This window comes from Lissotriton vulgaris, chromosome 2_1, assembly GCF_964263255.1.
Source record: "Lissotriton vulgaris chromosome 2_1, aLisVul1.2, whole genome shotgun sequence".
NCBI classification, from domain to species: domain Eukaryota; kingdom Metazoa; phylum Chordata; class Amphibia; order Caudata; family Salamandridae; genus Lissotriton; species Lissotriton vulgaris.
The window spans coordinates 659,827,421-659,899,509 of NC_141687.1; the positions used below are offsets into that span (position 1 = coordinate 659,827,421).

The 72,089-nt window shown below is 45.5% G+C and overlaps 1 protein-coding gene across 9 annotated transcripts; it reads right to left on the reverse strand.

Annotated features, from left to right (window-relative positions):
- Positions 1-3,308: 3,308 nt before the first annotated feature.
- Positions 3,309-52,623, reverse strand: PAX6 (paired box 6). Of its 9 annotated transcripts, none has more exons than XM_086955831.1 (13): positions 42,504-42,631; positions 42,245-42,361; positions 38,850-38,904; positions 30,951-31,081; positions 30,288-30,329; positions 29,980-30,195; positions 28,149-28,314; positions 17,680-17,838; positions 16,045-16,127; positions 15,358-15,508; positions 14,990-15,102; positions 5,744-5,894; positions 3,424-4,439 (listed from the first exon to the last, which is right to left on the reverse strand). In XM_086955831.1, exons 1-13 carry the CDS (start codon positions 42,531-42,533, stop codon positions 4,354-4,356), a joined length of 1,500 nt encoding a protein of 499 aa, XP_086811957.1. In that variant the 5' UTR covers positions 42,534-42,631; the 3' UTR covers positions 3,424-4,353. The 9 variants fall into 9 exon arrangements, with proteins under 9 accessions (XP_086811960.1, XP_086811961.1, XP_086811966.1 ...); XM_086955836.1 differs by lacking the exon at positions 42,504-42,631 and adding an exon at positions 39,728-39,834 and having other exon boundaries at positions 42,245-42,364; XM_086955834.1 differs by lacking the exon at positions 5,744-5,894 and having other exon boundaries at positions 3,309-4,439.
- Between the last annotated feature and the right edge of the window lie 19,466 nt (positions 52,624-72,089).

Below are 72,089 nucleotides of genomic sequence, written 5' to 3' on the forward strand. Positions count from 1 at the left end.
ACAGCTGGTTAGTTGTCGGACAGAAAATTGCATCATTCGCTGGATGGTCCTCTTATGTATGCAGTGTTCAAGGCGTGTCAGTTGAATCATCAATGTAATACCCGTTCTATATTAAATTTCTTAGACATATAACCCTTTACCTAATATAGTTTATTATATAATTAAACTGTGGGTGAATACTTTACTGCATGAAAATGACTTTTTGTGATCCGCTTTTCTTTTTAGTAGAACACGATTTCTTAGCTAGTGGAAATGATGCTTCTTCCAAACAGATCTAAAAACATCAACAACAACAAAAAATCTTTTAGATGGTGTCGGTTAAAGTGTGGATTTCTATATTGCAGACTGCACGGCCCCTGCATGTCATGTGAGGGATGTCTTGTTTGTTGCCTTATTCAGGTTAGCTAGTTTTTCAAAATGTACAACAGAACAAAAAGTTGTTAAAAACTTAACAAGAGCACCTCTACTTGTTGACGTCATTAAGCATTTATAGTTTAATTGGGCCTGTTTTTAATTCCAGCTAAAGATGTGGGGATCTTCTCCAGTTCCCCTTTCACCTCTGGCCCTGTATATGCTATTTTCGTTTCAAATGCCATTGGCTTCCATTTATGCTTATTGCCCATTGATAGAACTACTTCATAAAAACAATGTGTGCATCCCTATCCCTGAAGGAAGTTCCACTTGGTCAGGAACCTGCTGAATCCAGTGACCGAGTATAGTTTTTTGAACATTCGAATACTTTTGTTTTTATGCAAATAGAAAAAAAAGGTTGGCTCCATAGAAATGCCAAACGACATCGATAGACACTATTAGATACCAAAGCCCGTTTCTAGAAGCAGCTGCCCTCAGCAGATATCATAGTGCAACCACTGCGCCCGCTCTAAACTGGGCAACTGGAATTTGAAGAAGGGTAGTTTACAACAGCGTGTATTTCTTTTAAGGTAACAATCTTCAGTTGAATATATAAGTATATGATTTTTCATATGTTTGTGATTGATTCAAGAGTTAACAAAGATGATTAGTATAACTGTCTACGAAATTACTTCTTTAAAGCTAAAACGTATATTAGAACGCACTATAAAAAGGATTCCTTGTGATAGCCTACACACTCCTCACAGCCTTTTTTTGAGGGATTCCATCCCAAAATTAAGGCATAAGTAGAAGCTGTAAGAAAGTCAATTCTAAATAGGAAACGCCTACTTTGCTACTGTACGCCTCCATTTAAGAGTGTTAGAAGGTAGTGCCCTTAAAGATTGTACGCATGTGCCAAGGTTAAAAAGAATAATTAGGACGTTGGTTACAACAAGCTCAAAAGTCCTCTGCTGACGATTTATGTGGTGTCTCGAACAATTGTCTATGATTGTTCTGCAATATTTATTTTAAAAGTTATTTGTGTGTCCCTCTTTCCCATACTTTTGGCATACTAGTATAGCTCTACAGAGAAAAAGATATACTGAAAATCATAGGCTGCAAAAAGTACTAACATTATATACAGAGTATGCAAAATCTCCCTACAAAAATGTTAGCATGAACCTAAACTAATATCAAGATCATATCACAAAACTGGCTAGAAAGGGTTAAAACAGCAAATTAACCACAGTAGGCCCCAAGTGACCCTGGACACATTTAGGAATTTGAAACAGATCAGACTTTTGTAGCAGTATTTATGAAAGAGCCACATTTTTGGGGATTTATATTTTTTGAGTTGATGATTTGCATATTTTTTTGTTTTTTTGAGTGTCTGTTTTCACATGAATCGAAGGTATATATATAAAGTATATATATATATATATACACACACACACACACACACACATATATATAAATATATATGTATATACTTTTTAAAAGTATATTACAATAATTAAAGTACATATAGATTCTGGGAACTGTACAGACACACTTTTTAGCTTTTGAATATAAATCCTTCATGTCACTTAATAACTTAATAAATCATCTGGGATGTTGGCTATATGGTCTACCCACAGCATCATACATCACAAGTTAGGTCATTCCCCCCACTTAGTGTGTATGTTTTTTGACCATTTTGTTTTGTTGAACAAGGAGTTTCCCTTTTTTATTGACAGTTTTCTTGTTTGGGTCCAGCAGTGTGTCAATGCTTTGAGTCCAAACAGTTTGTCCATGCGTCATTGTTTCATGATTTACTACAACGCCCTCCATATACCATCGCAACACAAATAATAACAAGCTGTAAGTTTATCACATGCTCACGTATATCTAGGTATGCCTACAAATATAAAAAATATTTATACCCTCAAAACGAGTTGGCCATAACCGCATGTGATTTTTGTTGCAAAATTCTTAAATCCGAACTGTGCCGTAACAGGAGTTACTGCACACATGGGCACATACCGCACATAATGGCACATAATGGCCCAGTCATTGTGAGGGGCTTTGTGTACATGGTTAACGAAGAGGTACTGTTATATTGCTCAGTTAATAAATAAAGGATAACTCATAATTCATAGACAGTTACGTTTCGAACTATCAGTTACCTGAAAAAGTATGAGACTGTGCACCTGTGAAGAAGTCTAATAGTGTAAAGGCATATTTGAAGTTTGGACCACTCTGTAAATGTCCTCTTAGTTATTGTTTCTGTGAATGTTGTGCTAATATTGCATGCTTATCACATATTGTGCATGCAATGAGTTAGGAAAATTGTCTAATTTTGTGCATATTTAAGTTCATTTTCATGTCCCCATATATGCATAACACCATTTCCTATATACATGAAGCAAGCACAGGTCTGGCTGGTCATAAGGACTGAAAGAAATATGTGTACCACTAAGGACTGAAAAAATTGGACGTAAGTTAAATGCTCCGATAATGGTGGGAAACACATTTCTAGGTGGTGCTGGGTACCCAAATGTTTCTACTTTAAATGGCTAATTTAATTTCCGGTGCATTCTTTTTGCTCTTTCCATGGATAGACTCACTTTTCCTAATCAAATTTGCACACGCAAGTTCCACTTACATTGTCGCAATACAAAGCTCTTCCATATTGCAAAACATGCTTAATGTAGTAAGGCGTAGATTGCAACTGCTTCTAGGCATGACTCTACTTTGTGCCTTAAAAAAATCGATATCAGTTGGCCTCAAAATGTCTTGGTATCCTTTCTACTTCAATCAAACTAACATTAGCTGCCTGAAAGCTTGGTGGAAGATATTAAAATCCATTTGTCTGTTGAAGAATCTATTTAGAGAGCACCATATCAAAACCTATTTAGAGAATAGAGCAATGTCTAATGGCCATCTAATGTAGTAACAAAAGGTTCACAACCACGCTATGAGGTTAAAAAGAAAATAGTATAATAAAGGAAATACAAAGGCTTTGGCATGGTTTTTACAATCAACAATGGTTACGTTTGATATGTCGCTGTGAACAACTTCAAAACACTTAAATTGAAAACTCTTGCAAGCACTTTTAATTGATTAGGAATGAGTTCTAGATGCACAAAGATGATCTGACTTGTGAACATGTAGTACAGCTACAGGTAGGAACAATAAACTCTTCGCTGAACTCCCCCCCTCCCCAAAAAAAGAAACGCAAGATGCATGGAAAATGTGTATAAAACATCTATAGAATATTCTTGTCAAATATAAATGAAATTAACTTTATTATAGAAATCATTCTGGGAGATTTCTAGGGAAGACAAATACTTACATTTCGACATAAAACAAATCGGATTATATCGAAGACACAATCTACCTTATTTTTTTTATTTTATCTACCAAACTTGTTTCTTCTTTCTTGAAGTCATCTCTTTACCCGGTCTGTGGACATAAGCATCAGCTGGATTGCTTTTTGCCTTTGGAATTTCCATCGGCTTCATTGTCTTTGCCTATGCGGTTCCAGTTTCAGTTTATATGCAGTGGAATGATAGAAAAAAACCTGGAACCCCAGTCTGATTATGCACAACGCGGTAGACCTGTCCGGTGTTTGTCGACGAAAACTCTGGAAATCGTGGCAAAGGCTGGTCCATCATGGCTTCCATTTTTTTTGTTAAAAAAAAACAACTTAATGATCAGCTTAGGCCAAATACCGTCCATCCAGTAAGTTTGGGTTGTTCTTGTCTTATTACATACAAATGCCCATTTACAAGTAGCACACAAAATGAGTAAAGGTTGTATACCAAAATGAAGATTTGTTCCAACTGATATAACGCCTTCAAATTGTGCAAAGGTCCCTTGAAAAAGTCTTTCCGAAGCCTCCCAACTCAGGGAAGAGTTGCAGTGGAGGAGTACTTTTTGCCAGCCCTGTCCCTCCTCTATAGAATACTGCTGAACATCCAACTGTTCTCCACAAAGTCATTGGCTATGTTAGCCCGGTTTTTACTGTAATCTTGGCCAGTATTGAGACATGTCAGGTTCACTGCCGGGAACTTGTACTGGGACTGACACTCCAGGGGAAATGAGACCTGTAATGGGAAAAAAGAATAGGTTGTAAGTTCAAGGAGTTTGATAAATTGTGGTGTACAACGACATAACATTTATTTTTCCAGGAATTAGATTGGGTCATTTAACAAGTGCTTTGAAACATCATCAGTAAACCTGCAACAACCCCTCCCCCAATTAGAATTGTAGTCTGGGCCTCCAATTTTGTCTCCACCCATTCTCTGTTTAGTCTAAAGTTGGGCCATTTCAGGTAAAACCCTAGTCACTGATCCATTGAGGCATTATTTTTTCGTGGTGGCAAGTGATCTGTGATTTCATTTGATATTAAAGAGGCTGCACCTTTTATTCTGGTCAGAACTTTGGAATAAAGACAAAGACTGTGCTGAAGTTGTTGAGCTGGAACAGTTTTAGAGCGATTATGCAGACTAGTAACTTCACATCATTAAAAGCATACCGGATGTTTGGCAGTCTGTCTTTGAAAACAGCTCTGGCCGCCTCAAGACAACATTTCAATTGCCCCTTTATTGATCATTCAGCATCTAAATTCTTTCAAGTTTTATGAGGGTGCTGCAGTACCTCCTGTAGCCCTAGTTACACTACCTCTGTGGTGGAGGTGTTGTGGCAGGCCCTTCTTGTGTGAGCATTTTGGGCGGCTAACCTCCGTTTATGTCTGTGGGTGTTTTTTTGGAGTGCATCTGACTTACTGTGTTTTTGGGAAGGTGGAAATGCTGCAGGCCAGATTTTTCGCATTGTACCCAAAAAAGTGTAATACCCCCTGCTTTTTCCACTGCCCCTCAAATCGCTGTATGATAAACCCACCAACTTCCCTCGCTCTGCCCTCCTGGGCTACATAATCCCCATAGACAATGATACAGGGGGCACCAATTTCATTGTGGTAGCCAAGCTTAGAAAGAAAACAAAGCAGAAGGCAGATTCATCTACCCACAATGTTTCTTCCTAAGCAGGGCGGCTACCATTGCATACAGCAGTCAACAAGCAATCATAGGTAGGCTGTGATTTGACATAGAAGCCAATAGACAATGTTTGCTGCTAGCCCCAGGTAAACTATTTGACCCTTCTTAGGCAAACATAAAATGGCTTTTCACATTTTACCAGTCCTCCTCTGCAGTCATTTGGCAGACAATCTTTTGTGAAAATCCGCAAGAATACAAAATGTGCTGAAAGAACTGAGCATGGTCAATTGGGTAGTAGAAGAATGGAATGCTTCTTGCTGGATATACTGAGGATGTATGGTATGAGATAAATGAAATCAAAGATTAACACTTCCATGAGGTTTACCAGGGTGGAAAAATGAATGGACGCCTACCTGTCGAAGTGGCGCCAGCTGTGCCCATGGACTGGCTGTTCATGTGTGCCTGCATGTGAGGAGGTGTGTATGTATCATAGCTCCGCCCATTCACTGACGGACTAGAGGGCAGCATGCAAGAGTAGGAGGAGGCCTGGCTGGGAACTGGGGGCTGTAAGAAGAAAGAAAAGTAATATTACTAACAAGTGGAATGCACAGATTTGTGATATTAAACACAAACACTGTACCTCCTAGTTTCCACTTCCTGTCTAGACAGATAGAGAAACAGAGGGAGAAGAGGAGAAGAGAGGTTGGGAAGGACAGTATGAAAGAGAGAGAGGCAGAGAGATTTACCTAGAACACCAGTAATGTATGTGTGTATACAATGTCACAACTTGTGCTTAATTGCCCCATGTAATGAAGGCTACCTCAACCAGTCCAGGCTTTTTAACCAACAGCTCTTTTCCAGATGTTATGTATGAAGAGAAAAGCAGTCCTGCACGTCCCATGATACAAAGTGCTCAGTTGGCCTAGAATCCAGGACTGGCTCAAGGTGTTCTTCATGCGATGGGGACAATTGTCAGCAATGGATGTAGGTATGTTTAGATATATGTACTGATGATAACTACATTTCCAGATAGGCTGAAAGGGTGCCCGGCTTGAAGTCCTAAAGGTCTGTCATGATATTATCTCAATGTCTTGCATCAAGACAAAACCTCACTGCAGCTTTTTGCATATTTAGTAGGTTTCCAGGCAGAGGCTGCTGTAGCAATGCTTCGACTTCAGTTAGTATCCAGATCTATATCCACAGAGGCAGGGTACTGAGACGATGGACGATACAAGAGGGCAGATGGATGAATGGATGGAAAAATGGACAGTTAGATTAGAAAACAGATGAGCAGATTGAAGGAAGGCTGAGTGGATGAATGACTGAGTGAGGAGGGCTGTTCAACAAACAGATATGATCTCATACTGCAACTTTTTACCAGGTGTATCAATCTAGAGATAACTGTCTTGTAATCCATGAACACAATCAACAAGGTAGATCCAGGCCTGGGTAGACCGGCTTGTTTCTAGCATTGGTTATTACTAATGAATATAACTTTCGATCATCGCCAGTATCGACCCTGGGATGTTGCAGACTTTTGGGGGAAAGGGCAACTGCTTTGGCCTACTTGAGACGAGGGGTTGTGCTGTGCCAGTCCCCAGCAGCCCTCAGTCACTGAGGTGAGCCCCGTTGAGAGGCCTGCTAGCCTTCCTTCCACGAAGGATCTCCAGCAGGCCTGCCTTCATGCACCAGCTGTTGGCTGCTCTTAATGTCCAACCAGAGGAGCGGTTGTCTCCAACCCACAAAAGTGGCCGGCACAGCGGGGTCAGTTCGGGCATGTACGAGGAAGGAGAGAGTCACTTCTATATGTCTCCTGCCTGTCCAAGGACACCCAATGTGGGGGGTTCCCAATGCCCCTAGCCCATTCTGTCCCAGACCACAGCTACAGTAGCATGAACTAGGGCCGCCATCCAGGCATTAAGCTACGCTCTGGAAAAATCCCTCCTCCTTCTCCCAGGTAAAGGGACAGTGGCGAGGGGGCTGAGGAGAGGAGATGGGACACGGGAATAGCAGATGATGTTCCAAATCTGGGCAATAACAATGCTGTTGAAAAACTGACCATGCACTGAGGGTTACTGACTGATGGTGTAGTTCTAAGAAGGTGCAAACCAGGACATGCACTGTAGAATATTGGTGGATGTTGAAATTCAGAAGTAACAATTTCTGATCATTAGAGGGCAATAAAAACAGTTTATTAGCATTCTCATTTATTTGAAAATATGTGTGCTTTACTGACTATCCCAACCTAGTATTTTGGGGTCAATTATTACTGAATAATACGAGGTGGTATTTTAGCACAATGAATCTAATGATTTGTAGAATATTTGAAACTAATGCCTTAAGTGTAAAGTTAAGAAATATGAAATCTCTCAAACCAATATTTCATAGTCAAACTAACCCGTTTAGTCAATATGTCAAGCTGATGTTTCATGGCTGCACACATGTATTACAGAATATTTCAAGTTGCCTGTACGGGTCCATTGATGCTACAATAGCCTTTTTTACTTTTTTTCATACTAGGAAGTTTAAATATTGTTTTACTTATTTCGAGGTCAACCCACAAGATTTTGGTGTGTTAGATTCCTTTATTCTGGACAAAATCGTTCTACTTTTAATACTGGTTGGGGCGTTCGCTTAAGAATCAATTTTGTGCTGCTCTGTTTGTGATACTGTGGTTGCATTTCAGATATGCTGTGAAAAGATGCTGCTAGATTGATGTGGCTATTAATAAACGAATGGCTACGTTTTCTATGTGATATCGACACTCTCCTGAGTGCTTTTGTTAAGAAGTCTTTGTTGCAGCTACTACTCCAGCTTTAAAATGTTATATTTATGGTTTAAATCTTTTTATGAAACAAATATGTTATATTTAGAGCTTTTGACTAGGTGAAAGTGTTATTAAAATGCCACTTTCCCCTTGCTCGTCAAAGGTTCTGGGGCCTTTAGAGCTGACCTCCCAGAGCAGCTGGGTCCAAAAGCGGGAATATAATGACTTTTTTTAAAAATGACAAAAGATCTATAAGCTTGAAGACTGTGCCCCACTCTAGAAAGGGCTGGCGACAAACACCCCACCCTTCCTAAGGAACATCTGAAACTGACGTGATTGCTGAGTGATTCCAGAAATGCCGTAAAATGGAAATTATTTATTTAACCCTCTTATCAAACATTTCGCACAGTGAGATGTTTTTTAGTCCTGCTTTTGGTGGGGGGTCAGACGTTATGCTGGTTTTTTTAACCTGCTTGATGGGGGGGGGGGTCATCTGCGATAGGTAGAGGTTTGAGACACTGCAGTGCAGCAGTTCCCGTGGATCGGTTGAGTGGAACCACAAATGCATTCACATGCACCACAGGCCACTACCAAGGGAGCAGCTGAACACCCTCAGAGTTACAGATGAGCAGCAAGCAGGTACAACTGAACAGCATCACAGACACATCTCAAGACTGCCAACATGACACATAAAGAAACTGCACGAAGCGATGTCCAGCGCCATGTTGAAATACGAATGTGAAAAGTTGCAAACTATGTTAGATGAAAACTTCCCAAGGTTCGAAAGTGCAAAGCTTTCAAAGTTTAAAAAACACACAGACAGGCAGCTCCAGCAGCCCTCTGAGACAGGCAAGAGGTGAGTTGATGCTACTTGGTAGCTGTGCCCGTTTGTGGTCCCAGCCCTGGCATGTATCTTGCCAAACTAGCCCACTTGGGTTGGCCCAACAAGGTCTCTGTGGTCTAACCCACGTGGACCAAACTGGAACTCAAGCACTTGCACACCACGTGCACTGTCCTAAAGTTCCACCCTCTGCCCGTCATCGCCCTGTCCCCACCCTTGGCCGCACCTTATAGTCCACAGCAATTTTTAAGGTGCAGAAGGTCCCATTCTTTATAGGCAAAAATCTCATGCAACAGAACAACCAGCTCACAGTGTATGAATTAAAAAATCTAAGATATTTTTATACATGTGTTTAAAAGGAAGTAACATTAAGGATTTTAAGCTAAATGTGCAAAGATATTAACTACAACCAGCTACGGTATTGCTGGGAAATCCCAAATGCCCCTTAAGACACGGCAGTTAAACATTTTTTTATATGACATGACCACTAGCATAATGTATGCTGCAAATTGATATCTGGTGAAAACCTAGCTCAGTTCATGTAAATGTCTTTAATGTTAATATAAAGCATGTTTTTAATAAATACCTAAGAAATAGATTTTACTTCGTCTGGCTCACTTATTCAAATCATTATGGAAATTGTGTTACTAGAAGATATTATCAAACAGAATGAGTGCAATTCTCGGAGATTGTTCTTTTTGTGCAATAGAGATCTTAAAACTGTTGAATGGCTCGGATTTTGTCAAATCAGCCTAAACTTGTCGGAGATTTGAATGCTGGATCAAATTCAAATATATACATACAATTTTTTATTGCAAACCATCAAAACTCCTGCATTTCGACAAAGATTTTGATTTCCAGCAAATAAGCTAGAATATTGTCTGCTTATGAACAATGCAAACAGAAACTTGGACCAAGTGCCCAAAAATGATCTAGTATTCGTGATCCAACTTAAAAAGAATGTCACAGATGTACTTGCGATTTCGAATAGGGAGAGATTTCTGTCAAAATGATCATTTTCCATAACCTGGTTAATTTGCTATCATTTCAAGTCATTCCCTTTGCAAAGTAAGGGATTAACTCTCAATTGGCAAAATCTCCACTAACCTTCTTGAAATTTGCAATTTGTGCTTTCTATCACCACTAATAAGGATGCCAAATTTATAAATTTCAGATAACATTAGTTAACATTATAAAACATATAAATATCATTGTGGTCCTCAATGTAAGCCGGTAAATGAGTGATTACTAATTCCTGACCAACACCATTATTAAATTAGAGATATCATCTTGGAATGTTCCTATGTACTATTGAGCAATATTTCACTTGGGTTTTGAAACGTGACACTTATTACTAAGAAAATTATTGGTGCACAGAATTCTTAATTAGCCGCATTAAGTGTTATAACAATACTTGTACGGCATTAATGGGTAAAATGAATGCACCATCTTTCATTTTACCATTTTATATGATAGTTCAGCAATTAACATTTATGCCAAATTTGAAAAGGATTAGTTTAATTCAAACAAAGCGGCAAGTCGTGTTAATATGAATTATAAATGCAAGGACAATCAATGTTGATTTGTATATCACTATTTGTTGGCGATAGCACTCGAGGTAAAAAGACTAAAGAAATAGAAGTTAAAGCAAATACAGACAAGTGCATTTCCAACAATGGTGTAAAACTAGCAACCACAGGAATAGTTCAGAAGGCAAACCAGAATGTGCCCAGAAACAGTGAATCCTTTGTTGCCCTGTGAGTGGTGCCTACTCACCCATAGCACTTAAAGCATTTGTTTAACCCCAGGGCAAGTTAGTCAGTCTAATATAAACCCAATACTTATGGCCCACTTTACAAAGTGCATTGTTTTAGTACATAAATGAGTACTATAGTAGTATTACTCATGTGCAACAAAGTGCAATTCATAAACCAATGGCTTCAGACCTCTGCCTCTCCTATCTAGTCTGGTGGTGGAGACCTCCTTAGATGCAGGCATATGTTTTTGTAATAAATGTGGTACAGACCAGTGGGTGTGTTGGGAAAATGGGGAATACTTATTATGAAATCAGAGGGATTTGGGGAAATTTAAAATAGGGTTTGAGAGAGAAATGCGAACACAAAATACACACCCACAAAAGAGTAAGGAAATGACACTTCATAACATACACTTCTAAAATTACTACAGCTCTAAAGGTGTAAAAGCAGGCTCAAATGTACTACAGCCAACTCTTGGAATAAGTCAAGCAGTCCACATGGCCAACCACTGGCACTGCAACATGCTCCTATAAAAAGAGTGGAGGCAGGGAATAAATCGAACACCCCATAGGAGCTAATGTTACTTAAATTAAATTAGTTCAACTTTTAAAATGATACGAACAGATATGTTAGTGATAAAAAGTATATATGTATTTATTTTTAAAATGATAAAATGAAACCTTTAAACTTTTTGTTACAAAGTGTAAAATGTTTAAATTCATTAATACATTTGACTAAGTTTATTAAATATTATATGAAAATAAAATGTTACCGAGGATGAGTATTTTTTTTATATTGAATAACAATATTTATGCATATTGTGTGTTCTGTAATACAGAGTTAATGGACTGTAAACCTTTAGTTTATTATTTAATGTTAAAATATATATTTAACTAATTTAAATTGGTACTATGTATTAAAATATGTGTATTTACATATATTTTTTTAATAATACACTTAATCACATTTCCCAAAGAATGATCTCCACAAACCACAAACAAACCAATGAAATGTTACTTTATACTCGTGAATTCTATTGTTCATTTTGAACAAAGCATAACACTGTATTTTATGTAGCTTACAACATTGCAGCCTTATTGGCAATTCACAATAGTTTACTCCGAATATTGCATGGGCCAATTTTCTAATTGATTGATGAGTTTGAGACAAAGATATGTCATGAAGATATTGATTTCAAGCTAATTAAAGACTTTGAAACTGAGATCTGTTTCAATGCTTGATATTCCTTAAGAAGCCAAGATTAAAAAACACAATGTAGTGATCTCCCTGGTTGGCAAGAACATAAGTAAAGATTTTGATAAAATTACTTTGCTTGTATATATAGATTTATATTTACAGCTACGAAGTACCCTCCTTGGTGTCTGTGATAAAGACAATGTAGGGTTGGCTTATAGCAGAAGAGAGTTAGGAGATGACTTGGGACATTGTCTTATGTGCTTACAATGATTAAACAAAAATTGGTAAATTTCTACCACTTATGGTTCAATATGTGGAAGGAGTTTACCATTTTTTGTTTAAATAGAAGTAAAATTCGGTAAGAAAGTAAAACGTATAGAAATGTGAGGATATTTATATTTACATGCAATAATTGTGTAGCTGCAGCAACTAACAAATGTGTAACTATATATCTATATATATATACATATATGTATATATACATATATGTATATATATATATATATATATATATATATATATATATATATATATATATATATATATATATATATATATATATATATATATATATATACAGAGAGAGAGAGATAGAGAGATAGAGAGAGAGTGTAACACATTAATTTACTTCAGCTACACAGTTAATGCGTGGTCATTATTTACCAACCTTTGTTTTAATAAAAAATACTTGGACATTGACCTCCCTATTGTCTCTCTGGCCCCCATCTGCCATATACACCTAGTGATGCTACAAGCCAATGTTAGCCACAAGTATGAGCGTGGTAAATGCCCTCACAACTCCAGCCTACCATACTCCCTTCCCCACCCAGATAAGTACAACACTATCTGCTTGAAACCACAGTTGTAACGCTCATGTAAATTATGACGTGCTTTGTGGTAGCTGTATCAGATTTTGCAATGAAATAATCTAGACAAAACGGAGATGGGTGGCTAAGAAACTGTGTCATATTAGCGTTTTTGAGTCTGCCTTTTAGGCTTTTCCTAGACCTCTGGATTGATGGGAATGTTCTAACAGTGACAACACCCGTATTAATTCTATCTCCCTTGGGATGATTGCTACATGGCCTGGTCTTGAAACACAATAAGTGCTTCCTCCCAGTTATATTCTTGTTGCTGAGCCCAGATTTGATCGTTTCTAACACTAACAATTGGGGAATGCTGAATATGCTATTTATTGGCCATGTATGTGTGTCAATCTTCATGCGCACGGTGATAACTAAATCCCTTGATGCCCATCTCCTGGTGAAAGGGTTTCAAATGTGACAGCTCACATCCGGTGGAAGTAGGTCACACAGGAGTGTCTTTATTTACTTGTGATTGGGTGAGTGAATAAACAAGGGAGTAAACAAAAGGTGAATGAGGAAGGGAGTGACTGCAATGCTAGCATAGTAGGATCTGTCCAGGTGACTGCATCATGTCGCCCGTTCCGAATCACTTAACAATGAGAAACATATTACCAGGCGAGGAAACAGACCATTTTGAGCCTTCTTCAGCTTTGGTGCTGCCTTACATAAATATAAGACAAAATGTCTGTTTCTGAAAGATGTTCTAAGGTTTAATACCAAGAGACTGTATTTCTGTCCGCTGACAAGCAACAAATGGTCTGAAAACAACACGAGGAACCAAACCCTTTCCAGTGAACAAAGCAATAAAAACCTTATCCGACTTCCCCCAAACCCTACTCATGCACAGTGTTAACTCATCACCAAGGTACACCAGTGGGAAAAAGCGGCAGCAAACTAACTTTTTCTATATTGCACACCTTGCTTACTGCTGTTTATTTACTCCTGTATTACTCAAGGGCATTTGCAGTGTGTTAAGTACTTAGGACATATTTTTTGCTGCCAGCATGACCCTGTGGAGTATGTCATCGATCAATCAGCATTTGTATCAGTGCATATGGTCTATAAGTTCAGTTTTTATTTTATACAACTCTAGCTATTAATAAATCCTGCACCCATAAAGTTCGAAAAAAATACCGCTCTGGCACCACTAAACCAAATACCTACAGCTGTGCTTCACAAATCTTGTTGGTGACTCCTGGCTGCTCTGGGGTATCTGAATGCCATTAAAGCTCTTCTTAGCAAGCGACAGGACTGAACCACAAAGTTCTACTTTGCTAAACACCCGTTTTTGCAAAGTCCTCGGTGAGTCATGTTAATGCACTGCTAATCCACTGCTACTGCTTGAACCGGAAGCAGTTAAACAAATAGGGGAAATAAATATATCTTCCGTAGCATGGGGCAAAGCCCAACACAGCTCATTTCATCTCCTTCTTTAGTGACCCTGTGTGTATGGAATGCTCTATCCCCTCCATTTCAAAGACTGTTGCGTCTATGTCTTGCTCCTCCGCTGGCACTCTGGCTACAGAGCTGCCGAGAAGCACCACCATGAAAGGACCTGATAGCACTAACTAAGAGTGTCCCAAAATAATGCATATTTCACATTGGACTTGTGCTCTATTAATGCAATTCAAGGGAATTGCCTAGAGCTCCAGCAGCCAGGTGGCACCAAGGCTGCTTCAAAAAACATCAAGTCTATCGAACATGCCAGGCGGGGTAACAGCAAGCAGCTGCTTTGTCAAGGAGCAGTCGTATTTGGATAAATATTGCTTGTTTTACAAGGATGCTTCTGCACTCATAACTTTTTGCACTTTGCATAAAACATTGAATATCTCTGTTATTTAATTTAGTGTACCTTACCGCTCTGCGGTGATTATTATCTGAACTGTTGGTTTGCTCATCTAATCTTTTAGCAGTGTGTGCAGTGTGTGCAGTGTGGATGTGATCCGATGTTGTGCCTTTAATTAGGGGCATGTGTTGTATGAAAGAAATGCCTTGGGGATTTGCCTGTCTCTACTCATTCATCATGTATAGTCCTAAATATATAATTCGTTGTTCATTCCCCCCTAACAAATCCATCATCACTCTAGTCGTTACATGCTTTTGCTATCTGTAACCACAGCGAGGAGTACATTTATGTTTCCCTTTCTGGGCCCTGTACGTGAGATACATAAGTACACACAAATCGACACTTCTCAAAATGGCTGCCATTGCTTACATTGATTGTTACTTACTTGCATAGGCAGGTTGTTGCCCATTGTGAAGCTAGGCATGGGTGGTAGGCCGCCGTATGTGTTTGTCAGGGATGTGTCTGATCTGCCCAACATGGACCCGGACGTAAATGAAACTAAAAAGTCAATGGCATAAGAAAACATGTTAGACAGTGGTCGGTGGCAGCAGCATGCACACACATGAACAGCTAGAGATCTCAAATTGTTTCATGTCGGAGTGAGGGCTTCATCTGGCCCTCATTTATGTTTACATTCTGGAAACTATGTTCTGTGCAGCTCACTATTAGTAAAGGACATGGAACAAGCTGAGATCTCTGCTGAGGCTGGGTTTCAGAAATATTCTGTGAGTCTGTGCTCTTGCACTGCATTACCAGGTGTTGTGGGCTGGGGGATGGGCTGGTACACACTAGTGCTGAAGCTGCTGCTGATGGGGATATGGCTGGGCGTGTTGCTTGCTTGCCTCCTCTGGTTCCGCAGTTTCTCTTCCCTTCTCCACTTTGCCCTCCTGTTTGAAAACCAGACCTAAAACCAGCACCAATGAACACAAATCAGTCATTTCAAAATGGCGGCAGAAATAGCAAAGGACCAACATGGCTCTCTCAACTACTGCCTCTGCTAGGACCATGCTCTTACAAGCAGCAAAGGGTGCCGTCCACACTGTCCCCAAGCCCCTTTAGACCAGTCACCAAAACACATTCTGCTGGATGTGGTATGTGGGCAAATGCGTGTGAAAGGATTAGAGATGTCCATGGGAACAAAGCGAATACACATGGCATTTAAAATGACAAAGATTCAAATTAAGTCAATTAACATTACCAACGCGGACAGCAAAGCTATGCACGAAATTAATCAAATAAAATGTCGTGATTTTACATGGTATTAAATAAACTGGAGCACAAAAACGCCTTAAGACTACATGATGAAGGATGAAGCTGCACCTTTCTGCTTCCCCGTATCCGCGTCTACCCACATGCCTGACAGTAATTAGTAGCTTTATAGTGGCTCAAACGGCTCGACATCCAAGTCACAAGACATTTAATTACACAAGCGCTCTGTACCTGTATTCGTGCTTCAGGTAGGTCTATTTTGGCAGCTAGTCTCTCTCTTGCAAACACGTCAGGGTAATGTGTTCGTTCAAACTCTGCAAGAATAAATGTTATCACCACATTAGTTCAGAGAAGATCAACGTGAGCTAATAGCACTGGCGAGGGAACCATGGAATCCCACCTCCCCAAGGGGACACAGTCTCACGCAGTCCTAATAGGGCTAGGTGGTGTTTTTATCAGAGTGCAGGTAAATGGGACTACGAGTACTACCTGCCATCCTTGGATAGATGCATCATGATTTGTTTATCTTCTGACCTTTGGTTAGGAAAGAGGTGTGCTCTCCAAGGGTCTTATCTCCAGAAACACATGGAGGATTCAACCTTAAGGGTCCTGTCCCTCATGGAAATGCCAGTTGTTCAACTGTGGAAGGGTTCTGCCAGACCCAGTCACTAGCATATCGCTTTTGGGCATCTTCTTGATTGCAGTGGACAAGATTCCAGTTCCATGTTTTTATTGGTTATTTGGTGTCTTTAGTATTTAGGTTACAGATTTTATTCGTTGAATTTTGAATGTCCCTTGCTTGAGTGGTGTGCCATATATTGTCCAATGCCCAAAAACCGCAAGTAAAAAAGTGGAATTCCCACCCAGATCACTCCAGCAGCAGCGGCTTGCACCTGAAACATCAGCAAAGTTCCTTCCAAGGCCCTGTGATGTGTTCTTATTCCCTGTATTCACTCCCAGCACCGCAGACCCCTTCCTAAACCTGGCTGGCCACCAACTCCCAAAAGGCAACACTTCCTGATCACATTCCAATGAACACATGCGATGCTTCATTAGCGATGGTGATTGCTGGTGGTGGGTATCAGCTCTTATTTTTGAGACCCTGTGCTTGCTTGTCCTCACCAAACTTTAACTCATAGCACAAGAGAGAAAGGCAAATGGGAAAGGCGGAGAATGATAGGAAACTAGTGCCATGTCATATGGTTGAGCAAAGGAAACTGAAACAGTGATATCAAGAGACAAGAGGAGTAGGTTGAGGAAAGAAAGAGGCCAGAGGTGGGACCCAGGTCAGGTAGCCTTGGTATCCGACAACCTTGGGATTTGGCAAAGGGCAGCGGCTCGCATCCCTGCATGTGCATTTGGCAATTTATTACAAATTAAGCACACTGGCCACATGCCAGAAGTGTCGACTCCTTGCCTATAAAATGAGGGCCCTAATAGCTGTGAGAATAGTTATGGAGATGTGCTTACAGAAGGTAGCTGGTATTCTTCCTGGAAGCTCCGGTTGACCAGCTATAAATGGTTTCTACTTGATCAAATTGCTTATTTTCACGTTCGCTCATTAAACTACATGTGCACACCAACGGGGAAATCTATTGTTTAACTGAAACCAGTTGCAGTGCTAGCTACCAAAACAATAAACACAGGCCCAGAGACTACAGGATACATTTTTTTTCCAGAGCCAATCTACATGCCAGCCAATTATTACAGTAGATGCTATTTGTTGCCATTCAGTCAGTCACCTACAAATTCCGCAACTGTACACGCTTGAAGCCACCCCCAGGGGCACCTGCACTGTCCAATGGGAGGCATGCATACTGGGCTATTTGTGTAGGATAGAGGCAGGCATTCAGTTTCAGGTTTTACCTTTCTCCAGGGCCTCGATCTGCTCCTGAGTGAAAGACGTCCTGTTCCTTTGCAGTTTACGTTTCAGCTGCAGCCTCATCTGGGCCTCGTCGGAGTCCTCTCCGTTGGAGCTGATGGAGTTGGTGTTCTCGCCTCCCCCTTCCTGCTGCTGGCAGCCATCTTGAAAGGGTGGAGATAACAAGTCAAAAGGTCAAAAAAGGTCCTCGAAGCTCTCCAGGCAGCTACCAAGGCACTCCTAGGCTTGAGCCATAACTAGGGGTAAAACATTGGTCCCATGATTCATTTGGTGTCGGATGTTATTAATGTTTAATTAGTGTGAGAGCAGCACCTGTTAGCTGAATGTGAAAGCCTGTATTAAAATGCCTCAGGTATTGGTAGCATCGTTGAACAAGTTCGAATGCAAATAGGAAAAATAATGTGGTGTGCTTCATAAGAAGGGCCATGAACCATCTTTCAATGAGAAATGTATTTACCTATTCTATTTAAACGCCGATTTCCTGAATTTCACATTATCTGTATTAAGGGATTCCCATAAGATCAAATTAGATCTTGAAAGGTTTGCGGTACATTTTATTAGGAAACTAAACCAAGCTTATAATCTTTGAAAAAAATATTGATGCCGTTTTTTATTTGAATTCTGCACAGTCAATTTCATTTTAAAGGTTGTGAATTTGGAAGGGGCGCCATTGTTCTGCAGTTTTATTCAACTATTGTATGAGTGTGCATTGCCTGACACCTATTACTGAGCACAGCTGTAATTATAGCATCACCAGGAGCAGCCTATAATTGCTGAAAATGGAATTTTATATTTAGATAAAGGGACTGTCCATTCTTTGTAATGCAAGGCACTCGAGAAAAGTAAGATTTTTTTTTTTATAAAATTTTAACATGTAATTTGAAAAGAAATGGGAGCGAGTTCACTAAACTAGCTAAATGTGCCGTTCTGCAGCTGAACACTTGGCATGTCGCTTAAAGAGTACATTTTTAATTAGTGGATTTCGCAGACTTTTCGTTAATTTCTATCATTAAGCGGGGTAAAGTTTGCTTTGGGTTCTGCGTTTTGCTGGGGGTCTCTGGCGCGTCTGGCACCGCTGTTTTCATTGTACAACCTGAGAAGGCCCCTAAATCTGAGTTTTTCTTTTTAAATATAGGCGAAAGCGGCTGGCTGCAGGTTTCCCTCCCTCTCAGCTGTTTTCTAATGGTGCTTTAATGTGTTGTGTTGCTGCTGCCGCCCGAGTGGCTTATCTGACAACATTTTAAGTGCTTTTACTCCACGCGTGGAACACCCGCGTGGCAATTACCCATAATGCCTGAACTGTAACGCCACGATTCATACAACCTCAAACACCACAGCCCAAAAAAACACACGAGCATCGTTTATAAGGCAAGCAAGCACATTTAACAGGCAGTGCATTTAAAGTCGAGTGTATGAACAGCTTTCAAAGGACTCCTGGTATGCACTTTAAATATTGTGGGAATCCACTTTACAATTTCCTTTTATGGCTGCGTGGACAATAGCCAAAGCCCTCAAAGGGTTAAAGAGAAACGAGGCAGGGACCTGGTGGCATCTTTTCTAAATGCCCTGAAATGTGCAGAAACCCCCTACACTTTCTCTGCCCCCCCTTTCGCCCTTTAAAAGAGGTGGATTCATCTGCCGCGACCACCATATGGGCGCTCGCAGGCCCATTGAGGTGGCCCCGGGACCTGAATGGGGAAGGGCCCGCTTTTCAGCCGCACACAATGCCCGCTGAGTTGGGGGAACCATTAAACTCTCGGGCGCAGGAGGGTTGGCAAACTTTTTTTTTGGTGGGCAGAGTTTACGAGGACACAATCGGGGGAGGGGACAAAGGGGGTCTTCTGGAGGCGTGCAGCGGGCGCATTGTGCCCCGGCCCCAGTCAACAGAGCTTTCAGGGCGGTGTGTTAACCTTTCCGCGGAGCTATCATTAATCACTGTCCCCCGGCCGGCCGCTCAATACTGCTCGGGATCGCCTTTGGGGGAGGCCTGCCCGAGGCCGGTGAATGGGGGGCATCGCGGCACACTGGGCCTGTTTACTCAGGCCCAGAGGGAGCGAGGGCTCCTCGGCGCGATTAAAGCAGCTTCAGCGCCCAGATTCCAGAACAAGGGTCTGTTTTTTTTTCTTGTTTACTAACCGGCGCTGCTGGTTAACTTTTCGAGTGTTGACAGAGACGAGACTCAAGTGTGTGTTTTTGTGCACTTGCTGTTTTTGTTTATTTTGGGCGTGCGCTTGAGGCGCGCCTGAAGCGCCTGTGCCTGGTGGAATGCGCCACCTGTTGCCTGCGAGAAACGCTCGCTGCCTCCTTGGGGGACATACCCTATTAGAGGGCGGGACAGGGGCCAGGCGCTATACCCTCAGGCGCTATACCCCGTTAGAGGGTGGGACAGGGGCCAGGCACTATATACCCCGTTAGAGGGCGGGACAGGGGCCAGGCGCTACCTCGTTAGAGGGCGGGACAGGGGTCAGGCGCTATACCCCGTTAGAGTGCGGGCCAGGCGCTATGCTGACACAAATCACTTTTTTTAATGGTAGGTGCGTCTATCACTCTAGCTAATATCATAGGCCCAGCCGAAAACAGACTGCGAAAACAACTGGACTCCAAATAATCACTCCCAACATATCGACCCCTACATAAACTCCTCCATACATTCGTGTCGGACTTTTATTCCCCAAATCCAGTCGCCTCAATGTCTAAATATCTTAGGACTGGTTCACATACTTCTCTAATTTCAGGCTGAGCTTATTTGAGTTCAAATGCCTGATGGTGAGAAGCAACTCGAAATGTATGTGAGGAGAATTGTATGTAAGGTAGACATGTTAGTTTATTTTTCGAGGTAACTAAATGGTTCTGTGCATCCGAACACCCACTTTACGTGCCTGGTGCAACTTTGTTGTATGTCGTAATAAGTTACCACCGCCAAATCCCACCCGCAAAGCACATGAACGGAAACCTGCATTTTTTTATTATCTATTTGTGATACTTGATGAAGCGTGTTGTGCCCCCAAGGAGCAGCTGGGTGGGCTTCAGGATCGCTCGAGCCCCGTGAGCTGCGCCCCGGAAGTGGCAGCTACAATGTTGGGGCAGAGTGGGCGGTTTGGTGGCGGTAGATTGACATCCACTCGGTGTCCTTTTAGGCAGTGCCATGTGAAGGTTGTTTTTACATATACGTATTATTTTTGTCAGATCCAAACTACTGCTACAAAGTTACAATTATAAGCGCAAAGAGACATGTTGTATCCAGAATCACACGAGTTTATGCTGAACTGCACATGCCAGGCTTAGAGTTCAGGTGTTCGGTTCTGCGCCCAACTTTAGGCACCAGGCCACGCCCTACATATACACACTATACATATCTATAAGAAAAAATGCCGATAGCTTTCTGTTGTGGCCATTGACATTTCATGTTGTTCATTCGAAACATTGTATGCATTTGCTCATTAATTGTCATGCCCAGATTTAAAAAAACGCTTTTTTTTAAAGTGGTATGTACTTTTTGTATTACACTTTGGACCCTGTTGAAGTAGATGTTTCCTTAGATTTTTTTTAAGCGCCCATTACTGAAGCAATCACCTCTAGGCACCCATATTAAACGTCTCACAATCCCGAGAGCGTAGAATATATGGATTGCGCCCCCTCGACCACCCATCCCTTTCTCGGAGCCTGGTGTCTAATGTTTGTGAATCTTCTGATGCAATCATTGCTGCAAACACATATCTAAATAAATGGTTAGAGTTATTTTGCGCGTATTCTTCTGCGCAATAAAGCAAAGATGCGCAAGTATTGTACTGGCATGCCAGTTTCGCATATCCTATGCAACAGGATTACTAACCACAAACCACTTTTACGTCAGTTGTGACGGCTGCTCGGTTGCATACTTTTTTTTAACATTCGCCGTTTGCAGATCGACTAAACTGAAATATGGGCCCTGAAAGCCCCCTCCGCCTCTCCAAACTTCGATATAGAGTTTCAGATATGACGGCAGGCAATTAAGACATCTCCCTTCCAGGCCTCCACAGAAGCCGTGGGAGGGGTTCTGCTCAATGGCCAGTCCCACCTTCCAGTCCTAATCCTCGTAAAGCGCCCTGAATGTGCTCCCCTTTATCCGCAGGCGCCCATCTGACGCCGGCCGAGGGATTTGTGTCCGGGAGAAGGGCGCTGGGGAATCCAGCCATTCGGGGCTGTCCGAACCGGTGAGGCGGAAAACAAGCACAAAATATAGCCACGCCACCGCGGCACCTTTCAGAGACAGGGCTGGGATGAAAACATTGTAGCATCTGCTGAAAGGGAAAGTGTCTAAATCCCATAGAAGCTAGAAGCTTTAGCCATATAAAGAGGTGGGGGTGTAAGCCTCTGTGCTTCTTAAACCGCCCTAAATCGCCAGAGAATGTCTCCCGGATAGAGATGTCTCTTTGTCCTGACAGGCCCCATGCGCCCATTATTGTGTGGCGCTTCTCAGATGGGCACCATATTTGCCCCCCTCCGGGACCTAACCTCGCCTTATGCTTCTGCGGTAATGGACTCTTAAGATCGAGGCCTGCTCGGGAATGGGAGTAAGGAACAAAGAGCCAGAGCGAACATTCCGCTGGAAACCCAAGCCCCCAGGGCTCTCATCTTGCGATATAACCCAGGAAGTGCCGCCATCTTCCACCCCTACGCCCAAGTGTGGTTTCTAGGGCTGGTGGTGGATGTTGTTCGTGGAATGGCGGTGTTAGCTCTGGGGCTCTGCAGTGCACGCGGCGTTATGGTTCAGAGGCCTGTCTGGAGCCACTGCAGGCCTCGCTGGTCACAGCATGCCCCAGTGCCCCTTCACGAGACACCAGAAACAAGGAACAAACGCACGCCACGCTTCCTTTACAAAAACGAATAACTCGACCAGTGCACGTCTTCACACGCGGTTCGATCACATTATCCACGTCTCGGTGCTGTGGGCAGAAGGGTCTCTTCTCTGACCGGATGTGCGCAAACTGGGCCTAAACAAGGGGCTGGTCCTCTGAAGGGGAGCACCCGAAATGAAGGATGTTTGCCTGCCCCTGAGTGTGTTTAGAGGTGTCAATGTTTGCCTGGGATGGCCGACTTGAGGAGGTGTGTTCGGGTCCTTGTGCCAGAAGCAGACGTCTGGACGGGCCCGTGGACTGACCACAGAGACACTCTGTCTGGAAGTGAGTCTGAGCCCGCAGCTTGTTATTGTTTACGTCTTAGCGGAGCGCTTACGCCAGGTGCTGATGTCATAGTAAGCATGGTTGCTCCAACTGGTGATGTCAGGGGGTGTGGCTAAAGAAGCTACTGATGCCCATAGCTGGCAGGGCGACATTAGCTGCTGGTGTCCCAGCGCGTGGCGTGTGCTCTGCCTGCTATCCTGATGGAGTGGGGCTAGCCCCGGTGTCGAGGCCTCAGTATCACAGACGTCACAGGACGTGGCTAACACGAGCCCTCATGTCATTGCTTAGTTTGGACAGACCAGCTACTGAGGTCGTAGCTAGGCTCGGACACAGCCGCCGCTGTGTGCAGGAGCTGTGGTTCGGATACCCAATCGTGATGCATGGAGTGTTCTGGTGCACGCGCTGCAGACAGCATCCTGTGCTGCAGCGCCTCCTGCGGATGGCGTCAGAGTCCTGTAGACGCCCCGCTGCTGGTGTCCTGGTGTGCTGCAGACACCTGCGCTGTTGACACCACGGCCTGCTAAAAGTTATACCGCTGGTAACGTCCCAGTGGATAAGTCAAAGTAATACATGGGCACACCCAATGGGAGATGTCATGGGCTACTGCAGACGTCATAGCACGGTGCGGATATTATGGCTGGCTACTGTCGCGCCGATAGCACAGCTACAAATGTTACACTGTGTGCGGAATGCACCAGTGGGGGAGTGCAGCCGCTTGTGATGTCATACTCTGCTGTGAATACCCCAGCAGTAAAGGCATAGTGTGCTGTGGCTACACCTGCTCATGATCTCATACTGTGATAGGATACATAACTGATGATGTCATACTGTGACGCGGATATCTCAGCTGGTGGTAATGTGCAAGTTTGTTCCTGATACAAGGACATGACGTCACACTGAGATAGAATACCCCAGTTGATGACGCACACTAAGGATGCGGACACGCCACTGTGTTGACTATGCTGCAGACATCAGAGGGCGATGGGGTTACTCTAGCTAGTAATGTGTTACTGTGATGCGGATACCTCGTGTGATGGCGAGGATCATGGGGTATCCGCATCATGTTGCAGATACAAAGTGGCCCGGAAAACGACCCTCAGGACTTCAGGTGCTGGGAGACAGAAGGGTCTGTTCATGTGGCTGTGTGTGCCAGGGGTGTGTCGGTAATATGTTCCGAAATCAGCAAAGCAAGTTTATAGTTTACATCAGCGGAAGAAATATTTAACGAAAACACAGTGCCAGCTATCAATCGTCACTTAGAAAGCATCGTCCATAAACTGCTATTCGAATTCGTTTTATATTATGTTTTTTAATACAGAATCCAATAACTTCTTCAAACGCATACACACCAAACATCATACTTTGCCTGGACTATTCAGCGCAGCGATCTTTCACCCAGAACATGCAGACAAATTCCTTGGAAAGACACCTGTCGTCAGGCACCCTCCCCCAAAATCACGAAAGTTCGTGTGTACAGTACCATAACTCCAGAGCACCCGCAGTCCTATGGACAAGGTGGGCATCCTGCTCACGGACAGCCCTACGCCGATGAACTGGGGGGGGGGGGTACACTTGTGGTCAAACTGCAATCCCCACCTCCCCAGTTGTCCACAGTCTGTGATCCTGGACAAACGCCTGCATCTCTGACCCCTCAACTCCAAAACATCGCGAATGCGAAAAACAGTCAACCCTAAACCCCTCTGTATGAAAAAAACGAGATGTCTGTTTATTACACAATTTAATTCGTAATCTAATTTTCAATTAAATATATGGACCTTCCTTTTGTAGTATAAATAAATAAGCCTCCTTTTCTGCTGTCTACACTATTACAGAACAGGTACCAGGTAAATTTGAAGCTAGTTTAGTCACCGTTGAGGGGCGGACCCCTGAGGCCTGCACCCCTCCGAGCTCTGCACACAGACACCTGGGGCAGGAGGCTGTGTGAGAGTCGGGTGCAGAGACGCTGCCCGACTAACCGAGGGGAGGAGAGGGGGAAGGGGCACGGTAGCTTCATTACACGGACCAATAACAAACAGAGAAATATCTTACAAGAAGCACGTTTTTTCCCCGTTCGCCGAAGTCCTTCTTACATTGTCCCCCTCTCTTTAAACAAAGCACATGTCTAATTGGCGAGCGGTGCCATCTCGTGTCCGGGACTGTCCGGCGGAACCTTCTACAGATGTCTCGTTCAACGAGACGCTTATTCACGGCGCCCTAATGAGCGACAAAGCGTTCTCTAATGAGCAATTACACAGCGACAGGACTGTTCCCATAACAAATTCTTGCGTGTGACAGAAACATGCTTTGTACCAGATATTCGGCATACTGTTACGGATTTTTCCTCTGGAGGGGGAGGGGGCATGACAAAGATTTTTTTTTTTTTTTAGCTGAGTACCACTTTCAAAAACTGACCGTTGCTAAGAGGAAGTCTGATGATCTAAAACCTGCGATATTGCGAACATACATTGAGCCCAAGCTCGAATATATTTCAACCAGTAACCATTCTCTCTATTTCCATGTTTAGTACATTCTTCTACAGCGAGCTCATAGATTTCCTTCCCAGAGTCTGTACTGGTTTGTGTTGTCGCATTGTATTGCAAACCTCATGTAACCTTTCAACAAATGCTATCTCCAGGACATCAAATGTGCGTTGATAGGCAGAGACCCGCTATCCACGCATCCTGTCCTGCCTCCCTGTTGCATGACTACAAGGGGACATTAGAAACGCCATATTTCCCTGTATTTAAAGCATACATTCCACATTTCCTTCGTCCTACTATCATTGGCCCGCGGATAAGCGACGCCTGGGGCCGTCTGGATCTAGAAACCATGAAATCCGCCAATTCCACGAAAAAGGCGAGTGTCAGAAGACGAATCTGCCAATGCGCGAGGCTTCAATACATCACAAGCGCGACGTGCCTTCCTGTGACTCGCCTCGCAGGCGGATAATTCCCCACTTGTAGTGAACAGGCTCATGATACAATGGTGTTTACCCAGCAATCTGTCAGTTTCCTAACCTGTCACACACCCCTCCGTGAAGGTGTCCCTGCGCGCATCTTAATGCGCAGCCCGCACTCGAGCACTGCGCACTCTTCTATTGAAACCAGGACACGACATCGCAACCCCGGATCACCCCTGCCAGCACCTTGGATTTAAAGAACGCATACTCCAAATAATATTAGCTGTGTGTGTGTGTATATAGATACATATATATATATACACATATAATATATATGATGTGTGTATATATATATATATATATATATATATATATATATATATATATATATATATATATATAGACATCTTGTGCATCATATTAAACCGGTTCTACAAAAGCACAGTTCTATAACATGCAAGCATATTTTAACATATTATTATAGCACGTCGTCAGGGATAGTAAGCACTATACAAATGCAATTTCATGGCCAGAAGCATACTTACAGCCCCGACTGATCGCTGCGCTCTTACAAACCAGAGCTGCCATGCCATGGTGAATGCCCATGCACCGAGGCCTTTAGACCATCCGTGCTGGCATGTCCAGGGGCTATCAGAATGCTGCTCTACGCATGTGTGCTCGTGTGCCAGGCAGTGCTGGGTGTGTGCAGCTTTGTGTTATACTGACCGCTCGGTCAGTCGGTGCTGCTGTGTTTTATGTGTGCTGGGAAAGGAACCCGCCACTAACCCGAGCTTCGGTTCAGCCGGCCGCGGCCTGTGTGTGCCCCTGCTCACAAGGAGGGAATAACAAACACACCCAGAGTCTGCAGCGTCTGAGCAGCGCCGAAAATGTGCCCCGCAGCCATGCTGATTGCAGCATCGGGGCTGACAATGATAACTAGGGGGCATTTAGGAGGTGACCTCAAGGTCCAGCGCTGTGGAGAAAGGACACTGCCTGTTGGCACGGGTGGAAATAACATCAACAGGCCACAAACATGGCCGCAACACTTGTGTATTCTGCAGCTGGTCTGAGAAACTCTATTATCTCAACATGACCTATGTATACACCGCAAACATGTTTGCAGAAAACCGTGAAAGCGCTACTTCGACTGGTGTTTGGGGGGTTGGGGGAGGGACAATCAGTGTTACAGTAGCACACCTGAGGGCTCGCATTCATGATGGTAACACCGCCGTTTCATCAGCATGTCTTTTAAGGGCCACTCTTTTTCTGATCGTCATTAGCGATAGAATGATTATCCTCGCGGTTCCCATCTTTATTCTTAAAATGTATCGTTACCGAGTGTGAACCCTCTGCTATCACTCATTTTAGCCCCTGCAGTTATTCTCACTTTATGTTTATAGTTTGTGATTACACTAATATTCTTCTTTTCCTTCTTACTAGCTGTTGTTAGTATCCTCGTGATTATTGCTACTGGTATTGCTGCTATCGGAGTTATTATTTTCGTGGTTATTGTTCCCCCTGTGCTCAGTGTTATGTCAGTTCGGCCCATCACAGTGTCGGACCACGTGTGTTGTTGTGATCTGGTGATTATCATTACTGTTAGTAATGCTGCTCTCAGGATTATTTTATATAGGAGTTGTGATTGATTTGTGGTTATTGTTCCCCCTGTGCTCAGGGTTCTGTTAGCCCGGCCCCTCACAGTCTGTTGCCGAGTCTGGACCCATGTGTTGTTGTTCTGCTTGTGATTATCACTACTGTTCCTATTACTGCTAGTGATGCTGCTCTCTCTCAGTATTATTGTTGCTACGCTGGGCTCACTGTTACACCAGACCGACCCCTCACAGTGCAGCCTACCCAGTGTCTCCGCCCGTGTGGCACTGTTATCCTGGTGATTATCTCTAATGTTATTGGCACTGCTAGTATTGTGCCGCTATCGGTATTATAAATGCAAGTTGTGATTGCCTTGTGGTCATTGCTCACCCTGTGCTCACTGTTGTGCCAGCCCGACCCTTCACAGTGTGTTTCTGAGTCTGGCCACGTGTGGTGATTATCACTCCTGCCACTATCACCATTAGTAGTGTGCTGCCATCAGTATTATAATTGCTGTTTGGGATTGTTTAGTTATTTCTCACCCTGGGCTCACTGTTATTCCAGCCGGGCCCCTCCTAGGGTATCCGAGTCCGACCCCGTGTGTTGTTATCATTGTGATTATCCCTCCTGTTAACATCCCTCGTATTAATGCATCTCTCCGTATTATTGCTGCTGTTGTGATTGTCTTTGTGGTGATTGCTCCTCCTGCGTCGGTGTTATGCCAGTGACCCCTCCCCGTGACCCCTGTCCCCGTGGGGCTCTGAGTCTAACGCCCTCCTGCTATTGCCCCGGGGTGGCTTACCTGGCGTGGGCTGCCCCGGCACCGAGGTCCCCGGGTACCAGCCCGGCCGGGTGCCCCAGGTGCCCGTCTGTCCGTTCAGCATCCGCAGCTTGTCGTACATTCCGTCTGCGCCCATTTGTTGCTTTTCGCTAGCCAGGTTGCGGAGCACTCGGTTTATCGATGACACCTGCAGGAGAGGCCAGGTTAGAGCTCAGGCGCGGGCACCGAGCAGCCACAAGTGACGGATAGGCAGGCCCGAGGCCTGGGGCACGGCTAACCCCAGGGTCTCACACATTCAGAACATGCAAGTGCTGGTCAGGGGTAGCGCCCACCCAGGCTGAGCCGGATGTTTCCAGTGCAACCGCGAACGGGTGTCCACAACCATGCCCTTTCTCTGGGTGACTACAGCCAGTTAAAACATGCCAACCCATGGAGCTCTAGAAGAGTCTTCCCTCAAAAAATATAAAAAGCAGAGATATTGTGTTTATGATGTATATCTGTCTGCTAGTTAATGCACACACGTATTCAAAAATAAAGAAATGCAAGAAATGTGCCACGTTAGGCATTCACACACTCACACTATATATATACATATACACATACACACACATATATATATACATACACACACACACACACATATATATATATATGTATATATATATATACACATACATACATACACACACACACACACACACAGCCGAATTGTTATGAGAAGAAGACAGTTACTACCTCACAGATTGCATGCTACCAGTGAAACTCGGAAGACGTTATATATATATATATATATATATATATATATATATATATATATATATATATATATATATATATATATATGTGCTATTTGAATGATGGGACGTTAGATAAGGTAAGATTTATTTGTATCATGATGCTCTTCTCTCGAAAATCTTTATAAATAGCATATTACACTGTGCACGTCAATATAAATGGTGAATGTTATGCTAGATTTTTGTGTGCATTTTTAAAGGCATATAATAAAAATGAGGATGCAATTAGTTAAATTGGTATTAAAAATAATGATAAAAAAATCTGTAAGACAGTAAAAAATGCGTTTCTCATGTTCATTTCATGTTGTCATTATAAAGTGGAATTGACGTTTGCGCTGTAGTGGTAAAGTAATATGTGTTACAATTCTGGCAATACATGTGTGTATATACAGATATGTGTATATCTATCTATCAATATCGATCTATCAATATATATATATATATATATATATATATATGTGCAACACAGCCAACTTCTTGATGTGATTGTTACAGAGTGCGCATAGTTAGCTCTAGCATTGCGATATTGGTTAAAAGCCTTTATTAAATGCACGAGATTGAACCATATACACAGATGCGCAGAGTGTACTATGCTACGCAGTACGAATATAAGGAGGGGACAAGAATCATGGCTCACTCAAGGCTTTGCGTCTTCTGAGACATGAGACAAGGCCCCTCCCCACAGTCAACAATGGCAGTAAGTAACATACGAGTATGCGCGCGAGTATATATATATATATATATATATATATATATATATATATATATATATATATATATATATATATATATACACATATATACACACACACATACATACATACATAATAAAGTACTACACACACGGGCATTTGTCTTTAGAAAAACAAGCACCATCGCCTTATGAAATCAGTCAGTTGAAAGCCCTCTCTACTTCCTAAACTCCGCCATGGGCCGCGCATTATTGTCTATCATTTTACCTAAATGGGCATGAACCTAGAGACCGGTTTGACTGCCCAGGCCACAGACCTCTGCGTCTGGATCCCTGCTCCCCCACGCACCCCCGCAGCCGCACTCACGCTGGGGATGTTGTCGTTGGTGCAGACCCCCTCGGACAGCAGCCGGTCGCGGATCTCCCAGGCGAAGATGGACGGGCACTCCCGCTTGTACTGCGCGATCTTGCTCACCACCTCGGGGGTCGCCACCCTGGGCTTGCTGCCTCCGATGGCGCGCGGCCGGATGGAGCCCGTCTCGTAATACCTGCCCAGAATCTTACTCACACACCCATTGGACACCTGAGCAGGGGAACGGACAGAAAATCACATTATTAATAATTTCAAGACAATGGTATAATGTTTTAAGTATGCATAAACAAGGACAGGCTTACGTTTTGACTGTCCAGCACTTGGACTTTTGCATCTGCATGGGTCTATAATACAAAAATATACCTTAAATGGTATGAGAACTTACTTAAAAGTTTTCTTAAATTTACATTTGTGGCCCTACAGCTATGTATATATATGTGTGTGTGTTTGAGGCTGTATTCACATTACAGGACACTACTCTGGCAATATTATCCTAGCATTATACCTGCAGCTGTACAGTGATTATGCAAAACTAGACATATATTTGTTTTGCCATATAAAAATACTAAAATACTACATGTGGAAAACAGCTCTAAAATACGCCAAATTGTTTAAATTGTCAATGTTTCCCAACAAATAAAGTCGGCTAAGAAAACAGCTGGACTTAAGTGTGCATAAATCGTAGGTGAAAATGCCATTTCTACTAGACTGGCCATGAAAATTAATGCAAATATAATGTATATAATTTCATAGAATAAGTTTAAATAACTGAAACAGTTTTTAAAAAAAAATAAACTACAAGCATAACAAGCACAAAGCTACAAGCAGATGAAATATGTCTTTAAATGAAGCAGATGAAATGCGTCTCTAAGCGAGCTGGACAGAGGTTCGCGAGTTCGTGCGCTAAAGTGCATCACCGCGGGAGCGCTCCGGGGAGCGGCCGGGAGGCTGCCCCGCCTGTTCACCTGCAGGATGCGGGAGATGTCGCAGGGCCGGGCTCCGCTGTGGGCGAGCTCCACGATCTTCTGGCGGGTGGTGTCGGGCAGCGGCCTGCCGTTCACAAACACTCCCCCGAGCTGGTTGACTCCGCTATGACCTGCAGGCGGGGGCGAGAAACAGACATGGCGCGCTCAGTGACCACCTCCACACACCGGCAGACACCCAGGCGCGACAGCGCTGCAGCAAACACTGAACATGTCTGACTGAAAACACATACTTTAAAAAGTCAGCTCCTGCAGAGTATTAGCATGTCATCCTGGGCTACAGCCTTTCAAAATGTATACAAAAACTGATTTTAAATTATATTGAAATTGAACTAACTTAGCAAACAGAAATTTACCAGACAAAAAAAAACAGAGAGGGTGACAACGAGTTCCCCAACACAAAGCAAACACAGCAAAGTATTACAAAGTATTCAAATATGCCCTACCTTTCTAAAACATAAAAGCCAATACAGTCAATCAATGCAAACTCGAAATTAGCCTTTTCCAAATTAAATACACGGAATAAAAGTCAGCGTCCGGCTGCAGTTCTGCTGCGCGCATCATCCATAAAAGAACAGCAGTATTTTACCAAAAGATAACTACAGAAAGCAGGAGTCGGGCTAGAGGTGGGGTCGCGGCTGGAGAAGAGGGGAAGCGCGCGCTGCCGGATCGATAAAGTCCAGACATGAAAGGGGAGGCGAGGCAGGTGCCTGCGCGAGGGGGCTCCCGGACACCCCACTGCTCCCCAGTCCCGTCCCCCCCGCTCGCCGCCGCAGCCACCGCCCCGACCTGTGCCTGGCGCCGCTCCGCTGCCGAGCTCTGCTGCCTCCTCTCCGGAGCCCGCTGACAAATTGACTCCGGGAGCCCGGGCTCTCTTGCAATAAATAAGCGCCAAATATAGAAGAGGGGGAAAATATGATGAGCCTGCCTGACATTTGTCTTTAAAATAAAGCTCGCTGCACGTCAACTTTGAGGCTAATTTCTGGGAATGGGCGGAAGTCGCCCCGGATCATGCATGGGAGGCTAATTGAGGCGATCAGTCGGAGCACTTGTGGCAGGCATGTCACTTTCTGACACTGCTCCGCGCTCGCAAAGCGCATCGTCAGGACAAATGGGAGCCGGCTCGGAACGAGCCTTTCTGTCCGCATCGGGGTATCACTCAGGCGAGATGGGCCCCGCGCTGCCCTCCGAGGGGCGGCTTTTCGGGTAGCCCCGGGCGCTGCGCGGACACATCCGAGGGCTGCGCGCTGGCGCACGCGATGCGAAGTGACAGCGCCCTTTTTTTTTCTTCTAATTTAACGTCAAGCCGCGGAGGGCTGCATAATAATGTCTGCTCGGGACGTGCGCCGCGCTCGGCCCGCGAAGGCAGCGCCCCGGCCGCGCGCGCTCCAAGTTTGTGCTGCTGCTAATGAGCCATGAACTCGCTGAGCTAGAAAAGGGGCCGCTCCGCGCACCTAGAACTGTGCTGCATGGAATCATGTTCCCCTCTCAGCGCCTCTCCCGGCTCTCTCTCGCTTTTGTTTCCGTCTCTCGCTCCCTCCCTCTCTCTCTTTCTGCTACTTCCTCTCTCAGGCTCTGCCTCTTCTCTCTCGCCCTCCTTCTCTCCTACTTTTTCCCCCTCTCTCTCTCTCTTTCTCTTCTCCTCTCCCTGGGTCTCTTCCTCCACATTTCCCCACTCTCCTCCTCTCAGAATGGGCTGTCTCTCGCGTCTATCCCAATAGCCCCCCCCCCATACCGACCTCCCCTCATTTCTCTGTTTCTTTCTCCCCCTCATCCTCACCAGGTGGCTCACCTTCATTCCACATTTGTCTTTCTTCTCCACGCCTTGCCTTATCTCTCCCTGTCTCACCCCACCTCTCACTCATTTCTTCTTTCGCTTTCGCTCTCTAGTCATTTGTCTCTCTCTGTCTGTAGCTCTCTCCTCATTCTTTCTTCATCCCTTCCTCTGTAACCCATTATCGTTCTTTCTGTTTCCTCCCCTGTCTGTCGTTCTCTCCTGCGCACCCTCTCGTTTTCTTTAACTCTCCCACCTTCTCTTCCTTCTGTGGGGCCCCAGTCCGCTGCGCTCTCCACACTCACTTGGTTTTAAGATCTCTGTGAATTCTTCCGCTTCTTGCCCTCCACCCAAGGCCTGTCTTCTCCTGTCGCCCCTTTCTCCTCCTGCCTCCACACATCTACACAACCCTCACAAATTTCATGTTTGCCCTTGTAAACGCCCCTCCCCCCACCTCACCTGTTCTCTTTCCCTTCCTTGTATGTTCTGGCGCCTGCTCTGATTATCTACCTGGGTCTTTCTGCTTCCACGTTCCTCTCTACCCCCCCCCCCCCACCTGCCTCTCGCCCCCTCCCTCCTTCCATCGCGCCCTGTTTGTCCCTTCTCGGTGCCCATTTACCTTCATGCCTCAATGATAGTACTCTCCCCCCCCCCAATCCTCGAGCCCCCCCTTTACCCCGCGAGTCTCTCTTTCCGTTTCCTACTCTCTCCCTTTCCACCAATCACCTCCCGCATACCTATAGAGCGCAGTGAGGCGAGGCCCCGCTTTACAAGCACATTTGTCAACATAAAAGCGACAGGCCGGGCCCCGCCTGGAAGTTTCACTTAGGAGGTTAAGCCTCAATCATGGCCGCGGTCCCCGGAGAGGGGCCGGCTCTATCCGCGCGGTGATTATGCGCAGTGTGCTCTGTTGCTGCTCCCTAATAGGGGAACATATGGTGTCAATTTGGACGCCCTGCACCATATACACTCAGGAGTCATTAGCGCGAGGCCTGCGGAGCCGGCAGCGGCCCCGGAACCACCCGGGCTGCACCCTCAGGAGGTGTTTAGAGGCTTGCAGGGCCCTGTGTAGGAATTCACGTGCACACATTGTTCGCACAGGCGTGTGCAGAAATCTACGTGTGCGCAAAGTGCGCGCTCCATATACGTATATGTATATAAGTACATGGGCCGCTCGGGCAAGTGATACAGAGAGCCCGCCCTGGCCGCACGCCTTCTACTTGGGTTTACCTGGGCCGTGATCATGAATGCACAAGCAAGCATCGTACGTGGGCCACCAAACAACGCACATGAATACACATGCATACATTGCACAGGGGGTCACCTAGCACTTGTGCGGTAATGCGAGTATACTAATTGTACAGAGGGCCACATGTACCTTGTGCACGCCGCGCTATTCTAGAATTCACGTGCATGTACACAAGGGTCACGCGGACACGTTGTACAGAGGGATGAGCACGTGACTGACGTGTACATTTTGGACAGAGTTTGCCAATGCTTATTTAGGAACTCACAAGTATGCACCAACTATTGGGGTGGGGCTGCAGCAGGTGCATGCTGCGCACAGGGACCCAAGGCATGTGTGTATGAATTTACATATGGACATAAACATACTATCAGGAGATTAGAAGCCACCCTGTGCGCTCCGCAGACGGAGTGGGACACGGAGGTGCGTCAGGCAGCAGTGTGCATACGGATGCTTAGCAAGCACACACACACGCTCTTGGGAAATAGGCCACGTTCACGCGGCGCCTACACCCTGTTCTCTTTCACAGACGAGATTTCACAGTGTAACTTCATATGCCTGCGTACATACGAGGAAAGCGAGAAAGGACCACGTCCGCACGAGGCCCGGCCTTTATTCCTTTATTTCTGCTTTAACACAAACTTACTTGCAAGCGTCACTTTCATGGGCGCCACTACTTATAAGAAACTCGAGAAAGAGCCAAGTTCACCTAGCACCGGTCTGCCTTATGTTTTTCTTTAACACGCAAGTTTTCACTAGTGTGCATACATACAAAAACCACGAGGAGCCACCGAAGTGTGGTTGTGTGTACTATTTCTCTCCTGCTATCTACGGGTGAGTGTTTGTGTGCGGTTGACAGCAGTAGCTGTGTCTCCTGTTCAGACAGATACTACGAGAACATACATTCCTTTTTGTATACACGAAAACACGCGGGCATGAAGACAGGCACATACAATACTTGTGGCGATGCTCGGCAGCATCTGGTAGGAGTAAAACAACTCGTTCAGACCGCGACCAGCTCGGATATATTTATACATTTTTCTACTGATATATATGGCCCAATACACCGAGCTATTGCAAGAACTTCCCACACATCTAATACGGGTTGTTCTTTTAATGCAGAGGGAACGTCTGTTGGCGCCATACATTCAGGAGTAGTGAATATAAATATATATATATATATATATATATATATATATATATATATATATATATATATATATATCTGTTTACATAAATATCCATCTCTCTGTCAGCTTGATTAAAGATATATCTATCCATCTATAATCTAGATAAATTGTGTATCTGCTGTCATTCTATGCATGTTACCGTGTATATAATTATGGACATATTCAGTCATACTAACATACATGTATATATGCACACCAATATCCAATATTTACTGAGCACTCCTGCACATGTATATGCACACAGACATGTGTATGATTATAAATCTCTCTCTCTCTCTCTCTCTATATATATGTATATATATATATATATATATATATATATATATATATATATATATATATATATAAATACATACATGCCTGTGTGCATATACATGTGCAAGAGCGATCAGTAAATATTGTATATATCCATTGTTGAATGTGTGGAGTGAGCATCATTCACTAGAAGCGAATATTTGAGCGGGAGACTGAAGCTGACATCTCTCAAAACTGATAGTAAATACCAGATTATAATTCACGCACCCGTACATAATGTTTATGCGGTTGTATTATTTTTACATGTGCACATTTTTTTCGTGCCAACCGACGACATTTAGCGACCTCCAGGATGCATTTCATACTATGTCTCTATAGTTCGTTATACATAGTGTATGACCTGGTGTTTTTTTTATGTTTGAACAAAAGTTATTTATTCAACACCGAGATGCAAATTATACGTTGTGCTTCTGTATAAAAGGTTCCTGCATACTATGGTATTTATTAATGTGTAGATGTTTTAACTAAAGGTATTTAACCTACACGTGGGTGCATATTATACTCTGTACTGCCGTGCTTCTGTATCCATGGTTTTGGGTCATGGTATGTTTTAGTGGTTTAACAAAAGGCATTCAACAAACACCGCAAAGCATATTGTAATCTGTGCTTCTGTGTGAATAGTTTATTCCGTGGTGTTTTTGAATGTGCTTATGCCACAAGAAAATGTATTTGCAAGGAGTTGAGCTATTGTGAGAGTCGTTTACCATAGATAGTATCACATGCAACCTTGAAACAGTAAAAGGCGCTTCCTTGTCAGTGTTGCTCTACTGCAGTAATAAATTCGATCTTGACCTTTGCACTATAGTAATAAATGTATATTAGTGCCTGCTTTAAATGACGTGTTACCGGCAACATTTATTTTCACTGTCCCGCTGGGTGTGTGTATATATTTACATGTGCTCACAAACACTTTTGGAATCATTTGAACAGTTAAAAGTGCGTGAATACCCCACGAAGAATCCGAAAGAGCCCGTGCTGACATATGCCTGCTTTTTAGCTAACATTTTGCTTCTGTTTTTATTAATTAGTATCACTAATGAGATAGGACCAGACTCTAGTCTTCCTGGGTTTGTGGGTCTTTTGTGCTGTCGTTTTACGGCTGTGCGTATGATGTCATGCACTCTGGGCCCGTTCGCACGCTGAGTATAAACAGAGAGAACGGACTCCAGCTTCCTCTCACATCTGCAGTAGGATGTCTGAAAACTCTTGCTGCTGGTGTTGTAAGTTTAGTGCTTGATTTGTGCCGGTGGGCCCACAAAAAAAATCATTTCTGTGTACCAGCACTTGTTTCCCCCCATCAGGTTTGAGCCAAAGCATAAGAGAGACAAACACAAAAGAAGAGAAAAAGACAAAAAGCAGTAACAAATAAAGCAAGAATAAAAGAGAAGCTGAAAGAGTGAGACACAGGGACAGAAGCGTCTGGTGGTGAATGTGGAAGCAAGACTATACAACCTTGCTATTCTCACCCCGACGCTGGATAGGGACTGCAGAGGACGTGAGAACAAGACTTTACCCCTGCCACTGATTCTTTTACAAGCTATGCCCCGCCAGTCCTCCTGCGAGCTCCGGGCCCATGTGCAGGAAGTGTGCACGCAGAGAGGGGCACCGTGCGGCTTCGCACACCTGCAGGGCCCGCCCGAAGCTCGCAGGCCCGGCAGCGTCACCTGTAAGGGGATCCCTCGCCAGTTATTGTGTTTGCTTTGCCTCTGCAACGCGATATTCTTATTTTTCCCGCGCAGAGCTTAGTCTGCCAAGGAGTGGGTGCCGGCAGCGGGGAGACAGAGTTAAAACCCCACACGAAGGGAGGCCCGGAGGAACCCCCGGCGCAGGGTGGCAGGAGAGGCTCTATCTGACCTTTACAGGGCCCCTTGAGCCACCAATACACAGGGTGTCCGCGGTATGGGCACACTCGACCGGCCAGAAAATGAAGTGACCTCACACACATTTAGGAGAAAGAGGTGCGCGCGCACAGGTCCTTATGCGGGGCAGCGCAGTGCATTGTCCACGTGTCAAGTTTATTTTCGAAAATAAATTTTCTAAAAATGCCCGTTTCTTGGAGGCTAAGGCTTTACATGACCGATAAGAGGCGCAGTATTAAGGCACATGTATGTTGCCATTGTGTTACTATTTTACCACATACACAAGACCTCCATTTGTAGTAGGCAGGCACCCTTTTAGAAAAAAACAAAACTTCTAATACCTCTTCAGTGGAGGAGTTCGAACTGCACATAAGTTTAAAACAAGACAACTGGCAAATGCAGATTCCACAGTTGTGCCACAGAATCTCGCTCTGGGCTTTCCCACTGGTTGGCAGGTGTGCCTCGCCGCCCCCCCCCCCCTCCCCCCGGACCCCTCCTTACATTGGCACTTCCCATCTTCATACTTGTCGCGGGGTCCGAGCCAGGGCTGCCCCTGCCAGACCGTACCATCGAAATATGAGGCAGTAAACATGGATTTTGAAGCAGAGTAAACATGTAGGCACAACAACTTTGAGGCCTGTAAACTTTTACACCGGTGTTCCAGACCGATAAACACTTAAACCAGTAAAGTTTAACACTCGCAAACTTAGAGGCCTGTAAACATTGTAGTCAGTAAACACTGGTGGCATTACATTTGCAGAAAGTTAACCTTAGGGGAAGTGAACTTTTAGGAGTGTAAACATCCAGGCCTGTAAACACAGGCTTGCTTTCCAGCATGGTAGAATTCCAGTTAGGGGAGACCCCTCCATCCTTGCAGCTCCCACTCTGTTCTTAGACTGCTTATATACATTTGTTTACAACTCTGCACTGTCAAAGGCAATTCACGCACAGCCCCTCCACCCCCAAAGGCTGCCGCCTCAGCCCTGAGAGACATGTGCCCGCTGCAAAGCAAGCCGCACGCCATACCGGGCCCGTGAACTTTTCACCTCACAACACTCTTTGAAGGAAAAAAAAAACATAACCGCCTAAACAAAGACAACCTGTGCTGGGAACATAGCTGGGCCACTGAGTCAGGCATAATTACAACGACTTCAGGTTAGGGAGCGCCCTCTTGCAAATCTTCTGCGCATCTCCACGTGTTAACCTCAAAATGCCCGGAAGACAAAACGCCAAGTGCCTCAATTAAATAACATGTCGGACGAAACGTCACTCCACGGCTACGCGTGTTTTTACTCTGTTTGCACAGACACATATCTGCCCATATTAGACAGTTCTGCAAGCCAACTGGAAAAATCCTTAAACACACACGCCCTACCCCAAATACTCCATGCATTCTGTCAAGAATATCAAACAAATACTTTCAGCCAAGGATGACTGTTTTTTTAGACATTTTAACATTTTGGTAATTGATCAAGAAATATAAAATAGATAACTTACTGTTCTGCATGTTGAACTGCTCCAGCGCGATCCCCTGTGTCTCCCTTATGTAGTCCTATTAGTGACAAAATAAACATGTTTTTGTTATGTTGACGACAAGTGTCAGCTTCAAAAGCGCATCTCAAGTGTGAGTAGTTGATTTTTCAAAATATTATTATTGTTAGTCATGTAGATACTAGTTGTTTATCTAGGATTAATAAAATTGTATTTTTAAGGCGGTTGAGCTTGCACCACTCAGCACGTGCAGTTCAGACCCAGGCCCAGGCGGGGGCTCGCGCCCTCCTTCCCTAGTCCCATGGCCTGATTGCACGAGAAGCAGCAACAGCAGAATAGCGCAGCGACGTTTCCCTTTTTGCACTTGCCTGAAATATGGGGTGGCTGTCTTGTCATGCAATTAAAGGGCTCACACATCTGCTTGCCTCTATTTAAAGTCTTCCCTCTAGGACAAAACAAAAAAAAATGATATTAAAAGAAAAATACCTTCCCCCTGGGACTAATAAAAAAATGCAGCGTAAAGTCTTTGAACTTCGCATAGCACGCTACGGTGGGGCGGAATGAGGCTGGGTTAAAAAAAAAGTTACTTAGATTGATTTAAATACAAAAATAACTATAGGTATAAAAAGACTGTGGTGGAAAACTCTCGAGGTTCTAAATTATTTTAAGCGGGTTGGGCTTGTTTCTGGGAGTAGGATATGTGTGTGGGGGGGGGGGGGGGCTCGCGCGCGCCTGTGTGTATGCTTCAGTGGAGGGGACGGTGCAGTAAGTGCAGTGGTGCCCACTCTCTGGGCAAACTTTGCTGTCTCGCGCGTGGCCCCGAGCGGGCAGGCAGGCCCCTGCCCGGCCGGCACATCTCTCGGCGCCCCTCCTTCCCTCCTCACCCGCATGGCTGCCGGTCCGCGGTGCTCGGAGTCGGCCCCCTCTCCGCTGCCGGGTCTTTAGCTCCTCGCTGTGCAATGACACACGCTGGCTACCTCGCCTCAGTGCTCTAAAAAGTAGAAACAGGAGGGGGTGAGAACTGCCCCACAAAGGCGACAGAAAGCGAACAATAGCCTCCTTTCTGCCTCCCCTGCCCAAACCCCAGAGAGCACCAACCCCGTCTCCCCCGAGCAGCAACACGGCCCCCAAAAAAGCGCCCGGCACCGGGGGCCCCCTCACCAGGCCACAGAGAGGTCCCTGCCCGGGCCCACAGTGCCTCGGGCCTCCCCCCACCCCCCTATTTCTCGCAGATAGAAAAGTAATTTCTCGTTATAAATATCTGGGGGTAATTGTGTTACTGGTGCGCGTTGTTAGGGGTTGTAAAAAAAGATACAACAGCCCAGCGGGGCGCTCAATTGGGAAGAGACAATTGTAAGAAAGGGGCCCATTCAGGCGGGTTGCAGAGAAGAAGAGGAGGCGGTGAAGTCATGGTATCGTCCCGGCCTTCATTTTCTCTCCTCTTTTGGAGAGAGCAGTAAGAGAATACCCATCCCCGTTTCCTTTGGGCCTTATAATGAATATTAATTTTTCTCTTGCTTTCCGCTGGTGACGGGCCTCGCCGTTAGCTCATTCAGCAGCAAGCAGCCTTTGTGCAACTCGAGTAAGTAGTTTGTAGCCGTCTGAAGACGAAATAAACATCAGGCGGCGCTTTCTTCCCCGCGCGCCGAGCCCGAGTGATAAACATTTACAGCTCTGACAGCTACCTGAATATCAACAGAGCAGAGCTTGGCAAATCGGCCTCTCTAAACCCCAGCCCAGCTCCTCTCCGCGGTTTAATATACTAGCCACGTCCTGGGAGGATGCACGCACCCCGAGAGCCCGTCCACTCGAGCCAAGACCATTCCTAGCTTTGTCTCGCACCAGAAACGAGAAGTTAGACTACAGCCACAGAACTTTGCCAAACCCTCCTCCACCTACACGTGTTTTATTTGGAATAGCAGGCTGTCTTTTACTTTACCGGGATCACGCTAGTTTTTCAAGCCTGGAGTTTTGCTTTCTGTTGTGAAACTTTTCTAGTAAAACTTTTAGCAGGGAACTGAAAGTGCAACGAAACACGCAAGGGACCACCGTTGAAGCCAAGAAAATTCTCACAACGTCTTCGTACAATGGTTCCAGACAAAGCCTGCGGGGTTATCTTGTTTTATATTTTGTTTACGGCCGGTGAACACTTCTCCGAGTTTTCGTCTAGCCGCAAACAGCACAAAGTTCGTGTAAGCACAAACGTTAATGGCAAGGCTAAATCATTCATGAATTGGGTGAATCGAAGCCAATCTTGTTTTATTTCTGGCATAATCTTTTTAATTAACTGAAGTTTTGCTTTCTTCATTTTTACAGTCACGGTCGAAGGCAATGAAAATTGTTTTAAAATGTGACCGTTAATACCCCCGAGTAAACGGGTTGTTTAGTGTCTCATGAAAGCGTTTCATTTCTCGAGAATATACAATTCTAAACAAACATTTTTGAATGTATTCTTATATTTTAAATACATGTCAATTTTAAATACATGTCAATTTGCCTCATTTTCTAAATCAGAATTGTGAGTTTTCAACGGACGGAAAGAGAGTAAACAAGCCAGTAAGGAAAGTAAACTTTCCTCTTCCTGTGTGTGTTTGTTAAAGTTGGTTTGTATATATTAGCTACTGCTCATGGGAGAAAGCTGCTCACCCACTTTGAGGCATTCAGACCCAGACATAAAATAGCATTCACTTCTGTGACCAAATGCACTTTCATGGTGAATACACTATCGGAAAAATATTAGAAGAATAAGTGATAAAAGTGCTCGGACCTTGTTTGTAACTGCCTTGAGGACTTTTTCTTGAAAGACAACTTATAGAGAGGAACTATTGCTCTCAAAATGCCCTCAGAGGAGAACGTGGGCAATTTTTCCCACGTGCATAGTGAGGCAGTTTAACACACACTGTCTGCACGTGTTTGTTTACATGCGGATGTCTTGAGGTGGGGTGCCAGGTTCGGCCAGTTCTTCAGTTTCACAACAGCCCCCACGTAGACCCCCACCTCCACCCGATGGGCCACCATCCCTACGACCCCCCTCGTGGCCTAACAGGATTCCTTTCGCCTCTGTAGTCTCGTGGACACAGGTAAGTACCCAAGTGTCGCCCTCTACAACAGACCACTTCCACTCCACAACCCAACACCTCAAGGCCATCATACAAAAGGTACCCAACGTGAAAACAGGGGGTGTGACAGCTTCAACGAGGCCTTCGACCATTATGCAACGCCGCCTGCAGCCTCTCCCCGGAGATCTGTCTCCCAAGTGCACCCCCAGAAGCCGCTGTCACCTGTCCTCCACCTGTCTTCAGTGACCTGGGCAGGTGGAGCTGCGCACCCCATGGCCAGGTCCGAGCCCCCCTTCCCTCCCCCAAGCCCCACAGTGCAGAGTGGGCAGGAAAGGCACTCACCTGTGCGAGGCATGCTGTCCCGGACTGCACTGGCAGCGGTGCAGCGGGCACGGAAGCGTGGTGCCTGCTGCCGGTGGGTATAGGCGGCTGTGCCGGTGCGGAGCGGAGGCTGGGTTCCTGGGAAGGAGACAGAGATTGACAGTGAGGAGTGCTGTCAGGGGGCTGTGTGTGTGCAGCGCGCGCGTGTGCGCTGTGAGTGAGTGTGTGTGTGTGTGCGCGCGGAGGGGCCGGGGGCAGGGACTCTGCCGCGCACACGCACCTGTGCTGATTGGCGGGGGCTGGAGTGCATGAGTGGCGGGGCGCCTGTGCTCGCCGCCTCGCCTCCACCGGCCCATTAGCCGCACCTGACCTCCGCCTCCGTCCGCAGCCGCGCGCGCTCCCCCTGCGCCTCGGCCGGAGCGGGAAAGGGGGCGGCCCGGGGCTCGCGCTGCAAACCCGCTAATCACTCGGCACATGCAAATGCTCTGCGCCGGCTCGCGCGCCGAATATTGCTTTATGCAGAGCGCTGCCAGCGCCTCGCGGGCGCCCATTGGCCGCCCGGCTCCTCCGCCCGCATCAATTGGTGCCTCCGCCTGAGTGTGGCTCCGGTGCTCGCCGGAGCTGGCTGCCGGCCCCAGTGGCTGGTGCCACGGGAGCGCCGTGGCACGGACCCCGGGGGTCGGGCCACCCCAGAGTGGAGTTTTGTTTATATAAACGCACCGGCTTCCCACAAGGTGGCAAACGCTATCCGCTCTATGTCAGAAAAATGCAATGGTAACACTGCCCCAGAAATGGGCTCGCCTGGGTAATAAGGATCCCCCACTGCAAATATGTGGGGTTTGCTTACCCAGCCATGCTGGCTGCTGTAGGAAGAGTTTGTGTGGGGGTGGCGGGATTTGCATTCAAACAGCAAGCCCCCCATAGTCCCCCCCCCCACCCCCCGCCGGCCCTGACAATAGAGATAAACAAAACAACATTCACATGTAAAAGGCGTAAATATGTGTAAGACAGGCGCTTTGTAAACTGTGAATCGCCCTGAGCCATCCAAGCTTGGCGTGTAACCCCCTCCGCTGCCCATGGAGGGGGGAGAGGCGGGGTGTAGGGGGCGAGGAGGGGGGGGGCAGCCGGGCTGTAAAGTGCAGAGTAAATACACACTCCACTCTGTGTATTGAGTGTGCCGAGGCCCTGCAGTGTCCTTGAAAACTCTCACACAAACTTTCCCCACGTGCCGTTTGTTGACCAAGAGCTTGCGTTACCTCTTCACAGCTTTCCTGATCCAGAAACGACGACTTTCCCTTTTCAGACGCGAGGAATCTCGATTTTTTGTTATAAACGGAGCCTGCCCCTGACTTCAGTAGGCGGGTCCACACTGCTCTGCTGCCCCCCCCCCCACATTGTACCACCACGGATACCTGGAGCCCTCGGCCCTCCAGGGGTGTCAGAGTTTTATTTGAAGTAGGCGCCTGGCCTGCCTGCTTTGTTCCCTGATAGTTGCTGCTCTGCAGAGCCAGGGCTGCCGAGGACCCGTGGAAAGTTAGTCAATGAGGCTCTTGTGATGACCACACACCACAGCGTCATTTGTTGAATGTCCGACTATTAGGGCACACCTCAGTGCACCCCAAAGCCTCCCCCCGGCGCATGCACTCAGGGTTACACAGGGAGCACCAGTCCGAGCCGAGGGTGTCCCATTCGCCGCTTCCCAAAGGCTGCCGGCGGGGCGCTCGGAGGCGAACCGAACAAGTGTGCAGACAGACAGACAGCCAAAAGCGGACTTTGAAGGCGGAGAAGGTAAAATGAAGCCATTGGACGATACACTTGACTTCTCGTGACATGTGAAAAGTGCTAAAAGTCAGAGCTCATCAATAAAGTATCCTGGGGGTGAATGGGGGGCCCTGACAGGCGTTGCATTCTGCAGCTCAGTACAATGAGGAGACAAACGACCCTGCCAGCCAGCCTGGCCGCCACTGAAAGGGCCTCTCAATGGGAGCCGGATAATGAGCCGCGGGACCGTCAAGCGCTGTCATGCCGGCCCCGGAGAGGGCTGGAACCGCCGGCCCCCTCCGGGAGATGCCGCCTAAACCACCAGGGGCATCCAGAGACCCCCAGAACTCCCTGGAATAACACTCGCAGCCCTCAACCCAGCCTGAAATGATGACCCCCAGAGACGAAACAATAACACCCGGGAGATGCGCCTCAGGCCCCCCCCTACATGACACCAGCTGACCCCAATGATATAAACATGCCCCCCAGAGCTCCCTCTAATGACACCCAGGAGTTGCTCCTCGTGGCGCCCCTAAACCACAAGACGCATCGGGAACCCCCACCCATAACAACTCCAGGTACCCCACAGACAGCTCCCTCCAATAGCAGCTGAGATACCCCCAAAGCCTCCCCAATAACACACTGCAGCTCCCCCGCACCCTCTTGTGGCTACCTGTGTCTTCCACTTTGGGGTGGTGCATTTGGTGGCTGTCAGTAACTTTGAAAGGCTGGTGAGGCTGGGGCCCAAGCCGGCGACATACGACCGATGCCTCCCCATCTCTCTCGCCTCCATAGAAGCCCTCTGCCTAGCGTCTCCCCGGGTCACTCCGCTTCCGGAAACCACTGGCACCCTGGGGAATGTGACAGGCTGAGGGACAGTGGGCAGCACACTCTGGGGCCCTGTCTTAGCAAAGGAATGAAGGGCCTGGATCGAGCAATGTACCCTCTAAAGTACTTTCACCCCCAACAAGCCCCCACAAAACAAGCACTCAGCCATACAATCTCAATTAGTCAGACCCCCACCTGACCGACCAGAGACTCACCCTGACACCACCTAGTCACACACCCCAGGCAATCGGCCACTCACACACCCATTACCTATACTCATCTTTTTTCACACACTCAATCAGAAACCACCCATCCGAATGCACTTACTTCACACACACACACACCCACACTTTTACTCATACACTCAGTCAGAAACCACCGACCTGTGTACTTATTTTACCCACTCACACACACTTTACCTATACTCGTCTCTCTCACACACTCGATCAGAAACCACCCACATGTTTACTCATACACTCAATCAGAAACCCCCCACCTACATGTATTCACTTACTTTACCCCTCACACACACTTTACCTAAACTCGCCTCTCTCACACACACACTCAGAAACCACCCACATGTTTACTCATAGACTCAATCAGAAACCACCCACCTACATGTACTCACTTTACCCACTCACACACACTTTACCTACATTCTCCTCTCTCACACGCTCAATCAGAAACCACCCATCCGAATTCACACAATTCACCCACACACAAACATGTTCACTCATACACTCAACCAAAAACCACCCACCTATATGTACTCACTTTACCCACTCACACACCCTTTGCCCATACTCCATCACACCCTCAATCAAAAACCACCCACCCGTATGTACTCACTTCACACACACCATTAACCCACACTCCTTCACACTCAATCAAAACCACCCACCTGTGTGTACTCACTTCACACACACACACACCACTTACCCACACTCCCCCACACTCAATCAGAAACCACCTACCTGTATTTACTCACTTTACCCTCCCTCCCCCGCACACTGTTTACCCATGCTCCTTCACATACACAATCAGAGCTAACGTGTGGCTCACTTGCCACCCGAGAGACACCAATAACAAGCCCCCTGCTCTCCGAGTCGTGCTCCGGCCCAGCGTCCCCACGTGTGTCCAGGGAGGCCGGCGCGGCCTGCTCGCTCCCTCGCCCTTCCCGCCGGAGTCATTTGAATGCAGGCCTCGTCCATTAGCATTCGTGAAATGCAGGCGCATCAATCACATCACCAAAAGAAATAAAAACCCTTTGCAGGTTGTTTAAAAGACACGCCAAAAGGGCCGCTCGCAAGAAACAGCTGCAAACCTCCACTGAAATAAACCCCAACCAGTGTAAGCCCCACTAAAATCTGTTACAGTCGGTGAGATGTTAAATTCAGGCGATCAGAGCGCCTAAGACACTTGGCTTTTCGAAGTTACAGCGCGAGAGCATAGTGAGAGCCAACACTAACCGCACTAGCGTACAGCACAGCAGCTGCAAGCAACCACGCACACACAGAAAGCAGAGTTCAAAGTACCAACCTCTGTCCTCCAGGGAACACACTCCTTCGTCCCCAAAACAGCAGCTCCACAACTTTTCACCAAAAAGCCCAACGCCGCCTGGTTCCTTGTTTTTTTTAATAATAAAAAGACGAAAATAATCTCCGTGTGTTTGAAGAAAGTATCTTGAGTACAGAAGCAAATTTGGAGGAGACGGAATACATTCAACGACGGTCCTTTTCAGCAGGAAAAAAAAGCCAAGTCCTTTGCAACATGGAAATCAAAAGAAGCTTTTTTGCACCCGTCCAAGCTTATAGAAGAGCAAAAGAAAAGGTGGGAAAAAAACTTTGATATGCTCTCCAGGCAAAGGAGAAAAAAATCTCATATATTATTTGTACAAGCGTCAATTAGCCACCGCTGGGATTAGCAGTGTCTAATGCCTCGGCTCCGAAGGAGCACTAATCACGGAGCTATTTCGCCTCAGGGCACAGTGGGCTTTGTGTCCCCTCCCCAAAAAGTTTTAACTAAAAAAATGATAAAGAGGAGGGGAGGGTGAATGCCTCTGACGTCATCCCAATGGAAGGGGCGGTCTGAGGGGTGGGGGTGTGTGGGAGGGAGGGAGGTTGTAAGCAGAAAGCAGTCACAAAAGAAGGCTGGGTGCCCGGCCCGCTACTGATTTATCAGGACTTCTGTGGGGAAACGGGAGCTTCAGTTTCAGAAGCCAAAAAAAAAAAAAAAAAAAGAAAAAAGAAGAGTTGAAATAAAAGCGAGTGAAAGGCCGTTTTGCTGCCCCCAAGAATGTGCCAGTGACAGTGAGGCCCGTTGAAGTGGCAGCGGCCTCTGAGTCTGGCTGCAGTGTTCTAGCCGCTGTGTGTAATGTACCTGCCCGTGCTGGAGGCGCAGGAGTCACTGTAAACTTCCGGCAGCCTCTGCGCCGGCCGCCATTTTGAAGCGCGCCTTCTGCAGGGGCGTCCATGGCCACCACTATGTGCCCTTCACCAGAGAGACTGGGCACCGCAGCATCTGTTACCGGCATGTTTCAGGAGTTGACCTCCTTGCACGTAACCCCTCTTCCTCCACGCCAACAGCTGCTTGGATGCACAGCAATGTAGACCGAATAATAATAAACAGTATGTTAAAGCATGAGGTCCTGTTGGAGGGGTGTGGGTGAGAATAATATTTTGAATTATGACATTCAGTCGGTGAGTATATTTCTATTTGCTCTTGTAAAATGTATCTGAAGCTGGAATATTTCATATTTGTCTAAATTTATTTGGGAATAATTAAATGTTTCAGTGTTAAAACGGGAATAGAATTTGTGCTGAACTGTGTTTTCTTGGCAGACACGCAAGGGAAACCATGTGACTGAGTTGTGCAGACGGGGCAGAGTATCACCACCTTAGGGACACACGAGGCCTATGCCACAGTGGCAGGCTGGGCCCTGAGCCCCGGCCTATGTTTCAGTGCATAGAAATGCAATTGTAGTTAAAATCATTCCGGCCTCGTGCCCCCTTGCAAATAGCAATATCTTCTGTGCAAGATTTAATTTGCATAAATTCTGTCATCAGTACAAATACTACCAACAGTCTGTGCTACTCTGTCATTTTGCGAGTAGCCCGAATCAGTCATATGTTTGTTTTTCTTAATCCGTCTCAAATATAGTTCTCCCTAAGCACCCAACACCTTCTGTTATTTCTCTGTAAACAAAGCGAATTGTTAATTCTCTGGGCACAACATTCTTTAACATCACTCGCCGAATGCATACGTCGAGTTTCTCACACAAGGCGACGTTTTATATGTGTATTGCTTTGTGGATTCTCTTTGCACTCACGCGCGGTGCCGGAGAACCCTCCCCTCGTGCGCTCGTGTGCGCTCGTGTGTGCGCGTGCAATGGAGAGATCCCCCCTCTGCAGGAGGTGGGCTGCCGGTACCCCGGCCCGTCTCTTTGCATTAACATCCGCTCTGCCAGCCACCTTTTTTAATATCCAGAAAAACGCTTTAAGTCGCCTTGTCCAGTCGGGTCTGAGCGAGCAGAGACACACGACTCCTGACGTGTGCACGCACGGTGCGTGTGCCTGCGGGACACGGGATGCCGCATTGTGTACTGGAAACGGTGTCTGAGGCCTCGAATGCGGCGGACACCGAGTTAAGTGGGGCTCTTTCGAGTTTACCAACAATCTGCGGAAACTTTGGCGCCCTTTAACCCTTGAGTGGCGGCGCCGGCCTGGCACACACTGGCACGGTTCACGCACAGCCTGGGCTCCGGCGTGTTGTGTGCGCGGTTTTTATTTCGCCGCGGTTTTCGGAAGGAGGGCAGCGTGGGCTGCTGGGAAGAGGGCCGGGTGCCCGCACAGGCGTGGATGCTGGCCTGGCTCCGTGGGAAGAATGATGAGGCTTTCCCGACAGGCGCCTTACAAGCTATTGATTGGGCAAGCTGTTGCAAACCCCCTGGAACCGCTAATCTGTCGGCTAATAAAGGCGCTAAGGAGCTCAAGGCGAGTTTTATTAGCGCCTGGAGAACACCGGCAGCAGAGGGGGATCAAAAGCCCGGACCCCTGATATCTGTGAGAACAGCCTGCAGAAATATATTTTCAATTACGGCGCCTGGCGGTGTCAGATCACAGGCACTGGCCGTGCCACGGCACACAGCAGTGTTAGCGCAGTGCCCGAAGCAGCCGAGCCAGTGTGTGGGCGCTGGGGGTGCATGAAGTGGCACTCAAACGCCACAGAGACCCACACCTAACAGCAACATACGTAGACATTACCACAGAGCTGTTCACCCCGTCCCATGGAGAGAACCCGGCTCTAGAATGCCCAGACGGCATACTTGCATTTACCCCGCATACACAGGTCTTAACCCGCTGACAGAGGGCTTAAACCGCATCTGTATACATGCATTTACTCCAAATACAGAGGTATGAAACCGCTTCCAAGGGCTTAAACCGCATCTAGAATGCCCAGACTGCACACTTGCATTTACCCCGCATACACAGGTCTTAACCCGCTTCCAAGGGCCTAAACCGCATCTAGAATGCCCAGACTATACACCTCCGCACACAGAGGCCTTAACCCGCTCACAGGGTGCTTACACCGCATCTAGAATGCCCAGACTGCATTCTTGCATTTACCCCGCATACAGAGGTCTTAACCCGCTTCAAAGGGCTTAAACCGCATCTAGAATGCTCAGGCTGTATACTTACATTTACCCCGCATACAGAGGTCTTAACCCGCACACATGGGTGCTTAAACCGCATCTAGAATGCCCAGGCTGTACACCTACATTTACCACAAACCCAGAGGTATCAAACCGCCCCCAGGGGGCCTAAACCGCATCTAGATTGCCCAGACTGTATACATGCATTCACTCTAAATACAGAGGTATGAACACGTTCCCAGAGAGTCTAGACCGCACCTAGACTGCCATAACTGCGCACCTGCATTTCCTCCAAATACAGAAGTATTAAACCGCTCCCAGAGTGCTGAAACCGCATCTCAAATGCCCTACGTTTATTCCACATACAGAGGTAGTAAATCGCTCCCAGGGTGCCTAAACCGCATCTGCAATGTTATAACTGTATACCTACATTGAGCTCAAATTCAGATATCTTGACCCATACCTAGGGTGCTTAAACTGCACACCTTAGCTGTCACCAGTACCAGAGTGCTTAAACAATATCTAGACTGCTGAAAGCCTGGACTTGCTTGGAAGCAGACCCCAGTTCTTGAACCGCACCAGACTGCCTGAGGTGCCTACCTTACTTTTAAGTAGCCTCAGCATTTTCAAACCTCACCTAAAAAGCTTAAACCATATTTCACACTTTTTTTTACCCATCCACAGCGTTCTTAAACCGCACCTCAAATGCTTAAGCCTTATGTCACACTTTTTAACCCATCCACAGTTCTTTAAACGCACCTAAAATGCTTAAACATTATGCCACACTTTTTAACCCATCCACAGATTTCTTAAAGCGCACCTAAAATGCTTAAGCCTTATGTCACACTTTTTTAACCCATCCACAGCGTTCCTAAAGCGCACCTAAAATTCTTAAGCCTTATGTCACACTTTTTAACCCATCCACAAAGTTCTTAAACCGCACCTAAAATGCTTAAACCTTACACTATTTAGCCCATCTACAGAGTTCGTAAACCTCACCTTAAACGCTTAAACCATATGTCATACTTTTTAACCCATTCACATAGTTCCTAACCGGCATCTAGAATAGTTAATAGCACCCACCTTGCTTTTTAACGAAATCCTACCCCATCTAGAACGCTTAACGGTATACATTAGTTTTAGCTCAACTCTAAAGAATGTAAACATCTTGATTCCTTAAACCTTATACCATACTTTTAAACCCAACGGTCCTACAACGCCTACATAGTAGTTCATAGATTTTAACCTAACTATGGGACTTTTACACGGGTTTGGTAGGCTTATACATTCTCCCCTAGGTTTAAACAATCATGCAGTTCTGAACCCCTAGCTAGAATTCTTAAATCTTACACAATAGATATCACCCAGCCCCCACGCTCTTAAAGCGCCTGTAAATGCTCATATATATCTACGAACTGTTAACCGGGTCCGGGCGCATCTAGAATGCATGAACTAGGTACCACAGTTCTAACGAACCACGGAGTTCTTAAACCGCTTTAAAATGCGTATACCTAGTTACTGTTTTTTTGTGCAACCTACCAGAGTTTTTAACCCGCTCTAGACTGGAATAAACCTAATTCCCGCACCGTCGAACCGCCTCACGGGGGATTTTACACACAGATGTAGAACGGGGAAACCACACGCCGGCGATGTTAAACATTAGTTGAGAGTTCTTAAAACGAATCCATATTTCTTAACCAAATCGCATCAAATCCAGGCCCGTTCTGTAGATCTTAAGCCCCTTGCTGACTGCCCAACCCGACCTCAGTGGTTCTCCCCCTAGTCACCTCGCGATCCGGTCGTAAGGCGCCAGGTCCTCGAAGCGCTGACCAGGTGCTTAACGCCTTCTACGGGGACGCTGTCCACCGTCCCAGGCACCCGAAACACCCTCAGACAAACCCCGTGTATGCTGCCTAAACCCCACACCCGTGACCGGATCCCATGGAGAAAGGAAGGGATGCTCCACACGTTGGAATTGGAGAAGGGGGTGACCTCGCACACCTGGAGCCACCCGGCCGTACCTGCCCAGCTCCCTGCACGTGGGCACTGCCAGTCTCCTGGTCGGGAGCCCTGCAGGTGACGAGGCCGGTAACAGAGGCATTAGCGGGGATGCTCCTTATCGCTCTCGGTGTAATCTGCCGGCAATCTCCGGCTCAGAGGACTGTCTGGTCCGAGGTAATTATGTCACAGCTTTCCCTCGGCCTGACAGCTGGATACACACAATCTCCCATAAACGCCTCTAATGAGGGGGGAGGGTCCGGGATGTCGGTGAGCCCTCACCAGCGTGCGGTTCTCCGGTGCATCTGCGGGTACCACTGGGTACCGGTGTGTCCGCTTTAAAGAGCCCAGGCCGGGCGCCGGGGGTTGCCTCTCACCCAGGTGCGCCTGGGAAATACACCGCCCTGCACAGCTCGGTCCTGCGCGCACACAGAATGCACGAGGCGCTAGGACTGGAAATAACAAAAACAAGAGATTCACAACCCAGGTTTGTACATTCTAGCATGCATAACGATGCGCGGCGAAAGAGTGCTTCATTTCTGCACTTACCGACAGGCTTCCCGCATAGACTGACTCGGTTACTGAAAACAAGTGATTCTGTTACTAAACTTCTAGCTATGCAGTAGCGCCTTGACGCCGCAGTTCTAGGGACTAGTAGGCGGGTGAAATCAGCGCACAAGCAGTTCCCAGAGGTAAATGATCCCTTCCTCTAAAAAAACTGGGATTTAGCAAAGCAGACAAGCGGTCATTTGGGGCCAGGGCGTCCATTGTTACTTAAACCGGTTTGTGCAACACATTCCTGCCAAGGCAGCACTTGGTTCGTGTTTAAGTAAATTGGTGGGGTTCGAATTGCAACTATGCCTGGGGAGAACATTCACCTGTGAAAAGCAACGCTAGAGCAATCTTCCGAAGAGCACATACTATAACAGACACAACAAACAACAAAGTAAAGTCTCGGCTCGCCAGGTGACACTCGCATCTCTCCCTTGCAAGAATACGAAAAGCATCGCGCTCTGAAAGGTTACCTGCGACAAGCGGCGCGGACGCGGCCAGGGAGCACGCTCTGCTGACTCCAACACTTTTCATTTGCCGATCGCCTTTAACTGGCAGGTTTGATCTCCACTTTCCACCCCCGAATCCGCCACCCAGTTGAAATGTCAGTGACAGTAAAAAGGAGGGTGCCTGGCGGTGCCCTAACTTTCCCTTAATACCCGGGCCAGAGCCGCCCTGATTGGCCCGCACGCCCCGGTGACGTCATAATGGCCAGGAGTTGGAGCTCTGCTGCTAAGAGGTTGCAGAAGCGAGCGGGCAGAGCCGGGCACCAGCCGCCCACAGAGCCTCCCTCCCTCCCGGGGAGCGGGAGCCCAGGGCCCGCGGAGGGCTCCGCGAACCTGCCCGCAAGAGCTGTTCCACCTGGCCCCGGAACACATCCAGGAGGAGGCAATCTACGTGATCCGGACGGGCACCGACAGCGGAACAGTTCAGAAACCACGGCGGCGTCTTCGCTCTGACTCCTGAGAATGGCTCCAAAGTGTGCAGTTTATATAACAAACGCTACCGAAGAACTTGTTTCAAAGCGCTCGGAAATTTGGCAGGTGATGGGAACAAGGCAGAGTGAGACTAACTCAATTGACCAGGGTCAGACAATTAGTCAAGTAGGGGGAGTCTTGAAAAAGGCACGGACTCTTTTTCCACAACCTGCATTCTAAATTCTACAGCATACGGCAGCTCTAGGCTGAGGTACCCGTCGGATGTGTTTTTAGCCCACCGCATTCCGTTCACCCCCTCCGCAGCGTTAACGCGTCATTGTCGCGAATGCTAATATAGTGCGGTGAGTTTTAATATAGTGCTGTGAGTACCCTGGTCTGAACAAGGTCGCATACAGGCCCACCTTCAGGTAATGAGTATAGGTGGTAGTCACTCAGTGAGACTCGTAGCGCTTTAAGATTGATGAAAGGATGAGGCAGGTTTCTAACCTTCAGGTCCACCGTATCTTTAGGTACACAGAAAGCTTTCAACGAGTTCCATTACTTTCACCGGACACACATCTTTGTAAAAGTTGTGGCATGGTACACTAAGTTTCACAGATACGGTAGATACAGTGTGACAGGAGACCACAAATACGGTAGATAGAGTTTGACAGGAGACGCATTACCTTCACGTGCACACAGATTTACAGGAGATTCTTTACTTCATTGTACACACAGGGGGGCTCCATTTACAAAAATGACAGCACAGCACCCAAACCATTTTGCTGCCCCAGCTGCCTCATTTTCAAAGCACAGGGATTAACAACAATAAGACGCATCTGCCTGCTTTCCCCTGCGCAGGCACCCAATTGACTGCCATGCGCCAGCGCAGGCACCCTTGCCTCATGTTGCAGGAGTGCCAACATTCGGGGGAATGGATACATGTTTTTGTGCACGAGGGACACTTTTCTTCACAAAACCATATGACTAGCAGGGTTAAAGGGGACAGCTGAAAAAGCGACCGAGAGTATATATTAGTACACCTGTTTATTGCAAACAATATTATTTTCATTGTTAATTAGGAGGACAATTCAGGTAATTACCAGAATGACGGAAAGCAGGGGTTCTCTCAGAAACCACGGTGACAGACGCAGTTCTAAAAAGTGCCAAAGTCTTCAGACAAGACCTACTTGGGCCTACGGTCAGTTCTTCCATTGGTTCTCCCATAACTCCAGGCATGGGCCGGAGGAAGTCTTTGAACGCCAAAAATGAATCAAAACAAAGGATAAGAATAATATTAATTCATTGTCCTTATTAGGTTTAATAGATATACAAGGTGCTTTAACATTAAAATGTATAGCACTCCAAAGTTCAGACACAGCTGCAGCCCAGACGGCTTAAAAGAATTACAAAACATTTGTCAGAAAGCTAGATCTTGGTCAAGAAAACATGCTTTTTCTGATTTGGTGTCAATCCGTTTTAAGCATTAAAAACGTTGTATATTTTACACTATAGAGGAACCGTGGAGCCGACAGACCAACACTGATGGGACAGCAGGATCCCCAGCCCAACTAGGGACCCCTCCTTGGATCAAAACATCTTTTTTATTTTTACCGAAAATTTGCAGAGGATCCACAAATCAGTGGCAAAATTAAACAAAAAAAAGCACAGGCTCCCCTGCTACAAAAATAAAATACCCCCCCCCCCCCCCGGTGAGCCAGAGCCCAGGAAGGCAGCACAATTAAATATTTGGGGGATGGGGCATGTGGTCCCCCTCCGGAGCCTCTGGGAGGCTCCAGGGACCCAATTCCCTAGGGCCAACATGATCAGAAAGGGGAGAGGGCCAAGCGGCCTCACTTCCCCATCCTGAAAAGGCCCTGTGGACCCCATCCCCCAGGGCCGAATACCAAATAAAGGAGGGTGGCTCCCCTCCCCGAGCCTCGAAGAGCCCTGGGGACCCCATCCCTCTGGGCTGACATTATATTAAAGGGGAGGGGCGGGGAGTGCACGGTCCTCCTGCCCAAGCCTGAAACCCCCAGTCCTCTACCACCTGAGGTCACAACATTGACGATGAGGAGGGGGCTTGTAGCACCCTTCACAGAGCCAATCAATTGTCCCAGGGAACCCATCTCCTGGAGCTGTCTCGGGGGCATTGTCCTGGGATCCCCAACTTCCAGGACACCGTCTTTTTCCTGTCCAAGAGTGCAGGCATGGAAAGTGTAATGTTCTCCCACCTAGCAGAAGCACAAAGCTGTTTCTGTTGGGTGGGAGAACAAACCTTTTTCACTGCATGCATTCTTCTGCAGAAAAAACAAAGAATTGCTCCAACCTGGTTGAAGCAAAAGATAACTGCTCCTGCTGTGTGGGAGCAATGCAGGCTCACGCTGCTCCCAGGATTGGTGCAGTGCGCACAATGTAATTTGTTTAATTTATTTATGTACTTACTTCTCCAGTTGGCTGCATGCAAGAGTTTACTGCCCCCACCCTGCCCCTTCCCCGCCCGCCCCGCAATACTTCCACTACGAGCCGCTACTGAAAGACGGTGCTGATGAAAAGTATTGAATTGTCTAAATGGCCTTTTCAATATTAGTAGATTTGTAGTCTGTCATCACTGTTTTATATAAACAAAATAAGCCAGCAATGACAGATCAAGGCTGAGCACTTAAATTCCAAACTAAAAGTAATCAATGTTGGTGCAACTACTTCCAGCATCCGCCGTTGTTAGATGCTACAAAGTCCAAAGGTATTCAAAGATAAGGAAAGTGCATTCGAAGAAAGTAAATCAAAACAAGCATATATATTCCAAAATTCTTCTTTGTTCTTGAAACCATTAAAAACGGCAAACAGTCAACGGGTTTTGTTCCATATTGTCAAAAGGAACTTCTTCAGGGCTAAAAACAATTGTATAAAACCATTTATATAACATGCAGACATAACAAAACTCAATATGTACATGGGACACGGACTTACAAATATACTTAACAAAATAAATTGAAATAGACACCCCACATAACTGAAACATAAACAAATAACACAAAAATATATCACACAAACAATCATCTATCACAGGTATATATGCGATCCATTGGTTCATGCATATATCACAAATTGCTGTAACCCACCATCGTGTAGATATATGTTTTCATAACCAACATAATCAAATATCCTATCATCAGTGGGAATCACTTATAAAAGTTTAAATACAGAAAAAATACAAAAAAGTGCCAGGAGTCCCGGGAGTCAAAACCAGAAGGGACAGAAAAAGAAGAAGAAAGAGAGTGAGTGGTATGTATAATGATACATATAGAGTTTAGAGTAACCCAAAAACATCCCAAGGCATAAGGGAGTCCAGGGATACAACCAATGCTTATAATTCAGAAAAAGAATCTCACCTAAGAGTTACTTGGGTTGAGAATTATTGGCACAACGAATATAGGAAATCCAAAATATCCTGGTATTGGCTTCTGCGTAAAACTCTGGGGAGTGTGCATAAATGGCACATCAGAAATAAAATCTACTAACCAAAGACAATAACCAAAGAAAATCAATATTATGTAACATATCTCTATCTATATAACTACAAGCCACATAATCTATGACAGACACCCCGCGTTAAAGATAGTCCCACAACAGAAGAGTAGGATACCCACGCACAAAGATGACATAAGTTGGCCTTATTGCGAAATTATCCCAAGAAGGGGAATGAAATTCCCTCACGCAAACATGACCTCAGTCTATAGTAATATCTATATAGCTATAAGCCACATAATCTATGACAATTGCCCCGTGGGATCATGTCATGAATGATGTAATATGTGACGTCATCAGCAGTGCATTGCAGGGGCGCAAGTAATAGTTAGCTCAACTAACAATAACGGCCGAATTTCTGTGGTTTTGTATGAGTGAAATGTCCAACTAACTGTAACGTCCCCAAAATCAGTGTTTTTTTCAGTGAATTTCTAAGGTTTTTTAAATGCTAATTTCTGACTACACATCCCTGGAACCTATGATTTTTTCAGTGAATTTCAAAGGTTTTTTAAATGCTAATATCTAACTATAACGTCCCTGAAACCTATGGTTTTTCAGAGAATTTCAAAGATTTCTGAGAGTGGTCCAAGGCAACGCCTCTTTTTACACAACTCTGCAAACGCGGCTCCTGGCACACTGCTGCTCGGGGAATGAAGTCCACTTGTGTCCTGAGGGTCTCAGGACACAAGAGCACCTCACCGCCCCACCAGCAGTGCGCCAAGAGGCGTATTTGCAGAGTTATGTAAAAAGGGGCGTGGCCTCGGACCACCTCCCAGCAATCCCTCTGTGTGAGGGTTAAAGGAGGTAATTAGTGGGCTAGTTGGCCCCCAGGGATGCTCAGGAATGAAGGGGACTTAATCCTCAACTTAGAACACACCAGGGGGCGCGTTTTGAGACTGTTGTAGGGAGGGGGCCTCCGGTGAGATCCCGGCTTATCTTTTTTTTTTACATCTTTTCAGAAGGAGGGCTGCATGGCCTCCCTTCTTTTATATTTTTTTGGGCCCTGGGGACCCCATCCCCCAGGGCCTGACCCATTTTATTATTATTATTTTTTTTAAATGGGAAGAGGGCCGTTTGGCCCCCTTCCCAAGGCCGATTTCGGCCCCAGGGACCCCATCCCCCGGGGTATGACCACATATTTTGATATATTTTTTTTCTACTATGTTTAATAGAGTGGGCTGCCCTCCTGAGGCCTTTATCAGCCCAGGGGACTCTATCCCCCAGGGCTTTGCCTCTTTAAACATTTTTTTTAATGAGGGAATCCGCATGGACCCCCTATTCCCTTGGCGACTTTTGGCCCCGGGGACCCCATCCCTGGGGCCTGCCCTCAAGTTGGGGACCTTGGGGGGAGACCCAATGCCCCCAAGTTCCCAGATGACACCCCACCTCCTGCAGGTGCCGGCATTGCTTCTGGACAAGGGGAGCTGCTGATATGCAGCTCCCCTTGCCCAAAAGCAAACAATGCTTTGCTTCAGCTGTGCTCCCGCCCTGCCATAGCAAATGGCAATGTCCCAGGGGTAGGCCCCCCAGGAAATTTCAGGAGCCGGCCCTGGGGGATGGCGGTCCCCAGGGCCATCTAAGGCTCGAGGAGGCGGGCCACATGGCCCCCCTCCCAACTGTTTAAAGCCCGGGCAGGTGGTGGTCCGTGAGGGTCAGGAACACCCCTGTCCTTAACTTAAAATTGCCCCAGGGATGAGGTTGTCTGGGCAGTGTGAGTGGGCAGGAGCTCCCCACACTCGTTTAATCATTTTGGAGCCCTGTGGAGGTGGAGGTCCCGAGGGTTTGGGGGGTCTACGAGGCCCCTTCCCCTACTAAATCAAAGCCCCGGGGAGGTGGCAGTCCCTGGGGCAGCATGGGGGCGCGTGCCCCCTCAAATTATGGGCAAAGCCCCGGGGAGGTAGTGGTCCCCTGGGCTGATGGTGGCCCACACAGACCCACACACCATAATTATACATTTCCCCAGGGACCTGGCCCACCTGGGGGCTTAAAACAAACTAAGCACAGGGGCCCACGCTTCGTTATTTTTTTTCCAGTAGGGTTCGCGCACTTAGCACAAATTTTTGCCAATTTAAAAAAAATGCTTTTTGTGGGCCTGGTGGTCCTTGTGGGGCCCCCTGACCCGGCCTAGGGGGTCAGGATGTTTGTACCCTGCCCTCTTTTCTTGTTTTTTATCCTTTTATAAACAGTTTTCTTTTGACTTGGTTATCGAGTCATAAGATGGCTGCCAACACTTCCTGGTTTGGAGTGTTGGCAGCCAATCAGAATGACGCTCATGCTCAAGAGGGTTTGCGAATTCTCCTCGATGCTCAGATATTGATATTTTTAAAATTTCTTAGCAACTACTGAACCGATTTACACCATTTAAAAAAACGCACGCTTTCTTGACCAAGACCTACTTTTTTGTCAAATCAGGTGTAATTCTGTTCAGCAGTTCGGGCTGTTGCTTTGTCTAACAGAGCTAAAGATATGCGTTTCAACACTTAAAATGCCTTTTTCAATCTGGATTTTTCGAAAGCGTGCAGGTGAGTATTTAAAAATGTTCAGTTCATTTTGGTAAAAATGAAAAACAGTACTCCGTTTAATTACTGACAAGCTGGCTTCCTGGTGAACATACAATTTCTAGCCTGCTGCAAGCGTGCTGTTTAATGTCTCAGAAATGTAGCACTCATGCTCTCAGTTCAAAGGATCTTACAGCATCTGCCTGCATTTTTCCTTCTTGCCCGCATTCGGTTTGCCACTCGCCCACGCCTTCACTGTTGGATAACAGTGCCCTGCTCCGAAGTCCTCCGTACTGTCATGCACACCCAGGGATCAGGCTTCAATATGAGGAGCCTGCACATCTCGCGGCGAGCCCCTCCAGCCACTCCCTTAGACATGCCGCTGTGCTAGTTACGGGGGCTATATGTTTATATATATCCAAAAGAACTGCGACGAACGGAGCGCCTATCCTCATGGACTGGGGCCTGCACGGCAATGTCACTGCCTAATGTATTCCATAAGAAAATCACTCCATTTTCGCAGATTGATAAACACACCCATTCAATCAAACAGTATGTAAAAACGGATTTTATTCCTAGCAGGTAGTTCTGACAGGACGTTTGATTGGATTGGCCGGTTTATCACTCTGTGAAGACAGAGTAATTTTCTTATGGAATATATATATATATATATTACCTACTGGCGGTCGCCAGTAGGTAGTTCTAGTTAGGATTTTTTTCAATGCAAAATCTCAAAATTCTATTGTGAATAACTTTGGCGTCGGTTGATGAATCTGCCTGAAAATTTCCTCAAATTTGCCTCGCGGAGCTCCGGTCCTTCCCTGAAAGTTTGGGGGGATTCGTCAAGCGGGGGCCGAGATAAAATGGAGGTCCCAAAACATGTTTTCCCCATGTTAAATTCCATAGGGCGGTCAAACTCACTTTTAGCCCGAACGGCTGAATGGATTTGCACCAAACTTGGCAAAATTGTAGGGACTGGTAGCCCGATGTGCCTTTGCTATGTCTCAAGATATGTGCTCCAGTGGTTTTTACGAAAATTAACTTCAAAAAAATATATATTGGGCTACATTGGGCTATATATATGTTAGAGCCCAAATGTAGCCCAATGTAGCCCAATGTAGCCCAATGTAGCCCAAAGATGGCCACCAGAGACAAAAAAAAACAAATGTAGCCCAAATATCAGCCAGATGTAGCCCAACTATAGCCCAATGACAGAATGTCCCAGAGTGTTCTAAAGAACAACTAGAGCGCTAACAGTCTTGCTTATGACAAAAGTATTGCACACCTGAAGTCATCTTGATTGGAATAAAGTGTTAACACTTAAAACATTTAATTTGCAAAGGAACAAAATGAGGGGGTTCATTTTGCCATAGAAATTATGATTAGTGCTGAAGAAAGAAAAATGAGGGCACATTTTGAGTGACTTCTGAAATCCTCTTATATTTCATTAAAAAAATTCTGATATGCAGTCTCCCAAGATGGCCACCAGAGACAAAAGAGCCCAAATGTAGCCCAAATATCAGCCAGATGTAGCCCAACTATAGCCCAACGACAGAATGTCCCAGAGTGTTCTAAAGAACAACTAGAACGCTAACAGTCTTACTTATGACAAAAGTATGGCACACCTGAAGTCATCTTGATTGGAATAAGTGGTAACACTTAATACATTTAATTTTAAAAGGAACAAATTGAGGGGTTTCATTGTGCCATAGAAATTTTATATATAAAAGTGGTTTTGCGGTATTTGGCTGTGAAACCCTATTTCGGGGAAGGAGGCTGCAGCGCGTCTGCAGGGGCCCCGCCAGGTACTGTGGAAAATAACCCTGTGGATGAATCGGAAGGATGCGGTGACATCGAGACAAGCCACTGGGCGTTTGGCGGCCTTTCACTGCATGGGCTGTCACATTGGACTCGGTGTACCAGCGTGCTCCTGGTCTCAACACCTTCACAGGAGGCACTGCAGCTGTGAGCGGAGGCGGGGAGTAATTATCTTTTAAAAAGCGTGGCCAGAGACTGCTCAGGACACTGCAAGTATCCCCGGTGCGAGGCTCTGAGAGGAAACAGGAACCGGCACTGAAGAAAGCTAACACACTCGCTAGAAACGCGTCTGCCTGGCGTTTCCTGGATGGTGCTTTACCCTTATTTTTTGCATAATAAATCCTGATGGGAAGTCAGCATATGTCAGGCTCAATCTATTGGAGTGGGCGTTGGTTTCTATATATATATATAGGAGGCTAGGAAGTAGGGGACCTGAGGACTTTTATCCCCAGAATTTTCGCTATCATTATTCACTGCAGCACGTTGGATGAGAGCTAAGGTGCATGATGGTACTCGCAGTCCGTGGCAGGGGCTGCTGAGGTGTCGGCGCGATAACGAGCTGCAGCTGGGCCCTTCACCACTGCGTAGGAGGAGCCCTATAAAGGGACTAATGGAGGTGAACAGAGGCATTTGAGAAAGGCTAACGCCGGAACCGGTCATGCCGATTTCTTTCCAATAAAGGTCCTGACGAGCCCCGCTGTGTCCCTTTCTTCTTTCGATGGGAGAGAAGCTGTGTGATACAATTTGCGTGCATCCTGTGGCGCGCTTCAAAGGGACCCTTCCAACAAGAGGCTGTGAATGTCACAGGTCATCAGGAAACTGATTTTGGCTTACCCGAGGTATCGGATCGTCACAGCCCGCCCTCCTGCCTTCGTCATTCAAGTAGCTGCTGCCAGCCGGCGGTCTGAGACTTCTCCGAGGGGCGCCTGCATTGCCATTGCGTCCCCAGCCTTGGAAGACATCGGACAAGGAGGCTAGGAAGTAGGGGACCTGAGGACTTTTATCCCCAGAATTTTCGCTATCATTATTCCACTGCAGCACGTTGGATGAGAGCTAAGGTGCATGATGGTACTCGCAGTCCGTGGCAGGGGCTGCTGAGGTGTCGGCGCGATAACGAGCTGCAGCTGGGCCCTTCACCACTGCGTAGGAGGAGCCCTATAAAGACTTGCTGGGACTAATGGAGGTGAACAGAGGCATTTGAGAAAGGCTAATGCCGAAACCGGTCATGCCGATTTCTTTCCAATAAAGGTCCTGACGAGCCCCGCTGTGTCCCTTTCTTCTTTCGATGGGAGAGAAGCTGTGTGATATATATATATATATATATATATATATATCCATATATATATATCTATATATATATATTTATTTATATATATATATATATATATATATATATTCACTGAAAAAAACATAGGTTTCACACCAATTATAGTTAGGAGTAAAATTTTACTCGCATAAAACCATTGACATTCCCACGTTATAGTTAGTTGGACTCACTATAACTTGCGCGTGCAATGCACTGCTGATGACGTCACATATTACATCACTCATGACATGGTCAGTGACATCACTCATCAGCAGTGCATTGCACGCGCAAGTTATAGTGAGTCCAACTAACTATAACGTGGGAATTTCAATGGTTTTATGCGAGTAAAATTTCCACCTAACTATAACTGGTGTGAAACCTATGGTTTTTTCAGTGAATATATATATATATATATATATATATGTATATATGTATATATATAAATATGTGTGTGTGTACATATATATATATGTATATGTATTTTCAAAAGAATTCCCTCCTAGTCCAAGAAGGAAACCAGACTCAGAATGCTGCAAAAGTGTTCAATTAAATGGCAAACAACGACGCGTTTCGGATTACTCCTTCTTCACGGTCATATAATTTATTCTCAAAGTGCACTTTTAAAATACTTTACATCGAAACAGAGAGAGGACTGTGATCGTCAACATTAGTCTCATGAAGCTCTAGCGTGGTGGCCATTTTGCACATTCAAGTATGACTTAAGCAATTCATATATTCAAATACCTAATCACAGTTTATACAAACTTGCAATGCTGTTATACAAATCAATTCTACAAAACGATATACAGTTCAATACTGGAAAGTTTTCAATTGCATTTGTCATGTGCAGTTTGCAAAAAGTAAATAATACGTGATAACAAAAAAAATATAAAATGAATGTCAGGAACATGTTTGTGATGTTCCCTAAATGTGCACATATGAATACTATCCCCATATTACACACCAAATCACTGTGTTATTAACAATATTAAGCGTGAGTCATTGCCTAGAACTGCAGCGGTCAATAAAGCATGTTCAAGAGTTTGTGACAGAATAGGTGAATGCGCTCTCTAGCTACTTGGGGCCCGATGTAGGTGGGCCAATACCGATCGGTAACGGCCGAAAATACAGATTTTCGGCCCTTACCGATCGGTATCCAGCCATCGTGATGTAGGACGCTGAAAACCGTCCGATTCGGTATTTATACCGAATCGGTATAGTTACCGAATCGGAAATAAACCGAATCGGAAATACACCGAATCGGTAAAAGAACGATTCGTTAACATACCGATTCGGTAAATATACCGATTCGGACCATGTACCGATTCGGTAGATATACCGAATCAGTAATTATTCCGAATCAGACTATCTACCGAATCGGTAGAGTTACTGATTCGGTAAATTACCGATTCGGACAGGCCAAAACTCTGATTGAGATGTAGGGAAGCACAGAAATACCGATTTTGCCTCAAAATCGGTATTTCAAAATTGGTATTTACCATGGATTCCAATCAGGTGGTAACCAACTGCAACCTATAAAAAGAGACCCAAAATGCAATGCAACTTGCAGGATGACGGCATTTTATGTCATTGCAAGGCGGCTACGGCTACAGCAGGAAGGAGAGAGGGAATGGCAAAGAGAGGAACAGGTCTACAGACAGAGGATCACCCTGTTCATGCTCACAGAGGCAGAGATCCTACAGAGGTACAGGCTGGACTCAGACACCATTCTGGAGCTCATCAGGGACCTCAAACCACTGTTGGACCACCCCACCCCAAGGGCACACGCCATCCCAATGCACGTGCAGGTGCTATGCAGCCTACACCTGCTTGCGTCTGGCAGCTATCAAAGTGGAGTCGCTGCGGTAGGAGGGGTGACCCAGAGCAGCCTGTCAAAGTTTTTCAACAAATTCCTTGATGCCATGATACAGAGGATGGACCAATACATATCTTTCCCTGCAACCCATGCGGAACTGGTACAAACAAAAGCAGACTTTTACCAGATGGCACGATTCCTCCAAATCATCGGCTGCATTGATGGCACGCACATTCCGATTTGCCCCCCTGCTGACACAGAATACATATACCGCAATAGGAAGTCTACGCACACCATCAATGTGCAGGTGATCTGCAATGCTAAGTGCACCATCACAGACCTGGTAGCAAAATTCCCAGGGAGTACCCACGACTCGTACATTTTTCAAAACAGCGGCATCTATGCACGGCTGACGGCTGGGGAATTTGGTGAAGGATACCTCCTAGGTGAGACACATCATCAGACCCCCATAACACAAAGTAGCAAAGTAAAGTACATGTATGCATGTGAGTAATGTTACCCCTTTTCCTTCTAGGCGACAGTGCATATGCCCTCCGCTCATTCATACTCACCCCCTACCTCAACCCCTCTACACCCAGCCAAAGGAGGTATAACCGGGCCCACAAAAGCACAAGGAATGTAGTAGAACGGACCTTTGGCATCTGGAAAAGCAGGTTCAGATGCTTGCACAAGAGTGGAGGTGCAAGGCAGTATACCCCCATCACCTGCTGCAAGATCATAGCTGTCTGTGCAATGTTGCACAACCTTGCGGTGAAGAAGGGCACTGAGGTGGAGTTGTCAGACTACGAGCACCATGACGACGACGTTGCTGTGCCACAAACACAACCTGCTGGGGTGTCTACGCCAAGTGATGGCAGATACAGACGTGAGGAGATAACAGAAAACTATTTCTGAGTGAGTACAGATGCACAGACAGGTCAATGGATGTGGAACAAAAAAAATTAATAATGTTGGCACAACGTTACTGCACTGATGTGCAACAAATTAAACAATTACAGAATAGGTTAGGAATGTAAATTGTCCGGGTTGCCTCACCCACCCTGGCAGTCTTACTTCTTGCTGCGCTTAGCTGACCCACTTGGATGTGGCTCACCCCCTTCTGTGTGTCCGGCTGCCTCAGCGGAGCGCCTGGTGCTCCGGCGCGGCTCAGATACAGCGCTGGCGGGGCTGCTGCGGCTGCTGCTGTCCCCAGCCTCGCCCACGTCCAGGGCAGGATTCACCACCGTGTTTGATATAATTAGTGCCTCCATGGCAGTAGTGATGCGGGCCATGCCCCATGTCACCTCTGCAGTGTTCTGGGTGAGGCAGTCCTCCATGTTAGCCCCTCGGCGGCATAGCTGGGCGGTTGCTGCAGCAAGGCGGTTGATTGCCCGGTTTTGCACGCGGGCATCCCTGTGCCTACAGTGCTCGTGCTCCTCCATCTTACTACACAGCTGGGTTATGGCAGTAGTCATGCGCCCCAGTCCAGTTGCTATTTCCTTGTTGCTCTCAACAAAACTCTTAAATCCCTTTGTCATCTCCCCCATCTGCAGGTTGTGCTCCCGCAATTGGCGCTGGCAAGCCAGGATCGACTTGGCCTGCATCCTTTGGATCCGGACCATACTCCCCTCCAGCCCTTGGAATACACTGCCCTCCCGTGCTGGTAAAGCACTGCTGGATGTGCGTGGCCTGCGCTGATTGCTGCTGCCCTGCTGTGTGGGCTGGTGTGCCACAGGTGTTGCAGGGGTGGGTGCTGGAGCCTGACCTGCTGCTCCCTCCATGATGTTCAATGGTGCAACGGTGATCCTCCTGGCAGGAGATGTGGCAGGTGCTGGGTGGGTCTGTGTGGGTGAGTTCTCCGGTGAGAACTGCAATGGGGGCGTTAGTGACAGTAGGGGGGAGTGGGGAAATGAGAGGGTATGTCCTGTGTCATCCTCATTGCCCACGGCACTGCTGTTATCCTCCTCCTCCTCCTCCTGTGATGGTACAATGCTGCTTGGCCCTGCCACCGCACTGTCTGATGGTGCTGGAGCTGGAGCTTGTGTAGCTGCTGCTCCACTGCCTGATGGTGCCGCTGGGTATAAAGAAGCATTTGTGAACTGAGTGCAAATGTCTTACAGTCACTACAATAAAAGCATTGCACATCTCATTTTCAATACTCTGATTCAGTTTTTAGGTGCATTTCATTTGAATGTGCACTGGCATTTGTTACTACATTAGCTGACTACATTTACCATGATGCATTGCTCATGTATGTTGCTAGCAGTACTGGGCTGGGGTTTGGCTGTGCATTGGGGCTAAAGGGGAGGTGTCTGGTAGGGTGTGTCATGCTGCGCATGCTTCTTACCTTTTGCTGTAGCTCTGGATGAGCTGTCCAGGTCCCCAACTCCCACCACACTCTCGGTCTCAATGGTCGTGGACACAAGTTCCTCAAGGTCAGTGAGGGGTGGCGCCGAGTTCCTGCCTCCACCTGTTAGTCCTGCCTGCTTGTGCAGCTCGGCGAGTTTCCTCTTGGTGAGGCTGCGAATGTCATAAAACCTCTTCTTGAGGTTGTCTAGGCTCCTGGGGGTGACACCAACTGCGTTCACCCTCTCACCGATTGCACTCCACAGCTTCCTCTTGGTGCTCTCTGGGACTGTGAGGGACAGCCTCCCAAACAGCTGCCTGTGGACCCTCACCACCTCCTCCACCAAAACTTGCAGCTCCATGCTGCTGAACTTGGCCTTGCGCTTGCGCTCAGCCTTCTGGCTCTCAGAGCTGCTTGCCATTTCCACACAGAGCAGGATAGTGCTACCACTGCTGCTCACTCTGAATGCTCCGAATTTCTGAGCAGCGTGAAACCGCCATTCTAGCGGCAGGGCACTCCCGCGGCCGAGCCAGCCGTATTAAATTATTGCCACAAAGCATGAGCCTAGACCGCCGGCATATTTACAAGCCCCTTGCGCAATGTTTGACATGGGTGCAACCAGAAAATGCGTGCAGAGTAATAAGAAATGAGTTAGGTTTCAGCAATGTAATGTAGTGCATATTGAAATGGGCTGTGTTCTGTGTCTAAATCGATTTACCACGTTAAATGATTTTTGCTGAAATGTGTGGCTATAATATTTTTCACAAGGGTCACACTGTGTGTGTATGTGAATTAAGGAATTATATTTTTATATTTTAGTGCATATTTAAATGGGTTGTGCTCTGTGTGTAAAATGATTTACCATGCTAAATGTTTTTTGATAAAATGTGTGGCTTAAGGATTTTTGACAAGGATCACAGTGAGTGTCTGTGTGAATTAAGGAATTATATTTTCACCTTTTTCTATAATGTTAACTGTATTTTCTGACAGTTTGCATCTCTTAGCTAATAGGGTATTGTTTTAATTTGGATTGTGTCTTATTTTATGTATATGCCAATGAAACCATTACACTATCTCTATACCAGCATTAATGTTAAACATTGCGCAAGGGACTTGTAAATATGCCTCTCTTTTTTGTATATTCTATCTCAATTTATGCCATTAGTAAAATCCTTTACGCATCTCTCACAGCATTTCATATTCTTGTCTGTGTGCCAATTTTATTACTCTGCATGCATTTTCTGCTTGCACCCATGTCAAACATTGCACAAGGGGCTTGTAAATATGCCTCTCTTTTTTGTATATTCTATCTCAATTTACGCCATTAGTAAAATCCTTTACGCATCTCTCAAGGCATTTCATATTCTTGTCTGTGTGCCAATTTTATTACTCTGCATGCATTTTCTGCTTGTACCCATGTGAAACACTGCGCAAGGGGCTTGTAAATATGCCTCTCTTTTTTGTATATTCTATCTCAATTTATACCATTAGTAAAATCCTTTACGCATCTCTCAAGGCATTTCATGTTCTTGTCTGTGTTTGCATCTCTTAGCTAATAGGGTATTGTTTTAATTTGGATTGTGTCTTATTTTATGTATATGCCAATGAAACCATTACACTATCTCTATACCAGCATTAATGTTAAACATTGCGCAAGGGGCTTGTAAATATGCCTCTCTTTTTTGTATATTCTATCTCAATTTATGCCATTAGTAAAATCCTTTACGCATCTCTCACAGCATTTCATATTCTTGTCTGTGTGCCAATTTTATTACTCTGCATGCATTTTCTGGTTGCACCCATGTCAAACATTGTGCAAGGGGCTTGTAAATATGCCTCTCTTTTTGTATATTGTATCTCACTTTATGCCATTAGTAAAATCCTTTATGCATCTCTCAAGGCATTTCATATTCTTGTCTGTGTGCCAATTTTATTACTCTGCATGCATTTTCTGATTGCACCCATGTCAAACATTGCGCAAGGGGCTTGTAAATATGCCTCTCTTTTTTGTATTTTGAGTCTCAAAAATCCTTTACGCATCTCTCACAGCATTTCATATTCTTGTCTGTGTGTCAATTTTATCACTCTGCATGCATTTACTGCTTGTACCCATGTTAAACATTGTGCAAGGGGCTTGTAAATATGCCCCTTTTTATCTTATTAGTGAAATTCTTTATGCATCTCCCACACCATTTCATATTGTTTTCTATCTGCTCTTCCTATCCCTCTCCATATATTCACTGCTTGCACCCATGTTAAAGGTTGCGCAAGGCGCTTGTAAAAAAGGAGCATATTTACAAGCCAAATTAAACTATTAGCACTATCTCTGTACCAGCATTGAATCCAAGCATGAGAAACGCTTTAAAAAGAAGTGTACCCTTTAAGTTAAAAGATACAAACTGTGTGCACACACAGCTAATATTATGGAAAAAGATGAAAATATAATTCCTTAAGTCAAAAAACTTAAAACCAGACATTCAACCAAAAAACATTTAAAATGGTAAATTGTTTTAGACATAGAGAGTGAGATGAGACACACACAAACAGACAGATGGTGTAGGCAGAGATTGAGATGACACTCACATACAAACAGAGAGATGGTGGAAGGAGAGAGTGAGATGAGGCATACAAAGAGGGAGATGGTGCAGGCAGAGAGTGATATGAGACACACAAAGAGAGATGTGAACTAGTGTTTATATTGTCTAGTTAATGTAATTGCTATGTGCTATGTCAGTAGTGGTCTATAATATGTCATATTTTTCTTTTCAACAGATTGTAAATATCTACAAAGTCATAATAGATTATGCCTACCAAGAACCACAAACAAAGAGTTTATAAGCAAACTTTATCAATCAAGAGGACTGAATTAGAAGATTCATCCAGAAGACAATCTTCAGAGAAAAGAAAAAATGCTTGTGGTAATGTACCTGTGCTTCCTGTTTTTTTGCCGGATAACTTTAATGTACTCTTGTGCAAAGGTTATTAGTTTCTGGCAACAAATGCATTGCATCATGAAATTCTTAAGTTCAGGTTGGATATTTGCAACCATTGATGCTTGCATTGGTGGTGCTGTTGCTTTAGAAGAAGTGCTGGGAGCAGAGCCCTGCTCCTCTGATGATCTTTTTATTACTGCTGTACTCCAATTGTTTGGGCGTATATTCCGGACATGGCATTCCATGCTATTAGTTCCAAAGCTGTACTGTTTCTGTGGATTCCCTCTTGAAAGTACTGCGTGACAGATTTTACATGTGACAAAAGGCGTATTTACCTTTTTCTCTCTTTCTGTTTTTTAAAAAATTTCCGTACTATGGACTCTCTCTGTGTTCTAAGGGTTTCAGGAACAAACTCTTCTGAAGATGAAGTAGAAGGATGAACTTTTTATACAAAACAATTGTTGCATCTGTGGTTCCTGTTCTTCTGCAAAATTACAATGGACTGTTGTCCGAAGGCTACTAATTTATTGCAATGTATGCATTGCATCATTACATTTTTCAGTTCTGGCTGAATGTTCGCCACCATTGAAGATGGCATTGGTGGTACTCCGGTTCTTGCTGTAGATGTACTAGGAGAAGAGTCCTGCTCCTGTGATCTTTGCACACCCGGCTCTACTCCAATTGTTGGGGTGTATATTTTTTACATGGCGTTCCATGGTGTGGGTTCCAAATGAATATTTCTGATTTGGATTTCCTCTTGATAACACTGTGTCGCAGATCTTGCAGGTGACCAGTGGTGCATTTACGTTCTTCTGATGTTCGGGAAAGCTGAAAAACTATAGACTCCTTCTTCAACAAAGTCTTCATTAGAAGAATGGTCAGACTCTGGATGTTCAGCCATTTGGAAGTATTTTTCTGTAGCTAGGAGCTGTAGAAAAAGGTGTTGCTTCTCTGAAAGCCAAAGATGAATGATGAACATGGGAGGGGTTTTTCAACAATTGGAGTAGGAAGTATTATAAACCAATTAAATCTTTTGGTTTAAGTTCACATGGTTGGACGTAAGCTTACGGAGCGCTTACGTTGCGTTTACGGAGTGCTTACGCAAGCTTACGTTGCATTTACGCTCGATTTACGGAGCGCTAACGTAATCTTACGATGCGTTTACGTAGGACGCACCCTCGCGAGATTTATAATTGCTTAAATAAAGTTATATATAGTCTTTAAAAGTTTAAATTAACATGTTCTTTATTATCCCAGATAATGTGTACCTTTATATTGTGCAATGAATACGTAGATATAACGATTTGAAGTTTATAAAACTTTCGGGGTCAAGAGCTCGAAGCTTTCACGGTGCGCGTGCGGAGCTCTTACGTTGCGTGCTCGTGTGACCTAACCTCGCGAGATTTGTTACTACTTCAAAAAGTAATATACTATTGTTAAAAGTTTAAAAAAAACATTTTCTACATTAAAGCAGATATAGCCTACCTTTAAAATCTACGTTAAAAACATAGATATTATGTTTTAGAAACTTAAAAAAATTTGATGGGGTTAGAGCTCAGAGCGTTCACGGAGCGCAGACCCTGTAATCATATAAAAAAAAACTTGAAAATAAAAATTATATATATATTATATTAAATATATATATTCACTGAAAAAAACATAGGTTTCAAGCCTTACATAGTTAGGTATTAGCATTTAAAAAACCTTGCAAATTCACTAAAAAAACCATAGGTTTCAGGTCATATATAGTTAGGTATTAGCATTTATAAAACCTTGCAAATTCACTGAAACAACTATAGGTTTCAGGTCATATATAGTTAGGAATTAGCATTTAAAAAACCTTGCAAATTCACTGAAAAAACTATAGGTTTCAGGTCATATATAGTTAGGAATTAGCATTTAAAAAAATTATTGAAATTGCTCCTATATAGTTAGTTGTACTAACTATATTTCGCGCACCCGCAATCCACTGCTGATGATGTCACATATATCATCATTCATGACATGGTCAGTGACATCACTGATGACATCACTGATGACATCTCAAATGACATCACTGATGACATCACTAATGACATCTCAATTGACATCACTGATCACATCACTGATGATATCATTCATGTGATAAAACGATGCACCTCTTCACACTCTAATATAACCTTTTATACACCCAGTATTAAACACAGACTACCATTCTTGGAACCATTGACACACCAATACCAGTTACTACATACGCGCACACTGATTGCTAGGTCTATACACACATCAAATCATTTACCCATAGAATCACTCATACATACAGTCACTCATGAATACAACACTATCATCTGCACTCAAACACCTATACAGACACTCACACTCTGCCACTCATCCATGGAGTTACTCACACATCTAGTCAGTCATGCAAAGAATCAATCACACTTTCATTTCCTCAACTATACAGTTATACACACAACACCTTACTTATTCAAACATATACTAACACATACTTACTTTGTTATACAATTACTGATACAAGTACACAATGATCCATACAGCCACTCGCACAATCAGTGGATCTTATGTATAGTCATTTATATATGCCAGCTACCCACACACACACTCAGTCTCCCATACAAATACTCGGGCAACCAATCAATAACACATATAGCCACTCATATAGCTACTGATCAACACATGCAGTAGCTTACACAACAACAGAGATACTGATGCACACATTCAGACAGTTTAGTCACTAACACATGCATTCAGTAAGACACATTTACACACTCACTCATAGATTCAGTCATGTACCTACTAAATCTTTCATCCAGACACTTATACATTAAGCATGGGCAAATTTTGCGAATCTGGCGTTCGCGAATTTGCGAACTAGCAATCAGCAAAATCCGTGAAATCTCGCGAATTTGCGGA

What these genes read in the sequence shown, in the direction of transcription:
- PAX6 (XM_086955831.1), bottom strand. Translation starts at nt 42,533, where the DNA reads ATGCACTCCAGCCCCCGCCAATCAGCACAG. An exon ending in GCCCCCGCCAATCAGCACAG is followed by an intron (nt 42,362 to 42,503) that starts GTGCGTGTGCGC and finishes TCTCCTTCCCAG; the next exon opens with GAACCCAGCCTCCGCTCCGC. An exon ending in GCCGGGGCAGCCCACGCCAG is followed by an intron (nt 17,839 to 28,148) that starts GTAAGCCACCCC and finishes CACCCTTTCAAG; the next exon opens with ATGGCTGCCAGCAGCAGGAA.